The 71,276-nt window shown below is 36.0% G+C and overlaps 9 protein-coding genes, 1 non-coding gene and 1 pseudogene across 10 annotated transcripts in view; 2 read left to right on the forward strand and 9 right to left on the reverse strand.

The window, feature by feature from the left end:
• The window catches only part of LOC125223431, a 25,373-nt pseudogene extending 19,257 nt beyond the window's left edge, over nt 1–6,116 (reverse strand).
• Nucleotides 4,531–4,631, forward strand: LOC125202947. Its single transcript, XR_007173273.1, has one exon. It is a non-coding gene; the product is annotated as a U6 spliceosomal RNA (small nuclear RNA).
• Nucleotides 6,117–21,175: 15,059 nt separating the features above from the next.
• LOC125224464 lies at nt 21,176–22,487 on the reverse strand. The gene is made up of 3 exons (XM_048127870.1): nt 21,963–22,487; nt 21,264–21,416; nt 21,176–21,211 (listed from the first exon to the last, which is right to left on the reverse strand). Exons 1-3 carry the CDS (start codon nt 22,428–22,430, stop codon nt 21,176–21,178), a joined length of 657 nt encoding a protein of 218 aa, XP_047983827.1. The 5' UTR covers nt 22,431–22,487.
• Nucleotides 22,488–23,129: 642 nt separating this feature from the next.
• Nucleotides 23,130–23,549, reverse strand: LOC125224473. Its single transcript, XM_048127880.1, has one exon. The coding sequence runs from the start codon at nt 23,547–23,549 to the stop codon at nt 23,130–23,132; it is 420 nt and encodes a 139-aa protein (XP_047983837.1).
• Nucleotides 23,550–30,782: 7,233 nt separating this feature from the next.
• Nucleotides 30,783–34,304, reverse strand: LOC125218385. Its single transcript, XM_048120043.1, has 4 exons — nt 33,665–34,304; nt 31,544–32,038; nt 31,224–31,268; nt 30,783–31,067 (listed from the first exon to the last, which is right to left on the reverse strand). Exons 1-4 carry the CDS (start codon nt 34,127–34,129, stop codon nt 30,981–30,983), a joined length of 1,092 nt encoding a protein of 363 aa, XP_047976000.1. The 5' UTR covers nt 34,130–34,304; the 3' UTR covers nt 30,783–30,980.
• Nucleotides 34,305–36,171: 1,867 nt separating this feature from the next.
• LOC125201479 lies at nt 36,172–39,446 on the reverse strand. Its single transcript, XM_048099615.1, has 4 exons — nt 38,928–39,446; nt 37,619–38,113; nt 36,822–36,875; nt 36,172–36,441 (listed from the first exon to the last, which is right to left on the reverse strand). Exons 1-4 carry the CDS (start codon nt 39,399–39,401, stop codon nt 36,349–36,351), a joined length of 1,116 nt encoding a protein of 371 aa, XP_047955572.1. The 5' UTR covers nt 39,402–39,446; the 3' UTR covers nt 36,172–36,348.
• A 3,470-nt stretch (nt 39,447–42,916) lies between these two features.
• Nucleotides 42,917–46,317, forward strand: LOC125201478 (heat shock cognate 70 kDa protein-like). Its single transcript, XM_048099613.1, has 3 exons — nt 42,917–43,133; nt 43,317–44,940; nt 46,200–46,317. Exons 1-3 carry the CDS (start codon nt 42,920–42,922, stop codon nt 46,267–46,269), a joined length of 1,908 nt encoding a protein of 635 aa, XP_047955570.1. The 5' UTR covers nt 42,917–42,919; the 3' UTR covers nt 46,270–46,317.
• Nucleotides 46,318–46,369: 52 nt separating this feature from the next.
• On the reverse strand, nt 46,370–46,782 carry LOC125224492 (heat shock cognate 70 kDa protein 1-like). Its single transcript, XM_048127902.1, has 2 exons — nt 46,431–46,782; nt 46,370–46,377 (listed from the first exon to the last, which is right to left on the reverse strand). Exons 1-2 carry the CDS (start codon nt 46,780–46,782, stop codon nt 46,370–46,372), a joined length of 360 nt encoding a protein of 119 aa, XP_047983859.1.
• Nucleotides 46,783–55,404: 8,622 nt separating this feature from the next.
• LOC125201580 (heat shock cognate 70 kDa protein-like) lies at nt 55,405–58,565 on the reverse strand. The gene is made up of 3 exons (XM_048099753.1): nt 58,482–58,565; nt 58,148–58,380; nt 55,405–57,121 (listed from the first exon to the last, which is right to left on the reverse strand). Exons 1-3 carry the CDS (start codon nt 58,502–58,504, stop codon nt 55,491–55,493), a joined length of 1,887 nt encoding a protein of 628 aa, XP_047955710.1. The 5' UTR covers nt 58,505–58,565; the 3' UTR covers nt 55,405–55,490.
• Nucleotides 58,566–62,590: 4,025 nt separating this feature from the next.
• On the reverse strand, nt 62,591–64,774 carry LOC125224502. The gene is made up of 4 exons (XM_048127913.1): nt 64,310–64,774; nt 63,202–63,696; nt 62,980–63,078; nt 62,591–62,823 (listed from the first exon to the last, which is right to left on the reverse strand). The coding sequence occupies exons 1-4, from the start codon at nt 64,772–64,774 to the stop codon at nt 62,740–62,742; spliced, it is 1,143 nt and encodes a 380-aa protein (XP_047983870.1). The 3' UTR covers nt 62,591–62,739.
• A 6,417-nt stretch (nt 64,775–71,191) lies between these two features.
• Nucleotides 71,192–71,276, reverse strand: part of LOC125201579 (heat shock 70 kDa protein 18-like) — an 11,725-nt gene continuing 11,640 nt past the window's right edge. Inside the window, exon 5 of the mRNA XM_048099752.1 lies at nt 71,192–71,276. This exon is cut by the window's right edge and continues 563 nt beyond it. Coding sequence (XP_047955709.1) covers nt 71,192–71,276 — 85 coding nt within the window.

The raw sequence follows: 71,276 nt of genomic DNA on the forward strand, positions 1-71,276 counted from the left end.
CCTCAACAAAATTATAACACTGTTTCAATATAATATCAACACAGTGTAAAATTTTAAGATTTTAATGTCAGCACAGTATCAATACAATATCAACACAACATCAATCTTTGACTACCGTTGAAATTCTGTTGACATTTTCCTATTCATGTTTATTTGTGATCTGTTGACATTTTTCAATGGTTCAGATCATAGTTTTGAGTGAATTTGTACAATATTTAGAATTTTCATTTGATCACATTCTTATTTAGAAGGTACACATTTTTTTAGATGAATCACTCCAATTATGCATTTTTAAAAATGAAAATACTAGTCTTTCTTTTTTTGTTTGGGGAAACACTACTCTTTTGTTTTATTTGGCTCTATTTTTCTCTTTTTACTATATATAATATACTTAATACTATATTTTCTTTTTTTGTTAGGAAAAAAGTTTCATTTTAAACAGGATACGGGAATATAACATCACTATGTAATGTGGAGTAATTAAATAAAACCAACATTACCTCATGAAATGGAACCCCGGACGCATGTGCAAGCGTCGGATCTCTTTTAGCTTGCAACAACGTATAATTGTCCAAAAATTGAGTCCGCCCGCCGTGGTTATGGTCGCACCGGCCCGTCCGGTAGCAAGCCCGGCACAGATAGTACGAGTTTCTGGGATTCTTAAAGCACTCGACGCAGGAGAAGAAAACCCCGGGGATGAATTTGGTACAGCAGTTGCAGAAGGGGCGGCCGCTCTTAATGATGTAGTACAACGTCATGACCTCAAAGAAGTCGAGGGAGCCGTTGCGATCAACGTCGAGCATGTTGAAGAAACAAGAGTTATCCATGTAGGGATAGCCTTCGTGGCTCATGAAGGCTAGGAACTCGGACAGGTTGACTCGGCCGTCTCTGTCTGAGTCCATGGATCGGAAGAACTCGGAAGCTAATGCTTGGACTTGTGGAGAGCCGGCGCGGTAATGGGCTCTTGCGATGTCACGCAGTACCTCCATTTCTCCATCAACTTCAATACCATGGGACAATGGAGTAACTTTGGAATGAATGAGCTTTTCCACGTTGTCATTGCCTTCACCACTCAACTTGGCTGCCAGCACTGCCGCACCATGAGCCACAACTTCATCTGGATTAATGGTGTTGCGCACCTCTTTACCATCAAAAAACTCCTTCAACATCTCCTGCAGCTTCGGAATTCTACTCGACCCCCCCCACCAGCAACACCTCATCAACACTGCTCTTCTCCATCTTTGCATCACTCACGCATTTCTCAACCTGCTTCATACACTTGTTGTATAAATCCATGTTGAGGCCATCAAATGTAACACGATTAATAGTCGAAAACATATCAATCCCATCTATCAATGATTCAATCTCAATTGGAGTTTCAAAAGCAGAGGAAAGACCCCGCTTGGCCCTTTCACAAGCATTCCTCAATCTCCTCATAGCTTTTGCATTCCCACTAATATCCTTACCGGTCCTTCTTTCAAACTCTTTGCTGAAGTAATTCACCATCCTGTTTTCCATGTCCTGGCCTCCGAGATGAATATCGCCGGCGATAGCCTTAACTACAATGGCATTTGCCTCAATCGTGGCCACAGACACATCAAACGTGTCACCACCAAGGTCGAAAATCAGCACATTCTTTGGCACAGATCTGGTGACCCCATTATCAAGACAGTACGCAATGGCTGCAGCAGTAGGCTCATTGATGATCCTCAAATTATTAAGGCCGGCAATGGCTCCAGCGGCCATTGTGGCCTGTCGTTGAGAATCGTTAAAATAAGCTGGCACCGTTACAACAGCGTTCTTCACAGTTGATCCAAGATATGCCTCAGCGATATCCTTCATTTTAATGAGCACCATTGAGGAGATCTCCTCAGGAGAAAACTGTTTCTCTTCTCCTTTGTAGGTTACCGCGATCATAGGCTTGTCATCAGTGCCAGGAACGACCTTAAATGGCCAATAATTCATGTAACTCTGAACCGTAGGGTCACTGAATTTGCAACCGATCAACCTCTTTGCATCTGTGTGAGAAATAATTGAATTACATAGAGATGAGAAAACAACAATGTTTACACTGCAGAAAACGAAACATGAAACCAAGGAAGTAAAATTGTGGTTGGATAGGATTAGTAGCATCTGCTTCAAACACATCACAGTTATTCAACCGTCGCTTGCTAATTTAACATTGATAAAAAGTTATGGTTCCTGTTACATATATACCACTATATAATAAACTCAATATTGAACTTGAAATGAGTTATTCATTCCCTTAAAAGTGAGATTTTAACACGCTCTTACACATAAGGGCCAGAATGAACATGGAACTTCCACACATGGGGTAGAAAAAATTAGAGATCCTTTATCGATATGGGTCGGAATGAACATCAAACGATAGAGGTGAGTAATTAAATTTAATTAGAGATGAAATTGATACCTTAATCAATAATACTTGAGCTTAATAGGAGTTGTTAACTTAATTCTAGAATGAGACTTCAGTGAGTTGCAATTTATAAATTGGGGAAATTGATTGAACATAGAATAGAGGTTATGGAACCCGTAATGTTTTTCTTCTACCGTTCTTGGTTTTCATATTTTGTTTGCTTAAGCTATGATTTAGTAGAGTTTAGAAAATGGATTCTAAAGGGTGCACTATTTTCTTTTTAATTCGTCCCCGAAAAGTATGATCATTCTAATTTTGAAAATTATCTTCTCTCTATTGAGGTGAGACTCATTTTCCACAAGTAATACTTAAAATTTTATTTATCTATCTCTCTTACTTTACATATTATGCAATAAAATCCGTACCGAAGACAAAGTTCATATTCTTTAGGAATGGAGGAAGTATTAATAATTATCTAGATAGTGAATATAATTGAGTTGTGGTAATTAGGTTTAATTCATTGGGCAGTATATTTGCGGTTAAATCTAATCTAAATATCATATTAGAAATGAGTAACTTATCCTTTTAAAAGGTCTAAAAGGTTTTATAAGGGAAGGGTACACTATCATTACCAGAGTCGAACCTACCAAGAGGCATGGGGAACCCTTAGAACCCCACCCATTTTAGATTAGTCTATGTATATACTCCCTCCGTCCTACATATGGAGTCACTTATTGTTATGGCTCGGATTTTAAGAAAGAGTTGAAGTGTGTAATAAATGAAGTGAGATGGTGGAGTGTGTAATAAATGAAATGAGATGGTAGAGTGTGTAATAAATGAAGTGAGATGATAGAGTTGGTTGAAGGTGGGTCCCTTTTGACTTTAGATTTTTGTTTTGGTTTATTTTAATGTAGATAATGGTATTTTGATGAAGAATGGGGTAAAATTGTATGACCAAATATGGAAAATTCTAAAAGTGAATCTTAAACTGGAACAGACTTTTATGACAAAAAGTGACTCTTAATCTGGGACGGAGGGAGTATATTTCATTCAACATTTACTACTCCCTTCGTCGCTGAAAATTTGTCACCTATTTCATTTTTCGTCCGTCTCTAAAAATTTGTCACCTTTCACTTTTACCAATTTTGGTAGTGGACCACATATTCCACTGACTCATTCTCACTCATATTTTATTATAAAACTAATATATAAAAGTAGGACCCACATACCATTAACTTTTTCAACCCACTTTCTATTACATTTCTTAAAACCCGTGCCGGATTAAATGATGATAAATTATGGGGGACGGATGGAGTATATCCTACTGTAGCCCAGTTGGTCCAGCTGTTGGCCTAGTATCACTGATGTCACAGGTTTGACTCCAGCTGGTAGCAAATACTTCTTGATTTTTTGTTCTTATAATTAACTTATTAATCTTTTTTCACATTAATAATTTCATATAACTTTGTTTATTTTTCATTTAGTAAATTATTGTTATTGTTAATAGAGATGTCAAATGGGTTGGACCAACCAGTCTAGCATGGGCCCGCCTATATTGAGGTACAGCCCGGCCTATGTCTGAGACGGGCTGGGCTGGGCCGGTCCTTTTCTAATTTTGCTAAGTCCGGCCCGGCCCAGGCCCACTTGCCACATGGGCCTGGCCTATGCTTTGTTTGAATATTTTTTAAAAGTATTTTAAAGATATCCTAAATGTATTATTTGCAAAAATAAAATATATAACTTCTATTTTTATATCACATTAACTAAATCTTAATCTAATGATGTGTTTAAGTTCATTAATTGACTTTGTGTCAATAATATTTTTCTCATGTTCTTTATTCTATTTAAAAGTAAGTGTATAACTAAAGTATAACCAATATAGTTAGTTTTGTTTTGTTAGTGATGATGATATATGGGTTGATGTATTTTTAAAACCACAAGTATATGAACTAACTAACACATTTAAAGAATTCTATAATTATCATCGTATATTAAGGTTTGAATACTTAATATTTTTAAAATTAAACTTCAAAATCATCATTTTTACATATTTGATAAACAAATTATAAAAAAATCAGATAGTAATCAAGATTGAATGTTTCATTCATGATTTATTTGGAAACTTATGTTGATATTCAACTATTATTGTTCAAGTTCATTCGGAGACATCCAAAATATTGGAATGATATAGACAAAATTAACATGTCTCGTGCACAAGATGACATGCATAAATAGAGAAATATATTATTATTAGTGATAAATCACCTAATTATATTAAAAAAACACTAATTTTAGAAGGTGGGCCTCTGATGGGCCTGGGCCCAGGCCTAGCCTGGCCTGGGCTTCGGGTGGTCCTGGGCCTGGGTTTACAAAATGCCCCAATTGGAACCCATCTCAACTGATGAGCCCAGCCCAGGCCCGTTTCGTTTCACTGGTGGGCCGGGCCGGGCCGAGCTGGGCCGGCCCAGCTCGGCCCAGTTGACAACTCTAATTGTAACGTCACAAAATAATACTCCATCTGTTCCATAGTAATAGAGTCATTTTGCCATTTTGGTACATTTCATTGTAATAGAGTCACTTCCATTTTTAGTAAAAGTCAACACATTTTTCCACACCTACTTTACTCTCTTACTTTTTTCTCTCTTCATCTCTCTATCTTTTTCATTTCTCTTTTCATTCTACCCTTTACTTTAACTCACCTAACACAATTTTTCTTAATCCCCGTGTCGAAAAGAAACGACTTCATTTCTATGGAACGGAGGTAGTAGTAATTTTTACTGTAATCTAAAAATAAAAATAATTATTTAGTTTCATTATATGCATATATATCATATTAGTAAATTTTATTATATTAGTAAATTTTATTTAGTGACATTGTAATCATATGTACTTTAATTTACATTACTCACTTTAAATTATTTATCTTACATTATGTATATTGTTCATGTCGTGATTATTTCTGGGGTTATTGATATTAAAATTACACAATAATTGTTAGCATAAGTTTTCACCCCAGTATCAAAATTGGAAAAAATTTGGAGAGATTTTAAGAAAAGTTTGTAATTACTAGTACTTCTCTTTACTACATTTAAAGAAAGGTTTACCTAGCCTAATAAGTACTCCCTCCGTCCTAGATAATTCGTCTCAGTTTTTCATTTCGGTCCGTCCCACATAATTTGTCCCACTTCACTTTTACCATTTTTGGTAGTGGACCCCATATTCCACTAACTCATTCCTACTCACATTTTATTATAAAACTAATATATAAAAGTAGGACCCACGTTCCACTAACTTTTTCAACCCACTTTTCATTACAATTCTTAAAACTCGTGCCCGGTCAAAGTGACCCGAATTATCCGGGACGGAGGGAGTATATCAATATGAGGCAAAGACCAAAAACAAAATGGTGGAAAATAGGAGAGAAAACTGACCGAAAACAGTGTTTAAAGGATTATAGGCGAATTGAGTCTTGGCGGCGTCACCAATGAGACGATAGGAGTCAGTGAAAGCGACGTAAGACGGTGTGGTGCGGTTGCCCTGTTCATTTGGTATAATCTCAACGCGGTCGTCCTTCAACGCTGCTACACACGAATATGACGTTCCCAAATCGATCCCAATAGACCGCCCTTCCCTCTTTCCCGCCATTAATGATTCTGAATTAGCGACGCGGTAAAAAAGAAAACGGATATGTCAAAACGACTTCTTCAAATGGCTGTCGTGAAAATTTCAATACCGAGAGCTGCCCGGTGAGAAAGGCATCCTAGGAAGCGTTGTGGATGTTCCAACAAGTGTGTTTTGGAAAATTGGATAAATGAATTGAGAATAGCTCTATAAATTAGAGCAGAAATAGAAGGAACCTGTCGCTTCCACCCACCTGCTGCATACCATTATCCGGTTTAAAAAGTACAACTAGTAATTTTTTTTAATGAAAAATAATGTTGGTCAATAAATTTTTTAGTAATTCTCTATCTCATATATTTTCATATAGAATGTAAATGCAAATATACGGAAATGACCGATCAAAGAGAAAGGGAGTCGATTTTAACCGTCGACTAATTAAACAAGTTATGTTGTGTTTCAGCATTCAACTATTTTCAGTTATCTTTCACTTATTAAGGTAGTAATTTTATTTCTCTATCTAAATAATATTAGAGCTGGACTTAAATCTAGAGGCGAATTAACAAAAATAAGATATTTCCATAAAATAAATATTAGTATTAGAGCATATAGGACAATAATCAATAATTAACCAAAAACACGGACGATCATTATTAATCAGTTTTTGGTCATTTATAAAATTTTAATTAAGGTTATTTTTAGATCATTTTAGGTTATATTTACTAAAAATGACCTACAAATAAACTTATAATGACCTAAACATGCTTTCCGTACATTTTAGTTCTGCATTTTGTATTTAAGGTCTAGTTTTGCATAGATCCAAATCCATGTATAACATTTTTATAAAAAAACTACTACCTCCTCCCATAATAAGAATCACATTATGCTATTTTAGTCCGTCCCACAATAACAGTCACATTTTACTTTTACCATAAATAGTAAGTAGGTTTCACATTCCACTAACTCACTTCACTTACATTTTATTATAAAACTAATATAAATAAATAAACTTAATATTACATTAACTTTTCTAATTTACTATTTTTTATATTTCTTAAAACTCGTACCTACGCCATACCCAACTCCTATTGTGGTATAGTAACGTAACACTAAATTGCATTTTGCGATTTCAAGCTTCAACTATTTAATTAGTCACTTGCAAAGTCTTTAATTAGTCACTTGAAAAGTCTTCTGGAAAGAATAATTAATTGGTGATAGCTTCGGAATTGACATGTAAATTAATAAAATCAGTTAGTGATGTCAAATAGACTTCAAAAAAGAAAAAACAAGTAAGTCACCGGGCACTTATATATAATTATATAAGGACGCAAACTGAAAGCCTAGTTGAATTATTTTTCTTGGCGCCTGTTATATACGTCTAATAAATTGTTTTTTTGACGCTTTTAAAAGGCGGCCCTGATAGCTAGAATTGGGTGAAAAATTACACTTCATCCCCTAATAAGCTTTTGTTTGCATGAATTTACACGACTTTAGTAGAAATAATAATTGAAACACCACCTCAAAAAAGTATAATTATGTCAACTATATCTTGCTAAAATTGGATAAACTAGCTGTTTCTCTTCTGTAAGAGTGATATATAACCAAATTTCATCCAACTCCATGTATAATCAACAATTGGGCTGTTTATGATATATCATTACATGAAAAAAAATTAATGATTTTATAACTGTAAACTAGTATTGTTTTAATTCATTATCAAGGCCAGTAAAATAAATAATAAGTGAGAGAAATTTTTTAGTTTAAACAATTCAAAATTGTTGTAAATATTTTTAAAATATTACTAGTGTAAATAATTTGACTTTTTAAAAATAGAAATTAGTTTCTAAGACATTCTGAATAGATCTAAGTCACTATAGACCGTAGATATAAACAGGGAACGGTTATCGATTTTGTGAGGAAAAAATTATTAGCAAAAAGGGTCACCTTATTTTTTATAAGCTCGATCGAGCAAACACATATTTAGACGATTTCAACGAATAGTTATAATTGGTTGACATAAATTATTAACTTTGTTAACTCCGAAGTTGTCGTCAGTTAATTATTATATACACCGAAGACTTTGTATGTAATTGACTTTGTATGTAATTATTTATAATTTTAGAAAATATTATATCAGAATTTTGATATATTTTTTTAATTATTTAATAATTGTACTCACTCCATCCAAAAAAATAGAATATATTTGCCATATTTGGTTGTCCATGAAAAATAGAGAACAAAAAAATGAAAGTTTTCAACATTTTTTCTCTTACTTTTTTTCATTCTCTCTTACTAATAATATGAATTCCACCTTCCACTAACACTACTTATCTCTTTCTTTTTTCCTTCTCTCTTACTTTACCAATTCCACATTAAAACACATGTCATTCACAATGTATCATATTTTTCATAGACAAAGGGAGTACTAGAAATATGTATGATCGCGCAAATGAAAAATATTATGAGAGACAAATTGTTTAATTACTAAAACAATGTCATTTAATACACTTAGTCAATTATGTAGTACTTAATTATTATACATGTACCATTTTTAACCATTTTTAAAAATTTGCAAAATGGATAAGAAATTGACTAAAATTTCATGACACGAATTACAGTGTTAAGTTGTTGGTTTTCCGAGTATTGAGCACGTGAGTTCCTTTCGAGTTTCGACGAATAATCATGAAAATGCTGTCGACTTATTCTTAGGTCATGACGGAAAAAGTAAAATTACAGACAAATGAGATTCGGGAATCAGAAACATATATTTTTTAAGAAATTATAGTATATCCTACTTTTGAATTGATCAACTGTAATGGTCAATAATAAATAATAGAAGTGACAATATATTCTATACGTTAATTCATTCAAAAACCCACTATAATAAATTTAGAATACAAATTGAAATTTTAGAAGTTAAAATAATAGTATATGAAAAATATTAATGACACTAAATTGAAAAAATCAACTTTAGGGGTGTAATAACTACCAATAGGCAGACTTTAGACACAACCCCACCTTACATGTAATTTTCAAATTTAACACTTGTCCTTTAAAATAAACGTTTTAAATTGATTATTGTTGCCAGTTCCACAGCCGATAATATGGTGCTCGTCTCATTTCTGTCTGATTTTTTGTGCAATTAAATACTCTCTGTCCCATAATATCCATAATATATGTAACACTTAACTTTTTTAGTTTATCTAAAAAAAACGTTACAATTTTATTTTTAAAAAGATTTCTATTAAATTAATATTTTATAAAAATATATTTTATCTCACCAATTACACAGTATAAAATAATATCTTCTAAAAACTTGTGTCAATAACCACTTAAAAGGAAAAAAGAATATTCAAAAGCTAAAAATCAAATATTGACTTAGTAGGATTAAATGCATATTAGTGATTGTTAGGGGCTAGGGTGATTATAGTTAGAAATATGACCAAGTGTTGCATAAATTCAATTGTATCAATTTGTTTATTAAAAGTTTCAAACTATGAATTTTTCAAGAGTAATGATTGTGGTACCCATAGGTTAATGAATAAGATTTATTTAAAATACCCCAATCAACTATCATTTTTTCTAATGATAGTTGAACAAAAATCATTATGGTTGTCAGATTTAAATTGAGAGTAAGCAACATAGATTATAATATGTTTTTTTAAAGCTATATATTTAAATATTACTCTATCCGTCTCTTAAATTTTGTTATCCTTTGATCGGGAACAGATTTAGTGGTATGTGAATCATACTTTTACATATTATTTTATAATAAAATATGAATGTGAATCAGTTATAGTGGAATATGAGGTCCACTATAAAAAATGAAAAAAAGTAAAATGTGATAAATTTCGTGAGACAGATAAAAATAGAAAAATGTGACAAACTTTCATGGACAGAGGAAGTATATTTATCATTCATCCGACCCAGAAAATCAATTTCTAGATCTGTTGTTACAAAGAATTATTGTTTTTCAGTTATTGGTCTTTGTTAATATACTCCGTATAAAAGTCTAATACAAATATCACAAAATTTGTTGATTACACACTTGATTTTCAATACCTAACAAAATAACATCAACATAAAATATTTATAACAACCCAAAAATAGGCTTGGACGGAATTCACTATCATCTAATTATGATTGAGTAATGGAAATCTCAAAACTAAGTTATATAAGAATAGTCAAATCAATAAATTAGTAATTTGACACAAAATATGAAACTTTTCCTTAATTTTAATAATTAGTAGTAGTATATGATAGAGGGGAATTAGTGAAATAGGGTACTATCTAAATCAGGAAAATTACTATTGATTAATATACGAATGAGATGCATTCTTATATTGTGTGTCATCTAATTGATAGTGCTAGATATTGATTTGGCTTATGAGGAGCAGATTAGAAAATTCTTTGGACTCTTTTGAAAAGTGGGCGGGATAGTCATGCCTTTAGAGAGAACTCTTTTGCATTAAGAGGCGTAATTGAGACTTTATTGGCTAATTGAAAGTGTGAACTTTTGATTGCAGATTATTTGAAGAAAAAAAAAGGAAACGCTGATCTTTGGAGGCTGGGGATTTCGGCTCATACAAGAAATAAATTGTATTGGCCCGTTTCTATATCTTGTTTGAATTGCTAAGAGCGTCCACAGTGGGGGAGCCGCGGCTCTCGGCCCGGGCTTTGGCAGCCCGCGGCCCCCCACTATTGAGGCGAGGGATGCCCGCGGCTCGGGGGGTGGACGAGGAAGAGCCGAGCGCTCGGCCAGGCCGATTTTTTTTTTTTTTTAATTCAAAAATTAAATTTATAAATACTATATTCACTCCATTTTTTTATCTTCCTCAATTCTAAACCCTAAAAATTTCAATATCTACCATTTTCAAAGTCTACAAAATGCAAGGTGGAAATGATTCTCCCGGCTATGGAGAATCGGGATTTGGCGCATTTTCATCTTCCCAACCGTGGAGATCGAGCCCGACCCCCCCTCCAACGAACATGTGGAGTCCACAATCGCCGCCGCCGTGGCAACAGACACCCCAACTCCGGAGTCAGTCCTCCTCTCAGCCGCAGAGGAACGTGGGTCGTCCCCAATCGGGGTTCGGCGACTACCGGCCCAATATGGACGCGATCAACAACCCTTCTCAGCAATATCAATCCTCCCAATTTCAATACACCCAATCCCCTCTATCTGAATATGATAGATTCACGTGGGAACAGTTGATGGGAACACTACCAGAGACCCCGGTGTCTGGTACTCAAGGTGGCCGCGGGCGAAATCAAGGCGTTGAGGGGCGAAACGGCGGCGGAGGTGGGCGAAATGGCGGAAATGGTGGGGGGCGAAGCGGCGGCGGTGGTCGAAGCGCCGGCCGCTGAGGAGAGCAGGGCACCGGAGGAGGTGGCGGCGAAAGTGGTTGGCGAGGCGGCGGACGCGGCGGCGGCGGTGACGGTGGCGACGGCGGCGATGGCGGTGGCGGTGGAAGCCGACGGTCGACCTACTATTGCTATGAAGAATCCATTGTTGTAGCCAGAGCCTGGTATGCGGTCACGACCGATTCTATAGTCGGTACGGATCAGACCGGCGTTTGCTTTTGGAATCGCGTTCTCGATGTGTACAACGAATTAAAACCAGATGGGAGCGTCGAGCGTACAGCTAGCCAGGTCCGGAAGAAGTTCGGAAGGATTACTAAAGCGTTGAAGAGGTTCAATGGCATATACGAGACCCAACTCCGCCTTGCTGAGAGCGGCCGCACCGAAGCCGACGTACGAGCGTTGTCGTATCAGTTGTACAATACTGAATCGTGGCCGAAGTTTACCTACTGGGACGAATACCTCGTTCTGGGTGACTGCCCGAAATTCAGGGTCCTCGTCGACAAAGATCCTGTCTCTGGGCCGAAGCGGACTAGACTGGGCGTCACCGGCAACTACAGCAGTAGTAGTGACTCACGCGCCTTCGACCTGAACGATGATGCTTCGGAGGAGGAGCCCCCCTCCAGACTCTCTCGGCGCCCACGTCCGCAGGGCCAGCGTGCCGCAATCCGGGAATCTAGAACCGGCTCTCGGTTCTCCGCTGCGACCTCTATTGCAATGCCCTCAACACCGCGGGCGGCTTTGGCTCATACCCTAGAGGTGCAGATGATGAAGCAACTTCAGGAGAATTTGGCCTTGTACGAGAAGTCAACTGAACCGGAGACCAGGAGATTCTACTACGACCTCATTATTCGACTGAGGTCGAAGTTGGGATGGTCCGAAGGGTCGCAGTCGGGCGGTGCCAGCGGCAGTGGGGTCGGTGCAAGTGGCGGTGGCGGTGCCGATGATGTGATGGATGACGATGATGACACCGAGTAGTCGGGCGGTGTGCGTCATTTTTTTTATTGTATTTAAACATTGCCGTTGTATAATTTTACCCTATCTATAATACTACGACAATTTGGTTTTAATTTTTTTTAGTAATTTTTAAAGTATGCATTTTTTTTAAGTATGCATTTTTTACTTATTATATGCATATAATTTTTATTCTAGGAATATTAAAATATTCCAAAAATGTATAAAAATAATTTTAATTGTTGAAATAGAAAAAAAAAAAAAAATGGTGGCCCGGAGGGCCACCATTGTAGTGGCCAAGTTTTAAGGACAAGGACCAAGTTTGTTGGGCATGTCCAAGAAATAGTGGCTTGGGCATGCCAAGAGAGCCACCATTGTGGACACTCTAAGGCCCAACATTGAACATTTGGACTTTGACTTTATTAACTTGGGTAGGCCCTAGTTTGTTTAGTTATATCCTCAATTCTTTTTCCGAAGTCCAACGATAGACTTGAGATTTGAGAAGATGCTTTCGTAATTTCTTTCACAACTTGCTGTCGTTCCCACATTATCTTTATACTTTCGTGTTAACCAAAGCATTAAATGAAAATCAAAACTCCTCTTCATTGTCATCAACACCCATAGCTCCTTTAATTGTACTAATGATAAAAAAATTCTGCACCTGAAAATCAATATCATTTCGAGCTCAATTAAAAAGTAGAAAAAGTCAAAATATTATGATCCATTATTATAACTTTTCGTTTCACTTTTTATTTATAAAATCAAATAATTTTTTAAAATAGTACCGAATTAAAATAACTCTTTAAATGATAGAGGAACGATAGTTTTTTTTTAATCAATGTTAAAATAGTATGTGATGTGATGTGACAGATGCTACTAATCCAATCCAACCACAATTGTATTTTCTTGGTTTCATGTTTCACATTTTATCAAAATATACTCTCTCCGTCTCCTAAAAGATGTCATACTTTTCTTTTTAGTTTGTCCTAAAAAAAAATGTCACATTTCCTCTTTTGGAAAAAGTTCCTTCTCACATCAATTATAAAGTTATATTTTTTCTCAATCACTTAATACACAAAATAACATCTCCCAAGTATGACATCTTCTCAGGGACGGAGGAAGTATCTTTTTTTTTTATTTTTAAAAAAGTTTTGAATACCAAAAATGAAGAGGAAGAAATATTTTAAAAGTAAAGCCAACAGTTTATCAATAAGTCAAAAACATAAAATAGAATCCAGAAAAATGAAAATAACAATAATTCAATACCTTAACACCCAAAAAATCTCAACGTAGAATTTATTTAGATCACAAAATATCTAAATGGAAACCAAAATTAGTCTAAAGGTAATATATTTCCTAACTGAAGTTGGATTCTTTTATATCAAGGTTTCCTAATTGAAGTTGGATACTTTTTACATCAATGATCCCAACATGTACAAATAAAGCCTTGATTAAACCATTGATTAAACCAATGATCCCCAGAAAAAAACATTGGTTTGTTGAATCAATGAGCATGGATTCTCAATACTGTTCTCAATGAGCATGAATCAACGAGCAAGGATTCACTCATTCTACATATGTTTGTACATCACACACTTTTCTTTTTAGCTTATCTCACGAAAGACGTCACATTTCATTTTTTTAGAAAATGTTCCCTCACACTATTAATATAAATAAAATATTTTCTCTCTCCATCAAACGCACAAAACAACATTTCATAAAATTTCATTTCAGTATACTAAGTGTGCCATCCAACATCCATTTTTGGGAAGGAGTGAATACGTAATAAAAAAGTATATATCCGTTGAAAGTGAAATACCAGTCAAAATTCTCCCGAAAATGCAAATTACAAAATCGCACTTATAAAGAAATGCAGATTTTTCGATTAAGTCAAATGCTTGTAGCTTTATATTCATTATCCCTCTTTCACATTTTCACAAAATAGTGCAGAGGGTGCTGGCAATGCCCCCAATGCTGAGTCCTGCTTCAAGAGCTGTAAGTGCATACTTCCAATTGCTCTGAGATGTATCAATTGAAAGAGAAATGTATTAATAATACTATAAAAATTCATTTTATTGATATACATGCAAGTGTAACACCTTACATAAAATAATTTTCTATACCTATAATTTCTCGATCCAAAAAATCATATTAAAACGAAATATTGTACTTACCCAGTTTGAATTTGGTGGTTCTGGATCAATTGCATTTTGGTGATATATGTATGAATTGTATTGGGTCATGTGCGAATTATACACGTGGACATGTTGCAATGGAGGTATGCCATGTGTTGGTCTAATCCATGCCTGCAGCCACAAACAAGATACTTACCAACTACTCTACTAGTAATATATGTTCACTATCTATGAGAAAGGAACAAAATAAAATATAAGGAGAGGAGAGGATAATCTATCACTCCCTCATTCCAATATTCCATAGTGTTTCATAGTAGTGGAAACATTTCTTTCCGGTACGGTAATTAAGACAAAAATGTGTAATGTATTAAAAAAATAATAATAAAGTAGGAGAGAGAGTAAAATAAGAGAGAAAGAAAAGTAAGAGTGAAAAAGGAGAAATTACTCTATTATTATAGAATGCCCAAAATAAATAAAAAAAATGACTCTACTACTATGAAACGAAGAGAGTAGTATAAAATTCAAATTGAATATTAGTAGTACATGTTGTGTAAGTTACATGTGTAATTTTCCCAATCAAATGTGTGTGCCGGACTGTTATTACTACATCAACACGAAAATAACATGACACAATAAGGTCGAACCCAGATATGATGTGGTAAAAATCCATTGGTACGGACACAGACGTGATAACAACAAGATTTAATTCGTGCTGACACGAGAAGATGTAATAAAATTTTCATATGACACATACTCCTACGGAGCCCAAATTCTAAAAGTTCTAAACTAATACTCGAATAAAGCACAGTTGATGAGTAAACTAAGAATTGAAATAATTAAGTAATTGACATAATAATATTAATGATGATAGTCACACGAATTTGACACGACCACAACATGAATCGACACGTAAAATTGTGTCTTCATCGTGTCGACAAGCTAGATAAGGGAAAGGATCTTAAAAGGTTTACACTAAACTACATGTTCATGTCGTATTTTTGTGTCATGTTCAAGATGATTAAACAATTCTTTTGTGAGTAATTTTTACAACCCCAGTTCTATCAAATAGTCCGATTTCTCTCCTGAGACCGTTACAAATTTTTAGAGTGGCATCTAAATTATTGGTATATTTAAAGTTACATGTTTTTTTAGATGAATCATTCCAATTATGCATTTTCAAAAATGAAAATACTAGTCTTTCTTTTTTGTTTGAGGAAATATACTTTTTATATATTTTTTTTTTGTTTGCTCTATTTTCTTTTTTAATATATTTTCTCTACACTTAATACATAAAATAAATCTGGATGAAATTTTGTACTAATAATAAAATGCTTCATTTAAAATGGGACGCGGGAATATAACATCACTATGTAATGTAATCAATTAAAACCAACATTACCTCATGAATTGGAACCCCCGGCGCATGTGCAAGCGCCGGATCTCTCACGGCCTGCAATAGCGTATGATTGTCCAAAAACTGAGTCCGGCCGCCATGGTTATGCTGGCACCGGCCCGTCTGGTAGCAAGCCCGGCACAGATAGTACGAGTATCTGGGATTCTTAAAGCACTCGACGCAGGAGAAGAATGTTCCGGGGATGAATTTGTTGCAGCAGTTGCAGAAGGGGCGGCCGCTCTTAATGATGTAGTACAACGTCATGACCTCAAAGAAGTCGAGAGTGCCGTTGCAATCAACGTCGAGCATGTTGAAGAAACAATCGTTTTGCATGTAGGGATAGCCTAAGTGCCTCATGAAGTTGAGGAACTCGGACAGGTTGACTCGTTCGTCTCCGTCTGAGTCCATGGATCGGAAGAAGTCGGAGGCTAATGCTTGGACTTGTGGAGAGCCGGCATCGTAATGGGCTCTTGCGATGTCACGCAGTTCCTTCATTTCTCTCTGTTTGGATCACGAATATAAAATTTATGTTTATTTGCCAATATCTAGAAAGAAGATTGACTTACAAAATCAACAACTAAAGTGTATTTTATTTTTAACTGACTAGTTATATTCTTAAGTCATGGTAAATAAGCTACATTAAAACCTAGAATGCATATAGTCATATTCACACAACTATTGAGACTAAAATATGCATTTGGGATAAGAGTTCATTAGTACAATTTATAAGTTTGGTTAAGAGTGTTTTATAGATATATTGAATTTTGAGAAAAGTTTCAATAAATTAGTTTAATTTAGAGCTGGGCTTTTATCAAAAGTTTTACTTAATTATATTATGAACTTTGAGAAATTGTTTTAATTAATTGTATAAAAGGCTAAATTTCAATTACTTTATGAGAAGATTGACGTACACAATCCATAGAGCTTTCATTTGCAGGCATTGGGTTTGACTAATGTATTTCATAGGTCATGTAAGAAAGAAGATTTTGGTGTAACTATAGTAGATGTGTAATAATGACAAATTTTACCAAAGAGAAAGTATAACTATTGTCATTTGTTATCGGTCAATAAAGTTATTGAATAATATCTCAAAATCTTCATATTGACGTGATCGCTAAAATTCATGTATCAGTGAAATGAATCTTGTTATAAAACGATCGAAAATTAACTATAAACTTGATATTAATACTGTTGATGACTATAATTAAACAAAATTTCAAAGTTTAAGGAATAAAATTAAAGAATTTCTCAAAATCCGGATTATAATATTAACTAAACAAATTCCGGGCTATAATTGAAAGCATTCTCAAAATTCAGCCCATAAAACAAATTAAATGAAAGTTGATGCTTTAAATTACCCCCCAATACTTGTCACTAGTTTTCTTTTAGATCTGTACACCAATACTTGTTGCACTTATTTGCACTTATTTTTATTAATCGACCTCACATTCTTTTAACTTTATTCAATTCATAATTAATTGATTATAAAACTAGTAGTACGTGAATGTATGACCATATTTCATTAACTTTTTCTATCTTCTTTCTTTTACAATTTTTTTAAATTTGCTGAGTCAACTTTGTTTTTTAAAATTTATGCTGAGTCAACTTGTGACGTACATTTTATGGAAGACGGAATGAGTAATAAAAATCCAGGCTAAAAATAAAATGGAACACATCAATAGTGCTGTCAATGCATATTAACAGCACTATAAGGGCCCACAATTTTAAAACTTTTAGATGTATATTAACTAAATTTAAGAATTTGAATTAACGCATGCTGAAATTTAACCAATTTACCTTATCCATAATTCATTCTCTTCATTTCTACATTTGAAAATTACATATATTAATAAAAATTACTCCCTATGTCTATGAATAAATGTCTCATATTTGACTGGCTCGGGGTTTAAAAATTGTTCGATTTTGTAAAGAAAAATGGATAGAAAAAATTTATAAAATATGAATCTCACTTTTATATATAAATTTTACAATAAAATATTAGTGAAATGAGTTACTGGAACGAGGGTTGCACATACCAAAAGTAAAATAAGACATTTATTAGAGGACGGATGAAAAAGGAAAAATAGGTCAATTAATGGTGGAGGAAGGGAGTAAAATATTTAAAATTTGTTAGGTTTTATTCATATTTCGTCACTAACAAAAATATCGAATGAACATAACAAGATTGATTACCTTATCTTCAGCCGAGCCATCCCTGAAGTGCATGAGCAGCGTGTGATGATCCATCATGTGCTGCACCTCGTGCTCATGCCACGGGCCGGCGCCACTGCGATGGCAAGCGCAGCAGAGATCATACGTGTCTTCGCCTCTTCCCAGGCAAAGGAAGCAAGAGAAGTAGGGCCCCACCAGCAGCTCCTTGCAGCCGCTGCATTCGGAGATGTTCACCTTCTTCTCCATGTAGTGAAGGCACAGAAACTCCTCGAAATCGAGGTATCCGTCGCCGTTCTTGTCGAGCTTCTCGAACACGCCCTTCCTGCGCAGCCACGGGTCCACCGCCTTCTCGAACTCCCTAAGGCTTATCTTCCCGTCGCCGTCGACGTCGAGTTTTGCGAAGGATTGTTTGATCGAGTTCTGCTCGGCCGGGCTTGCTCTGTCGTAGAAGGATCTCGCTATCTCTGTCATTCCTTCCATCTCTCTCTCTCTCTATAATTGGTTGGGTGGTGGAGAATATCTAGTCCTCATTTACTACTACAAATTAGTCTACTTGATTGAAAATTTGCAATGATATTTTGTCTGAACTAGTACAAAACATTAATGCAATTTGCCTTCTTGTCTAAGGTCTTCGTCGTCACTCGTCAAGTGTATAAATCAAGTACTATAATGAAGAAAAGTATGAAACACAATTTGTGATATTTGAATTGGTAATTGAATTTGCTATGTCTGGTAGCTCTTATGAGGTCTTCGTCAACGTCAAATGTAATATGCATGAACAAAATAAATACCTAGTATTTCCTCTGTTCCATAGTTATGGAGGCATTTCTTTTCAGTACGGAGATTAAAAAAATTATTTTAGGTGAATTAAGTAAAGGGAGAATAAAGTAGAAAATGAAAAAGGTAGAGAGATGAAAAGAGAAAAAAGTAAGAAAGAGTAAAGTAGGTGCGGAAAAATATGTTGACTTTTACTAAAAAGGTAAGTAACTTTATTATTATGGGACGTACCAAATTGGCAAAATGAGTATAAAACACAATTTGTGATATTTGTATTGGTAGCTCTCAGGAGTCAAGTCGATTCACGTTGACACGTTGACCAGTCCGCCAAGCCCACATGCTCCGCCTCCAACCAGCCCAACTCCAGATGATGGGCCACATCATGCCCTAGAGCCCATCGACCACCCACAACACGCACACCCGTTGCCAAAAAACCATCTGAACTGCCTTTGAGATTATGTCTAAAGGCAACTGCTATGGTGTGAATGACGGATACACACAAAAATAACGAGTACAAGGCAAAACATAAACAAGATCCGCAATTAAACTCAATGTAGTAGAACAATTCTCCGAAGATGTCTAATAATCCTCTCAACGAGCTCTATGGTTTGCACTGATTACAAATTATCTCTAAATACATATTAGTACTATCTTTTTGGATGCTATTAAGTTGCTAACTAGCTTAATTTGCAAATTTTGGCATGCAAACTGTATTACATAAATTTAGTTCACTCATATTTTATTATAAAATTAATATATAAAAGTAAGAGTCATTTCACTAGAGTTTTCTAGCTAATTTCTCTTTTACAAAGTCAAAGCATTTTTTAAAATATAAGCTGATAAAAATAGAACATTTATTGCCGAACTAGATGAATATAATGGTGTAAGGTTTGATCACACAAGGAAATTGGATATGATTTTTATGAATGTAAAAGAAGTTGTAAGAATTTAGAAGGAAGTATTATTCACTCCGTTCATCCACGGTTAAGTGTCTAAGTTTCTTGTTTCGTCCGTCCACGATTAAGGGTCGCAAGTTTTCTTTTTCGACTTTAATGACGGTCAGGGAGATATTAAATATTTAAAGCGGAAAGAGGATAAAGTAAAAAAAAAATAATACTATAATAAAGAGTCGTCTCTTACTTTAATTAAAATGATGTCTTTCACACTAAACATACGCATCAGAAATAAAAGATAAAGATTACATGAACAAGAAACGAAGTAGTCCAATCAACATTCACGTACAATATCATTAATATAAAGAAATGCACTTTTTTTTAGCCCTTTTCTATTTGAATTTATCTGGCTCTCACATATTGTTACATAATAGTGCAGAGGCCTACGGCGTTGGAAAAGGTCCCGACTTTGCATGCTATGTCAAATGCAGTATATGCAGCCTTCCTTTTGCTCTGAGATGCATCAAGAAAGAGCAATGTGTTAATCAAGTTGAGTTTCATTTTTTATATTATGCTTGCATATTTTGATGTATCATTTTCATAAATCTAATTTTCAATATGTATAATTTCTCGTACCAAAATTCACATAAAACAAATTTTGCACACTTACCCACTTTGGGTTTGATATGGCATCTGTGGATCTATTCCCTGCCTGCAGCCACAAACAAAAGATATATAATTACCGCCTATAAAGTGGGAAAATGACAGCATTATTCACTAATTAATTCGAATTGAATATTACTCCCTCCGTCCCAGATAATTCGGGACATTTTGACTCGACACGGGTGTTAAGAAATGTAATGGAAAGTGAGTTGAAAAAGTTGGTGGGATGTGGGTCCTACTTTTAAAGTATTAGTTTTAATATAAAATGTGAGTAGGAATGAGTTAGTGGAATATGGGGTCCACTACCAAAAATGGTAAAAGTGAAGTGGGACAAATTATGTGGGACAGTCCGAAATGGAATACTTGATCGAATTATCCGGGACGGAGGGAGTATATCTTGTGTGTTTTATTATTTTTTCTCTAATGAATTCAAGACTAATATCATATTCGAAATGAATACACCAAATATATTGTTGATTACGTATTTCATTTTATTGCAAGTCATTATCTATATTCATTGGTAACAAAATTATTATTTGGAATGGAATTTTTGCAAAAATAAAATAAAATAAAAAAATCACCTCATCAATTGTTACGCGTGACATATCTGCAATCGGACATCTCATAGCCTGCAACAACGTATGACTGTCCAAAAACTGAGCCCGGCCGCCGTGTTTATGGTGGTACCTCCCCGTCCCGTAGCAATCCTTGCAGAGATCGAACGAGGTTTTGGGATTCATAAAACACTCAACGCAGGAGAAGAATACACCGGGGATGATTTTTCCACAACAGTCGCATTGAGGGCAGCCGCTCTTGATGATGTAGAGGAGCGTCATGACCTCGGTGAAGTCGAGGGTGCCATTGCCGTCTATGTCGAGCACGTCGAATAAACTAGATGTTTTCTTGTAGGAAAGGCCTACTTCCGTCATGAAGGCTAGGAACTCTGACAGATCGACTCGGCCGTCTCCGTCCGAGTCCATGGCTTGGAAAAACACGGTTGCTAATTCTTGGACTTCAGGAGAGCTGCCTCGGTGAAGGGCTATTGCGATTTCGCGAATTTCCTCTATTTCTTTCTGTTTGGATTCATGTTACAACAACTTCATTAATATCCTCACACAATTAATGGAGTATGTGTTAATTTAATGGTACGTGAGTTTTATTTTTATATGTTACTCTCTCTGTCTACTAATACAAGGGCCTAGTTTGATTCGGCATGAATTTTAAGAAAAAATGCGAGTGATATAAATATAGTAGCATAATAGGTCCATTGCAAAAATAGAATTTCTTCTATCTAAAAAAAAATCTCATTTTATCATTCTGGGATGTCCATAAAAAAATAGCCTCAGAGCTAAAAATAGAAAGTTTATCTCTTATACTTTATCCATCTTTTAATCCTTTTTTCTTATATTACCGATTTTTCATTGAAACTCGTGTCATAAAAAATGAGACTATTTTTTATAGACAGATGGAGTATAAAAGCAAATGAGACATTAGAATGATTATTCATGGAATGAGGAAGTACTTACTAGTTTTAAAATAAAATCTGTAATCCTAAGTAGAAAAGCGTAAAAAAAGCTTCTCGAAATGGTAATATGAAACATTAATTTGTGCATGAGTACCTTGTTTTTAGCTTTTTCATCCTTGAAGAGCTTGATGATACAGTGATGATCCACCATGTCCTCAAGCGAGTGCTCATGCGACAACTCAGCGCCACTGCGATAGCACGAACAACATAAGTCGTACGAATTGGCGCCTCTTCCAACGCAACGCAAGCAAGAGAAGTAAGGGCCCGCCGGAAACTCACGGCAACCGTCGCATAAGGGTATCGGCACCTTTTTATTTACGATGTAGTAAAGGCACAGAAACTCGTCAAAATCGAGGCACCCGTCGTCGTTCAAGTCGAGCTTATTAAAAAAGAACAAGGCCACCACACCGTCAGTCGAGCTCATCGCCTTCTTGAACTCTGCCAGGCTTATATTTCCGTCGCCGTTGACGTCTATTTCGGTGAAGGATTGTTTGATTGATTTCTTATCGGCCTCGCTTTCCCTCGCGTAGTAGGATCTCACGATCTCTCTCATTTCTTCCATCTCTCTCTCAATCTTACTCTTTTCACTTACTCACTCACTTTTGAATGAATGTGTGGTGAAGAACATTTTTTAATAGACTTACAAAATTTGTCCACTTGCTGGAAAAATATGCGGGTATACTCGTTCCAGTTCACATTGAATGTCTTATACTCCATCCGTTCATTAAATTTCATTTTTTATTTTTATTTTCAACAAATCCAATTAATAAAAAACAAACTTCATTAAATAAAATAAAATTACAATCTAAAATCCTAAAAATATAAAAGACACATAATTAAAATTCTAAAAAAAATAAAAACACATAATTAAAATCATAAAAAAATAAAAAAGCACACCATTAAAAAAAATGGAGGCAAAGAAGCAGAAGAAAGAGTTGTCTAATGAAGATCATATGCGTCTACTGGTTGCCAAGTTTTGTCCAAATATGCTCCATTAGATCCTCCTGGTGTTGGGCGTGGGCGGTAGAATCATGTGTACTAGCCCGCACACACAGCCGCTCTTCCAAAGACGGATGCACTCCACTGCGAGGCGGACTACTTGCGGTAGAGCTTCCCGGGGTCTCAGGGTCGAACCAATTTTCCGCCTCAGGTCCTTCATCGGCGACAATCATGTTGTGCAAGATTATGCACGTATACATGATGTCGACCATATTCTCCATAAACCACTGTCGGTCGGGGCTTTGATAATGTTGAATCGAGCTTAGAGAACCCCGAACGCTCTCTCCACATCCTTGCGAGCAGCCTCTTGCTTCTGTGCAAAAAGAACCTGTTTTTCGTTTGCATGCCTGTTGAACGTCTTCACGAAGGTTGACCACTTCGGATAGATGTCGTCGGCAAGATAGTAACCCATTTTATACTGGTGATTGTTAGCGATGAAGTTAATGGCCGGCGCTTTATCATTCAGAACTCCGCTAAAGAAGTCGGAATGGTTGAGCACGTTGACGTCGTTGTTTGAGCTGGAGACCCCGAAATACGCATGGCAAATCCATAGCCGATTGTCGGCGACGGCCTCGAGTATAACGGTGGGGTGGGTGCCTTTGTGGCCGCTCGTGTATGACCTCATCCACGCCACAGGGCAATTCTTCCATTGCCAATGCATGCAATCGACGCTGCCAAGCATCCCGGGGAATCCGTGCGCTTGTTCTGAAGTTGGAGCAGAAACTTACAATCTGCGGTGTTTGGCTTCTTCAGAAATTCGTCGGTGAAGGCTGCCCGGACGCCTTTGCAGAAGTTCACCAAACAAAGTCACCTAGTGGTTTATCCGATGTGTAGGTATTCGTCGAACAAATCTGCCGTTTGTCCAGTAGCAAGCTGACGGATTGCTGCAGTACATTTCTGGAGCGTCGTGTGACTGGGACGGCCAATAGCGTCGAACCCTTCTTGGAAGTACTCTTCCCAGGCCGCCAATGTATTTGCGATGTGCAGAAATAGCTCCAGCCGCATGCGGAAACGGCGATGGAAGTAGGTATCTCCCCATATTGGGTCCCTCGAGAAGTAATCGCATACCAACCATGCAGCGGCTTGCTCCCGCACGATGGATGTATTACCGGGTTCGCTTTTGACGCGCCGCGGCTTCCTCCTCCTCCCTACGTCGATCTTCTTCTAGCGATTGTTCCATTATTAGACGCATTTGCTCAAATAGATCCATGAATTGATTCAGTTTGGGAGAAGAAAAATGTTTTGAGATGATGAATGTAGAGTGTTTGAGTGAGAATAGAGAGTGTTTCATGGTGGATAATTTGTGGGAATGATTTGGTATTTATAGAAGTGATTGGAGGCTTTAAAAAAATTGAAAAAAAATTACCAATTTTAAAAAAACGGCTATAAACGGCTAGTATAATTTTTGGAATTTTTTTTATATACCTTTTTTTAATTTTTGAATTTTTTCTGGATTTTTAAAAAAATAAAAAAAATCAATTTTAACCTATATAAATGACGACCACTCGCCGGCCCACGAGTGAGCGTCACACACGAACCACAACTCGCCACGTCGCCTTGGCGACGTGGCGAGATGTCTTGCCAGCTGCCTCTTCGGAAGGAGACGTGGGACGCGACGGAGACGAGACGGAGCTTGCATCGCTGTCTCGCTGATGGAGACACCCACGCGATGCATTGTGGGTGCCCTTATGGATAGTCTAAATAAAAAAAATAATGAATATTTAATGGGGACTAGTGGGAGTATTGACTAGAGTTAATTTGATCTTTCAACGCGCTTTATACACAATTCGTGATGTTTGTATTTTGACCAAATCAATGCACCCGTCGCCATTCTTGTCGAGCTTCTCGAACACGGCTTCCCAGCACAGACTCTAGCCCACCGTGTTCTCGAACTCCCTAAAACTTATCTTCCTGTCGCCGTCGACGTCGAGTTCTGCGAAGAATTGTTGGATCGATTTATTCTCGGCCTCGCTTGCTCTCTCGTAGTAGGATCTAGCTATCTCTCTCATTCCTTCCATCTCTCTCTCTCTTTCTCTCTCTCTCTAATTGGAAATTTGCGAAGATATTTTGTTTGAACTAGCACAAAACATTAATGCAATTAGCTGTCTGGTTTCAGGTCTTCGTCGTCAAGCTAAGTGTATAAATCAAGTAGTACTATAATGAAGAAAAATATGAAACACAATTTGTGATATTTGAATTGGTAATTGAATTAGCTATGTCTGGTAGCTCTCATGAGTCTTCGTCAACGTCAACTGTAATATGCATGAACAAAAGAAATACTAGTATAAAACACAATTATTTGTGATATTTGTATCGGTAGCTCTCAGGAGTCAAGTCGATTCACGTTGACACGTTTACCAGTCCGCCAAGCCCACATGCTCCGCCTCCAACCAGCCCAACTCCAGATGATGGGCCACATCAAGCCCTAGAGCCCATTGACCAGCCACAACACGCACACCCGTTGCCAAAAAAACATCTGAACTGCCTTTGAGATTATGTCTAAAGGCAACTGCTATGGTGTGAATGACGGATACACACAAAAATAACGAGTACAAGGCAAAATAAAAATCAAGATCAATTCTCCGAAGATGTCTAATAATCCTCTCACCAAACTCTATGGTTTGCACTGATTACAAATTATGTAGGGATCAGATCACTTAGGTTTCGCTAACAAACCGGGACCTCTTTTATTACTTAGAGACTGAGATGGCTAATCTCAGAGATAGAAGCCAATTACACCGTAATCAATCACAAGATTACAAGAGAACTAACTAAGTAACAATTACAAGGATATAACCCAAGAAATCAGAAACCCTAGCACTCAACCGATCCTTGACCAGATCTTGAGTCCAGGCGACCACTGGTTCGGGAAACCCTGTACACTTGAAAACACAAGTTAGTAATACAAGCAAATGATCCTCACGGATCTATACTAAAAGAAACAGAGGACAAAAGATCAGAAGATTCAGGATATGGCTCAGGTCGCACACACACGACTTCACAGGGCCAAGGACCTCCTCTATCTTCACCAACAAATCTCAAGGGAGCACCGCGAAGTAACTAAACCCTAACCCTAGGGATACTCCGACTGCTACAACACAGGAGACAACCTCAGTAGCCTTAATCTCACAACCGATCTCAACAACACTGCTTCGCAACACAAGAACTCTCAAAGAACCCTCAATCTCACCCAAATCCAACAAGGAAGTTGGATTAACCCTAGATCTGAGAAGGAACGCTCAAGCACTCTCTTCACACAGAATCAAACCGAGGAATCTCTCTAAAACCGAGATACCACGGTGGAAACAAGAGATTGAAGCAGATGACCGGCGAACGAAGCCGGAAACGAGAGAGAGAGTAGAGAGAAGCGAGAGCAGACGGCCAGAGAGAGAGAGAGAGATTAAAACTGAAACTGATGGAGTGATATGAGTCATAAGACTCATAACAAACACAACGCAAGATCCAACGGCCACCAGCCGTGATCCGCGTGAGTCTCCACGTGGCAGCCATCGGAGTATCCTATCAAGTTATCGGGCCAAAGCCAAACATGGGTCACCGAAGTCACTTGGGCCTCTGAATTAATTCGGCCCAGCCGTATTAATCAAGCCCAAATACAATTAGAGTCCATTACACTTCACATACTCCACCTTGGACTAAATTGGGTAAACGGAGGAGAGCCACGGTCATGTGTTGCTTTCATCATAGCCTACAAGGCCCTCTCAAGACACCTAAGAGTTTTAAGGCTCATTAGTCAAGAGATAAGACCAGGTTGCCTAACAAGACACCAAATGGCAAGCCAATTAGTCTTGTAGGACTTTGGTTGCCTTGTGATCTCAAATAAGTCAAGACTTAATAGAATCATCAAGGTCTTCCCCCGGGACATGCATATGCACATGCTAACCACAATCAAAATGCAATTTTTTAATGCAAGAAAGCAGTTTCTCCACAGGTAAGCACTTAGTGCCCATGTCTGCAGGGTTTTTATCAGTATGCACTTTATGCAACAAAACCTCACATTTTTCAACAACATCTCTAATGAAATGGAACCTAACATCTATATGCTTAGTTCTATCATGAAAAACAGGATTTTTGCACAATTGTATAGCAGACTGACTATCAGAATAAACAGCAGGAGTATTATGCAAGAATTTAAGTTCAGAGAGAACTCCCTTTAACCAAATAGCCTCCTTCATAGCCTCTGTGATGGCTATATATTCTGACTCAGTAGTGGAGAGGGCAACTATGTGCTGCAATTGTGATTTCCAACTAATACAAGACCTACACACAGTAAACACATACGAAGTAGTGGACTTTCTCTTGTCCTTGTCATTAGCATAGTTAGAATCAACATAACCACATAGCTCAACACCATCATCACACTTAGTAAAACACAGACCATACTTGGAAGTATGTTTAAGATATCTGAGCAACCATTTAAGAGCCTCCCAATGCACAGGTCCAGGATTAGACATGTATCTACTTAAGCAAGAAACAGCATAGGCAATATCAGGCCTAGTACTTACCATGAGATACATCACAGAACCTATAGCATTAGAATAAGGGACCTTTTTCATAGCTTTCATATCAGACTCAGTCTTAGGACACAAATCCTTACTTAGCAAGAAATGAGCAGCTAGAGGAACAGACGCGGTTTTAGCACCAAGCATATTAAACTTTTCAAGAATTTTTTGCACATAAGGTTCTTGATGAAGAATCAGAGATGAGGACTTCCTATCCCTTAGGATATTGATCCCCAAAATCTTTTTTGCATCACCAAGGTCTTTCATGTCAAAATTATCACATAGAGCAGATTGCACATGTTTAATAGACTTCATGCAAGGACCCATAATAAGCATATCATCCACATACAGCAGCAAGAACACAGGCACCTTATCAAGATCTTTCACATACAAACAAGCATCAAAGGAGCTCCTAACAAAGCCTAACTTCTGCATGCATGTATTAAACTTGATGTTCCACTGCCTAGGGGACTGTTTAAGACCATACAGAGCTTTCTTAAGTAAACACACATGATTGGGAAAGTTTGGATCCACAAAACCCTCAGGTTGTTTCATGTAAATGGGTTTATCCAAGTCACCATGAAGAAAAGCAGTTTTGACATCCATTTGCTTTAATTCCCAATTAAAATGAGCACATAAGGCAAGCATAACTCTCACAGTAGTAAACTTAACCACAGGAGCAAAAATTTCTGTATAATCTACCCCCTCTTGCTGTGTAAAACCCTTCGCAACCAACCTAGCCTTGTACCTCAACCCCTCAATCTCATCTTTCAACTTAAACAGCCACCTGCAGTCAACCACAGAGGCACCAGGGGGCAGAGGCACAAGAATCCAGGTTTTATTGACAAATAGAGAGTGGATTTCCTCTTGCATCGCTTTAAACCACAAATCCCAGAACTTGGACTTCTGAGCCTGCTTAAAAGATTGAGGCTCATTTCCATCAGACTCAAACACATTAAAAGCAAGATTAACCAAGTTAACAAGGCCTAAATACCTAACAGGAGGATTAGGATTTCTTCTGACTCTATCTCTAGCCAGGAGGTAATCCCTTTCATATGACCAAGTGTTTATTATGCCACAACACTAGCCTTATCAGCCACAGCCACATTAGCAAGATTCTTTACCGCCCCAGACCCGCAGTGAAGCCCAGAACCTGTATAGAGATTACATTCTTCCGGCACAACAAACCACAGCAGCACCTTCTGATTTCCTGCTTGCCCCTGCCCCATTTCCCTCGAAAACCTTAGCATTTCTAAGCAAGTACGGGAGGAAGCGAGGTTGTAACACAATCAGACACATATCTCTAAATCCTTCAAGTTAAGCACGTAGCCATTGCGAACTTCAAACACGATCCCAGTCGAGAATTTGACACTTTTTGTCATTTTTGCAAAGCAAAGGTATTTTCACGGAGTTTGAAATCGAAACTTACGTTTTGAAAGGGGAGATATGATGAGTGCACATCAGGTAATCGGTCTTGATCATTAATGGAAAAAGAGCGGCCCAGTAGAATTCAACGAGAAGAATATCTGTAGTCGTAAACGAAACACCTTGAGAATCACTATCCTTAGCGAGGTTAGCCATGGAATCCGAGTTGATTATTATTTTTAAGCTTTTTAGGATTAGGAGCCCATCATTAGCATAGTGACTGACCTCGCCTGAGTTAAAACATTTTCTATTAGCCTTAGGATTCTGGCACCCAGACTGGATCTACTTTCTTCCTTAACGCACCATTCCGATGCGTCTTGCCCTCATTACCCCACATTGTTTATGGATACGCACTTACATTTAAAGAAGCCTTGGGCGAAGCTGATTTAAAAGCATGGTTTTCCTTAAGCTCGATCTCTTTTGATTTTAAGAAGCTGATTATCAAATCAAGGGGGGCGAATCTGCCATACTTAATCGCCGAAGCTTTAACATCATTGTAAGAATCGGGGATAGCATTCATTAGGCGATCTTAGTATACTCATCAATGGTTTTATCACCAGACCTTTTGATGTCTTGAACCAACTTTTGAAAAATGTCAATGTTATCCTCAATGTCTTTTGAAAGATCAAGTTTAAATTTAAAGAGCTTTTCAAGCAAATACATCCTTGAGGACATTGAGGTTTCAGTATAGAGAGTATCTAGTTTTTCCCATCGCCTCAGGCAGACTCAATCGTTCAATATTTTATCACAGTCAGAAAGATTGAAATTAGAATAGACCAGCTAAATTAAATTCATTCTGCAGTGCAGGAGACTAAGTGCCGGGGGCCTAACAGATTTAAAACCTTACTGTGGAAGTATTAACACCGTTTCATTTGTTTCAGGATCGCCAAAATCATTTTTCCCGGTAAAGGGACAATGCCAGGCCAGGCAGGACATTTTGAGAAAGATTTTAACACACACAAAAGTACCCGGCTGACCCGAGCACGGCAAAAGCGACCTTTGCTTTCCGGAGAGTGGTCTTAAACACACAACGGTCGATTAGACCACTTGCATGAGATATGCGAGGGGGTTTACTCATGCAGAAACCCACGGAAACACGAGATACGGCAAAGCGGCATGCACTTGAAGGTCACCTCAAGTGATCTCGAGACTCGAGAATCAAGTCGAGGAGGGATTCTGTCACATCATGCGTGTACCGGCAGAGATTTCCCCGGTTCACAATCACTGATGAATGGGGGCGCAGTCACTTCAGCGGTTATGGCACATGGTGGATGGCGATTCACTCGAGAACACGGTCGGCTTCACGAGATACACACTTTGAAGTTTAAGGAAGACAATCAAAGCAGACAGAGAGGTACATGGAAACAACTAGAACATGCGAATCAAGCTAGAGGGAACAAGCCTAAGCCACGGCCGGTGTGACTACAGCAAACAAGTGCCCACAAAGCTAGAAAGGCAGCAAAGTTTTAGGGGTTTTAGCCAATTTGCAGAGCGGAAACCGCTTCGTTAAGGAGAATCCGTCTTACCTCAGAGCACTGTAGGAGGCTGAGCCTTACTCTGACGAGCCACCTCATAATTTCTGCGACCCAGTATGCAGTGATCCATTAGACACGTCTGCTGTAGGCACGTGGCAGCCATCGGAGTATCCTATCAAGTTATCGGGCCAAAGCCAAACATGGGTCACCGAAGTCACTTGGGCCTCTGAATTAATTCGGCCCAGCCGTATTAATCAAGCCCAAATACAATTAGAGTCCATTACACTTCACAAAAAGAAGTTGTAAGAATTTAGAAGGTAGTAGTATTATTTACTCCGTCCGTCCATGATTAAGTGTTTCAAGTTTCCTTTTTTGTCTGTCCACAATTAAGTATCCCAAGTTTCCTTTTACGTCTGTCCACGATTAAGTGTCTCAAGTTTTCTTTTTTGACATTTAATTACGCTCAGAGAGTATTAGATATTTAAAATAAAAAAAGGATAAAGTAAATAATACTATAACAAAGAGTCCTATCTTACTTTAATTAAAAAACATACACATCAAAAATACTAGATAAAGATGACATGAACAAGAAAAAAAGTAGTCCAATTAACATTCGCGTTTAATACCATTAATATAAAGAAATGCACTTTTTTAGCCCTTTTCATTTTTATTTTATTTGGCTTTCTCATATTGTCACATAATTGTGCAGCCTACCGCGCTGGAAATGGCCCCGACTTTGCATGCTATGTCAAGTGCAGTATATGCAACCTTCGTTATGCTCTGAGATCATCAAGAAAGAGCAATGTGTTAATCAAATTGAATTTCATTTTATCTATTATGCTTGCATATTTTGATGTATCATTTTCATAAATCTAATTTTCCATATGTATAATTTCTCGTACCAAAATTCACATAAAACAAATTTTGCATTCTTACCCACTTTGGGTTTGATACGGCAATATCTGTGGATCTATTCCCTGTCTGCAGCCACAAACAAGAGATTTTATTACCGCATATAAAGGGGGAAAACGACATCATTATTCCATTTATTCGACTTGAATATTATATCTTGTGCGTTTTACATTATTTTCTCCCTGATGATTTCAAGACTAATATCATATTCGAAATGAATTCACCAAATATATTATTGATTATGTACTCATTTTATTGCAAATAATTTTTACAGTGGTTACACAATTATTCCAAGGTTGGAATATTTAATTGCAAAGAATAAAATAAAATAAAATAAAAATTACCTCATGAATTGTTACGCCTGATACATCTGCAACCTCCGGATATCTCATAGCCTGCAACAACGTATGACTGTCCAAAAACTGAGCCCGGCCGCCGTGACTATGGTCGCACCTTCCCTTCACGTAGCAATCCTTGCACAGATCGTACGAGGTTTCGGGATTCTTAAAGCAGTCAGCGCAGGAGAAGAATACACCGGGGATGATTCTTTCGCAACAGTCGCATTGAGGGCGGCCGCTCTTGATGATGTAGAGGAGCGTCATGGCCTCGATGAAGTCGAGGGTGCCGTTGCTGTCTACGTCGAGCTCGTTGAATAAAGTAGGGTTTTTCTTGTAGGAATAGCCTAGTTCCCTCATGAAGGCTAGGAACTCAGACAGATCGACTCGGCCGTCTCCGTCCGAGTCCAGGGATTGGTAGAACTCGATTGCTAATTCTTGGACTTCAGGGGAGCTGTCTCGGTGAAGGGCTCTTGCGATTTCGCGAATTTCCTCTATTTCTTTCTGTTTGGATTCATGTTCCAACATCATCATTATCATAATTAGTTAAGTAAGAGTTTTATTTTAATATATTGTCCCATAGAAATAGGTTAATTGAAATAAAGAAGTTTTAATGCGTAATTAACAAAGAGAAAAAAAAAAGGAGAAAAATACTTCCTTCGTCCCCATTATGTGTCTCAGTTTTTTATTTTGATCTGTCTCCTATTAATTGTCTCATTTTACTTGTACTATTTTTTATAATGGACACTACATAATCAATTTAACGGTCACATTATACTCTCTTCGTTCCACACTAAGAGTCATGTTTTGTCATTTTGGTCCGTCTCACAATAAAATTCCTATTTCACTTTTACCATAAATGGTAAGTATGTTCCACATTCCACAACTTATTCCACTCACATTTAATTATAAAACGAATATATATAAGTAAAACTCACATTCCACTAACTTATTCAATACACTTTGGGGGTGTTCGGTTGGCAAGAGTACTAAATCTCATGATTAAATATGTATCATGTTTGATTCACAAGATTGACTTCCTTAACTTAATCCTAGATGGATAGTCTCATGATAATTAGTCATAGCCTCCCCTCCAACTAAAATAATCCCACAACTTAATTCTAGTTGGATAGTCTCATGATTATTAGTCATGACAACCGAATGCCACCTTTCTTTACATTTCTTAGGACTCCTGTCGCGGGAGGAGTATTAGAAAAATAATGTTCCTTCCGTCTCAACTAAGTTCAGTCGTATTCACTTTTGGAATGTCCCAAGTTGAGTCATTTTATATTTTTTAATAAAAAAATAAAACATTCAATCACTTTAATTTATTCCTTTTACCACCTTAGAGCACTCCCAATGGTCTCCCTTATTTCTCCCTTATTTCTCCCTAACTCCTGCCACATCAGCGCCACATCAGCACCAAAATTTATCCCCAGTTTTTAGCCAACTTTTAGCCAACTTGTCCAATGGTTTCTCCCTTATTTCTCCCTTATTTCTCCCTAACTCAACATTTCATTTTTACATCATCATTTTTAATATTGTTTAATTTTCCCTACAAATGTGTTTAATAAATAGATTTATAATGAACAATTCATCGTTGTATTAATCATTGGAAAATATAATACAACGAGAAAAAAAAACTACAAATAAAAAACATAAAAAACAAAGATTTAAAAAAACAAAGATTTAAAAAAAACTACAAATAAAAACTATAGAAAACAAAGATTTAAAAAAAACTACAAATAAAAACCATAAAAACAAAGATTTAAAAAAAAAAAAAAAAAAAAAATCGCCGATTTATCGCCGCCGCACAGTGGTCGGCGATGATTCGGCGATAAATCGGCGATAATAAGGGAGTTGGCGATAATAAGGGAGTTTTATCGCCGAATTATCGCCGAATTCACTCCAACGCTCGGCGATAATCGGCGATTTTTCGCCGGATTTAACGCCGACCCATTGGGAGTGCTCTTACCCTCTCTTTATCTTTAATACGTTATTCCTCTATTTTATTTTTAACATAATTTAATGAAGTACTTATGAGGTTTCTAATCCGAAATGGAGTAGAAAAGAAGTATATGAGACTTCAAAACGAATCTAACAAAATGAGACATTATTTGTGATTGGTACCTTGTTTTGAGCTTTTTCATCACAAGCAGTGCGAGTCCTGAAGAGCATGAGCTGAGAGTGATGATCCACCATGTGCTCGACCGAGTGCTCATGCGAGAACTCGGCGCCACGGCAGTAGCAAGAACAGCACAGGTCGTACGAGTTGTCGCCTCTCCCAATGCAAAGCAAGCAAGAGAAGTAAGGGCCAACCAGAAACTGAGCGCAGCCGTCGCAGTTGAGCACCGGCATCTTCCCACTCATGTAGTAAAGGCACAGGAACTCGTCGAAATCGAGGCGCCCGTCGCCGTTCGCGTCGAGCTTATAAAACACGGCTTCCGCGCCGCTGATCGGCCTCTTGAACTCCGCCAGGCTTATTAATCCGTCGCCGTCGATGTCAAGCTCCGTGAAGAATTGTATGATCGTTCTTTTCTCGGCCTCGCTTGCTCTCGCGTAGTAGGATCTCGCGATGTCTCTCATCCCTTCCATCTATCTCTCTCGATCGGCCTCTCTCTCCCCTCTCTGGCTCGCTCTTAAATGGATGTGTGATGAAGAGCATCATTTTCTAATCGAGGAACAAAATTTGTAGTCTTGCTGGAAAAAATATACATGCGAAGATATTAATTTGAGTTATTTAGTTTGATCTTTCAAACACAATTGGTGATGTTTGTAAATTGTAATGGCAAGTGTGTAAATTGAACTTAAACGAATGGATGGTGGAGAATATATATTATCCTATTTTCTGACTCAGACTTACAAATTACTCCCTCCGTCCCTCAATAATTGTTTCACTTTATTTTTATCATAAATGCTAAGTAGGTCCTACGTTTCACTAACTCACTTCACTCACATTTTATTATAAAACCAATATAAAAAATTTGGTCTCATGTTCCACTAATAACTTCTTTAATCAACTTTTCTTTACATTTCTTAAAACTCGTGCCCGGTCAAAGAGTGATGATTAATCGGGGACGGAGGGAGTAGTTCACTTGTTTGAAAATTTGCCAAGATATTTTGTGTGAACTACAAAACATTAATATTGCAATTGTTGGATATGTTTGGTAGCTCTCACAAGGTCTTCGTCTTCGTCTTCATCTTCGTCGTGTAAAACGAAGAAAAGTATAAAGTACAATTACTGATATTTGAATTGGTAGCTCTCATGAGGTCTTCGTCTTCGATCATCATAAATCACTAATTTCTTATCAACTTGGAACTATTGAAAGCTCATTTTCTGTTGCTATTTGTTTTGAATATTAATGTTTTGTGGAGTATCTGTTTTTATCTTTATTAGATCGGAGATTAATATTCAGCATGGACTTCTCCATCAGCCCGACGCCATAGCGGCCCCATCCCACGCGGCCGCCAAGGCCGAGCTTCGCGGCAGCCCCATTTGATCCAGCCCATCAAGTGGACCCAGACGTCGACACCCAACTTGCAACACAAACGTCAAAGAATAAAACCTATTAGGTACAAAAATTATGTATCTCCAAGATATCTTGCTTCATATCAAGCAATTATAAGATTATATTTATTGATTTCCTCAAATTTTCTTTGTCGATTCTTTTCGTATTAACTGACTCTAACTGCATAGGATTAAGATTCTCGTTTATATTTAAATTATGTAGTCTTTAATTGATATTGAGAAGTAAAATGATTTTATTATGATCACATAGTATTCGTTTCTTTTATGATCAATGTTTCCTTATTCCCAATTAGAATTTGTCGCTGCAAAATTCTTGTTCATCACATACATTGCTTAGGCAATAGCAAAATCTGGTAACAACACTCAATTATGGTCTCAAGACAATTTATGTTTTTAATGATAAATGGTCGATTTTATCTTATTGCACGTCTATTCAAATCAACCTACAATGTTTCATTTTTGGTAATAAAATATCTTGAAGCGAACAAAATATCAACGTGAAATCTGATATTACAAGTAGATGAGGTTATGTGTAATATTGGTAATCGGTGTGTAATTCTGTTGTCACATCGATATTTTGAACAATATCATACTAATTAATATGGAGTTCGGATATGTACCATCGGACCCTTACAATATTGTTGGCATATATGTTAATCTGTAGTTTCAAAAGCAGCTATTTTAGAGCAAGAAACTGTAACCGTGCCTTTTTTAAGTTAGAAAATTTCAGCTATATACTTCTAAATATAGGGAATTATTGATTCAACTCACGAGTTTTGAGCTGGCCTAACGTCTCTAATCGAGAATTTATAATATTCTAAATATAAGGATAGTCCAATTAAAATTATCCGGCTGTAGGATATCGTAACGGATATATAAATATTTTAAATTCAAATTATGTAATTCACAAACATACACCGAAAAATAAAAGATACAGATTATACTACTCCCTTTATTTGCAAATAAGAGTCTAAGTTCACTTTATCATAAATGGTAATAGGATCCCACATTCCCCTTATATTTCATTTAAAACTAAATAATATATACGAGTGAAACCTATAATCCAATAACTTTTCACTTTACTTAACATTTCTTAAAACCCGTGCAGTTAAAGAATGATATTCTTAATGACGGACAAAAGAAGTAGTAATAATTTAATCTCGGATACAATCTTGCAAACCGAACACCCACTAAGTAAAAAAAGTAGTCAAATCAATATTCTTAGGACTACTGTGCGTAAATATCATTCTTTTTTCGCCCTTCTCTTTTTGAATTTATTTGGCTCTCACATAATAGTGCAGAAGCCTAGGGTGGTGGTGACGGCCATCCCAATATTGATTATTGTGTCCAATGCTTCATATGCATCCTTAACATTGCTCTGAAATGCATCAAGAAAGAGCTATGTGTTAATCAAATTAGGTTTTATAATCTTATCTATGCATGTATGATGTATGATGTACTTCCATCATTACTTTATCTATGTATATAGGATGTACTTTCTCTCTTTATAAAAAAATGTTTTACTATTTTATAGACCGCAATTTAAATCTCATTTGTTTATTCTATAAAGATGAGGCTGACATTTCTTTGATTATTTTTTTTTTATTTTTCTTCGTAAAATTAAATAATTTTACTGTGTCAAATCAAAATAGAACTATAAATTACTGACAAAGGATATATCATTTCATAAAAGTAATTTTTCATATCTATAATTTATCGTTATAAAATTAAAATAAAAACAAATTATGCATAACTTACCCAGATTGAGTTTGATTGATACATGTCATACTCATAAGTGGGTGTATTCCCTGCCTGTAGCAACAAACAAGAGATTTAATTACTGCATGTAAAAGGAGGAAAAGCACAGCATCATTCATTAATTAATTCGAGGCAAATATTATACAGCCTCTGTCCAAAAAAAAAAATAGACAAAGTTATATGTGATACGAATTTAATATACAGTTGGTAAAATCAGAAGGAGAGAGGGAGAGAGGGAGAGAGGGAGAGAGAGATTTAACTTTTACTAGACACCCCAAAAAATATAACTTTTACCAACTCGCAGTAAATTTTCCAAAATTCGCCCAAGAAATTTAATCATGAGAAATTTACTATTCACAAGTTAAAAGTTTGATGTATATTTTCACAAAATTTCAACTTCATGGTTAAAATATAAATCGATCGACTATTATTGTATTTTTTTTACTATTAGCCTGAAAAAAGTTGAAACATTAGGTACTTTCTTACAGTTATTCTGATGTTAGAATATGTTACTTAAAAACTAAATAATGAAAAATGTCCGATTTTTTTTTATCATATATAGTTCGAGGTGTGTTATATTGCTAACCTTTTAAGATGCTAACTTTTTTAACCTATCAACGGAGTGTAGTAAATGTCAATATGATAACATTAAAATGTCAACACATAATGTCAACATACTATATTGACATGTCAACAAAATTATGTGTTTATATTTTTAATACCCTGCGTTGATGAATTGGCATAGTTAGTAACTTAAGAAAGTTAGCAATTGATATCGCTATATAAATTAGCATTACCTCATAATAAGTTACCCTTGGCGCAGGTGCAAGCGTCGAATCTTTCATAGCTTGCAACAACGTATGATTATCCAAAAAATGAACCCGGCCGCCGTGATTATGGTCGCACCTCCCCTTCCCGTAGCAATCCCGACAGAGATCGAACGAGCTTCTACCATTCTTATAGCACTCGACGCAGGAGAAGAATAACCCGGGGATGAATTTGTCGCAGCAGTCGCAGAAAGGGCGGCCGCTCTTGATGATGTAGTACAACGTCATGACCTCGAAGAAGTCGAGGGTGCCGTTGCGGTCGACGTCAAGGTCGTCGAAGAAACAAGGGTTTTCCATGCAGGAATAGCCTTCGTGCCTCATGAAGTCTAGGAACTCGGACACATCGACTCGGCCGTCCCCGTCCGAGTCCATGGATCGGTAGAACTTGTGGGCTAATGCTTGGACATGAGGAGGGCTGGAATGGTAATGAGCTTTTGCGACTTCGCGCAGTTCCTCCATTTCTTTCTGTTTGGATTCATGTTCATTTATTAGAAATAGGAATTACAAAATTCAGCCTATAACAACATTAATCTTGTATTTTTACTTTTAACTGAGTATGTGTATATTCTTAAGAGTAAAGGTCAATTTTGGTCATAAACATATGACCAGAATACGAATTTGGTGCAAAACATTAATTGTTTGAAAAATAGGACCATAACAAATGAAAATGTCGTCGAAGTAGTCCTATTTTTGACAGTTCAATAAAAAACTAACAGTCAACGCTAATTGCACAATGACATGACCATTAGTTTCTTAAGGAATCGTAAAAAAATGACAACTCAGATAATAAGGATTTCATTTGTTATGGACCTGTTTTTCAGAAAGTGAACATTTTGGACCAAATTCATATTTTAGTCATATGTTTTATTACCAAATTGACCTTTACTCTTGAGAATATTATTGAAAGCGTTCTAAAAATTCAGCAAATAACAGCAAATTAAATGAAAGTTGAGGCTTTAAATAATTAAAAATCTAGGCTAAAAATAAGATGAAATTAACACATCAAATAGGCTAAATAATTACTTGCAAGAGAAAGCTACCTGAAACTATAGGGGCCCACAATTTTAAAATTTGCTAGATATTTTAAATTATTATCTGATTAATTAAACTTAAGAATTTGATTTATCCCATGCTTAATAAAAAAAACTTCCAATTTCTAAAATTTGTTAAATTTAATTTATTTTTCCATTGAAAAAGACTTGGTACACAAAGTGAAATGTCTGGCTTCGTCACTAATCAATAACAATAACAAAAATATCGACCGAGCAACCAAGATTACCTTATGCTGAGCCTTTTCAGCACCGGCGGTGCGATCCTTGAGGAGCATGAGCAGGGAGTGATGATCCATCATATGCTGCACGGGGTGCTCATGCGACCAACCGCGGCGGCGGCGGTAGCAAGCGCAGCAGAGATCGTACGTATCTTTGCCTCTTCCCAAGCAAAGCAAGCAAGAGAAGTAGGGCCCCACCAGCAGCTCCGAGCAGGCGCTGCATTTGGCGATGTCCACCTTCTTCTCCATGTAGTGAAGGCACAGAAACTCATCGAAATCGAGGCTCCCGTCGCCGTTCTTGTCGAACTGCTTGAACACCGCCGCCTCGCGCAGCCACGAGCTCACCGACTTCTTGAACTCCCTAAAATTTATCCTCCCGTCGCCGTTGATGTCGAGTTTCGCGAAGGATTGTTTGATCGATTTCTTCTCGGCCTCGCTTGCTCTGTCGTAGTAGGATCTCGCTATATCTCTCATTCCTTCCATCTCTCTCTATTTTTCTCTCTCTCTCTCTACCGTGAATGGATGGGTGGTGGAGAGTGTCTTGTTAATTTGCGAAGATATTTTGTCACATCTACTAAACTTATTGCAATTTATTAGAAATGGGTCACTCACCCGTTAAAAGGAGTCATAAGAGGGAGGGTTGTCCATCCTTATATAGAAGAGATAGGATCATCACCAAACCGATGTGGGACAAGATATTAGAATTTTAACACGCCCCCTCACGTGTGGGCCGAAATGACACATCGGACTTCCATCATGTGGGTAGGCAAGAGAAGAGATAAAGAGATAAACCATCATCGACTTGAGCCTTGCTCTGATACCATATTATAAATGGGTCACTAACTCCTTAAAAGGCCTCTTAAGTCACTAAGCCGATGTGAGACAAGATATTAGAATTTTAACACAATTTACTATGTCTGGTAGCTCTCATGAGGTCTTCGCCTTCGTCAACTTATAATGAAAGAGTACAAAACTCAATTATCACTCAATTTACGATATTTGAATTGGCACATTGGCATTTACTATGAGTTAACTGGGTCTTTCTCAAGTTGACCAAGCCCACATCAAGCAGCCCAACTCCAGATGATGGGCCACATCAAGCCCATCGATCAGCCCGTTGCCAAACAAAAATAATGAGAACAAGGCAAAATGGAAAACAAGAATTGCAATTAAACTCAGTGTAGAACAATTCTCCCAAGACGCTTAGGGGCTACTTGGTACTCCCGCAATCCCAATAATTTGGGACACTTGGACCCGGCACGGGTTTTAAGAAATCTAATTGAGAGTGAGTTGAAAAAGTTGGTGGGAGGTGGGTCCTACTTTTTAAGTATTAGTTTTATAGTAAAATGTGAGTAGGAATGAGTTAGTGGAATATGTGGTCCACTATCAAAAATGGTAAAAGTGAAGTGGGACAAATTTTGTGGGACGGACTGAAATGGAATACTGGGACGAATTTTCTGGGACGGAGGGATTATGTTGGAATGGAATGGTGGAATGAAATGTGATTGCTACCTCCATTCTATTCATTTTCTTGGTGGGATGGAATGAATAAGTGAATGGTTGAAAATGCAAAGGAAATCCAAAAAAATTGACATTTCATTCCTATCTTCATTCCATTCCACCCCCATTCCATTTCATCATACCAAGCACGCCTTTAAGAGTTAAGACAATCCCCCATAGTATTATTCAAGTCCTTCCATATACTCCCAGCTAACATTGCATGTGAGACGTTTTTTTTTGGGCACAGATTTTAGAAGTTGAAAAAAAGCACAGAGAAAAAGTGAGAGAGCGAAATAGAGTGTTGTTTTTTTGCCATAAAATAAAATGTCTCATTTATCATGGGACGATCTAAAAGGAATACGCCTCACTTATGAAGGGACGGATGATATCAATTATACAAGTTTACTAGATAAGAATCTCATAAAACTTGTTGGTTGAAATAAATTTCTAATTTATTCCTAATTAATTCAAAGCATGAAAGCCAAGAATTTATTCCTAATTTAAAATTGTGTCCAAATTTAGAAGAAGGCGATGAAGATTAGTGATAGAGAAATTTCCAACGAGCAAATTATTTTGGTGGAAATGTGAAAGTTTTGCTACATATGTGATGGGGCCGATGTATTTGGATAAGTCCATTCTGATGAATTAATACTCCATATACTATCGTTTGCGCACTACTAGGGGGTGGGTCGATACGATATATCGTATCGAAAACGTTGTATCGTGTATCGTATCAAAAATATCGATATGAAAGAATTTCATATCGTTATCGTATCGAAAGTTTCGATATATCGAACTTTCGATATAAAAAAAATTCATATCGTTATCGTATCGATATTTCGATATATCGTTAAATATCGATATATATCAAAAATTTTGATATATATCGATATATATCGAAAATAAAATATCGATATATATCGAAAATATCGATATATCGAAAATTTTCGATATATATCGTATTTTCGATATAAAACGATATATCGCGATATAAGAAAATTCATATCGTTATCGTATCGAAAACTTACGATATGATATCGTATCGTATCGAAAATTACGATATATCGAAAATTCGATAATTTTTCGATATTTTTCAATACGATACGAGCGATATATCATTTTTTCGATATTTTTCCCCAGCCCTACGCACGACCCATTGACCCGTGACCCATTTTCCACGGTGTGTTTCTTTTAGATACAAAATTATCATGATAATAAAGTGTGTTCTATTATTCTTTTTTTGTTCCGTCTACAATATAGGTCTCATTTAACTTTTCTTATTGGTTTTTGGTTTCCTTACCCATCAATTCATTTTATTTATATTTTATTATAAAATTATAGTATAAAGGTAAGATTCACATTTTACTAACTTTTTTACTCATTTTATTTTTTAAAATAAAAAAATTTCTTAAAACCCGACCTGATCAAAATGAGATATTTATTTCCGCACAGACTGAGTATAATGGTGTGTATAAGATTCGTTCACACAAGGAGGGAGAATGATTTATGAATATATACAAAGTCGCATAATTTATATGGTAATACTCTTATCTAATACTCCCTGGTCCACAAAAAAATAGACAAGTTTTATCATTTTGGGACGTCCACCAAAATTAGACTAATTCAATAAATGAAAAGTCTTAAATCAATACTAACCATATACAGTTGTGGATCGCACTAACACTACTTTCAACCATATTTTCCATTTCTCCCTCTTACTTTACCAATTATGCATTAAAACTCGTATTATTTTACAACTTTCTCTATTAAATAAAAGAATAAAATAAAGTATTATTAAGAGAATAAAATATACTCCCTCCGTCCACAAAAAATAGAGCAATTTGTGTATGGCCCGGGTTTTAATGTAGAATTGGTAAAGTAAGAAAGAAGGGAAAAAAGTAAGAGATGAGGAGAAAAAGTTAAGCGAGAAGTAGTGTTAGTGGAATGATGTATATGGGTTATTATTTGTTGAAAACTTTCCATAAATGATTGTGCTCTATTTTTTGTTATTTTTTGTGGACGGCCAAAAATGGTAATTGTGTTCTATTTTTTATGGACGAGGGAGTAATAAAGAATAAATTAAAAATTATTAAATATGTTAGATTTTAAAAAAAGGTAATAATTTAATTTAATGAGGCGATAAAAAATACGATCCATTAATAACAGAATACCAATAAAATTATAGGAAAAAAACAATACGAGTACTTGGAGCTACATAAATTTTCGTTTAAAAGTGTAACTAATCTTAATTTGAACTAGAAAGACAAATTTTAAAGATTCAAGTATATCCAAGTAGATATCAAACTATATCTGCCCCATAATTAATTAATAAATGGAGTACTATATAAATCATATAACACCTAACTTTCGATATTCACTCCAATATCTATGGGCGTATCCTTCAAAGGCTAACTAGGTTTTTACCTTTTTATAAGTATCGTGAACTCCATTTCCTTATTCAAAACTTCACAGTTTCAAAGAGCATCTAAACTGTTGCATCAATGGCCGGAAATGGGGAAGGACGGGCGATCGGGATCGATTTGGGCACGACGTATTCGTGCGTGGCAGCATGGCAGCACAACCGCGTTGAGGTCATAGCCAACGACCAGGGCAACCGCACCACGCCCTCTTATGTCGCTTTCACCGATAACGAGCGTCTCATCGGAGAAGCTGCCAAGAATCAAGTCGCCAATTTTCCAACTAACACCGTTTTCGGTCAGTTTTTTGTTTTCTATTCTATGCACTTATTATCTCTTCATTCAATCTATTTTTTATGGTGTTTTTGTGAAGAAATATAGGAAAAAGTACTATAACTATTACACTCCAGTCCATTCCATCATACCAAGCATGACCTAAAACGTCGATGTTTCTATCATATTTTTTTAATGTATTATGCAGATGCAAAGAGGATGATAGGCAGGAAATTCAATGACCCAATGGTTCAAAGTGACATGAAACTATGGCCATTTAAGGTCATTCCTCACCCCACCGACAACAACAAGCCTATGATAGTGGTGACCTACAAAGGAGAGGAGAAACAGTTTTCAGCTGAGGAGATCTCTTCAATGGTGCTCTCCAAGATGAAGGATATCGCCGAGGCCTATCTTGGAGCGTCTGTGAAGAATGCCGTCGTCACCGTGCCTGCCTATTTCAACGACTCTCAGCGTCAGGCCACCATGGCTGCTGGAACCATTGCTGGCCTCAATGTTGTAAGGATCATCAATGAGCCTACTGCTGCAGCCATCGCATACGGCCTGGATAAAGGGGGTGATGTGCCTAAGAATGTGCTGATTTTCGACCTTGGTGGTGGCACATTCGATGTGTCTGTGGCCACTATTGAGACCGATATCATTGAAGTGAAGGCTATTGCTGGCAACACGCATCTCGGAGGGCAAGACTTTGACAGTAGGATGGTGGATTATTTCGTAAAAGAGTTTGAAAGGAAGAATGGTAAGGATATTAGTATGAATCCAAAAGCCTTGAGGAGATTGAGGAGCTCTTGTGAAAGAGCCAAGAGGATGCTTTCTTCCTCTTCCCAAACTAATATTGATATTGAATCTTTATTTGAGGGGATTGATATGTTTTCAACCATCACTCGTGCTAAATTTAATGAGCTCAACATGGATCTGTTCAGCAAGTGCATAAAACTGGTTGAGAAATGCCTGAGTGATGCAAAGATGAAACGGAGGAGTGTGGATGAGGTGGTGCTGGTGGGCGGGTCGAGCAGGATTCCGAAGGTGCAGGAGCTGTTGAGGGAGTTTTTCAATGGGAAGGAGGCATGCAAGAGCATTAATCCAGACGAAGCCGTGGCGTATGGTGCTGCAGTGTTGGCAGCCAAGTTGAGTGGTGAAGGCAACGGCAAGGTGCAAAAGCTCGTTCTTTTGGATGTTACTCCGTTGTCTCTTGGTATTGAAATTAATGATGATACTATGTCAGTATTTGTTCCAAGAAATACACCAATCCCAACAAGGAAGGAGAAAATTCACCACACGATGCATGACAATCAGACCAGTGTGAAGTTTCCAGTCTACGAGGGTGAAAGGAGCAAGTCAAAAAAAAACAATCTGCTAGGTGAATTCATACTCCGAGGCATACCACCAGCGCCCAGAGGTGTTGCTAAATTCAAAGTGTGCTTCGACATAGATGAGGACGGTATCTTGAATGTGTCAGCGGAGCACATAACGACTGGAATAAAGAACAGCATCACCATCACCAATGACAAGGGTAGGCTGTCTAAGGAAGATATTGAGAGAATGATTCGGGATGCGAAGAAGTACAAGTTGGAGGATGAGGAGTTTAGGAAGAAGGTTGAGGCTAGGTGTGCTTTGGAGGACTACGCCTACGACACGAGGGACACCATTAGAAGTGCAGTTAGGCTCAAAGCAAAACACAAGAAGAAGATGGAGGATGCTTTTGAGTCTTTCACAAAGTGGTTGGAGTGTAACAAACATGCAGAGGCTGATGATTTTAAAGACAAAATGAAAGAGCTCCAGACTATTTTCAATCCCATCATCGCCAAGATGATGTAAGAATGAAAAATGGTGATTGGTAAGATATCGTGGGCCTTTACTTATATCTATAACTAAGATTTATTTTATCATATTTTGTGTGATGATTCCCAAGATACTATTACTAGTTTATATTCCTCTTTTTTATATATTTTAGTTTCTTCTTCTTTGCTCTTTTTATTGTTTATGCTTTAGCATTTAGCATATTAGTTAGTTTAATGTGTTTTTTAGATTTCTAATAGTGATTCACTTAAATTTATCTGAGTACTGTTAATTACTATATCTTATTTCAACCACAACATATCATTGAAAAGAGGCTTGCTCATAGCATTTCATAAAAAGGTTCAAAAGAAAGTATTCTAGGACAATGTTGGCTTGTAGTATGAAGATAAAGAAATTTTCCGCCTCCGGCTAATACACAAAAGAAGCAATGACAGCGAAGACGTTCTCACTCTAGTCGGAGCTGAGTAATAGTGGTCAAAATGGTCAAAAATCCGCAAAGCAGGAGGTGAAAATGGTGTTGAGCAATGGATTGAGCAATGCATACTTCAAATAATCGTTCAAAGACGCCAAGGGTAAATTTATATGTTTAAGCAGAAAGGAAATAAATAACAAATATAGAAGAATATGAACACTTCCTTAAAAAAATAAAAAGAGGCTTATAAAAAATAACAAAAATCAATATAGTAACTTAAAGCTAGCAATCATCCTCCACAGTCTTCTTGTCTGCTGCTGTGAGATAGCTGCACTTCTAACTTTGTTCCTCGTGTTGTATGCGTAGTTCTCCGAAGCATACCTCCTTATTCTTCTTCCTAAACTTGTCATCCTCCAACTTGTACTTCTCCGCATCCTCAATCATCCTCTTGATTTCTTCTTTAAACAGCCTGCCCTTGTAGTTAATGAAGGTGATGTTGTTTTTCACTCCATTCTCTGTGTGCTCCGCTGACACATTCATGATACCATTCTCATCCATGTCGAACCAGACTTTGATTTTAGGAACACCTTTGGGCGCTGCTGGAAAGCCTTGCAGTGTGAATTCACCTAGCAGATTGTTGTCTGTTGCCTTGCTTCTTTCACCCTCGTACACCCGAACTTTCACACTGGTCAGATTGTCATACGCCGTGATGAAACCTTTCCCCTTCCTGATTGAGATAAACGAATTTCTCGGAATAACTACATCCATCACATCTCCATGTTAAGGTCCACAAATTAGGCATGAGTAAAGCAGTGAACAGATCTATCCCCTCAAACAACGACTCAATCTGAATTTGGGTTTCCAAAGTGGAGGAAAGGATCCTCTTGGCTCTTTCACAAGCACTCTTCAATCTCCTGACAGCTCTTGAGTTCCCACTAATATCTTTACCTGTCTTGCTTTTAAACTCTTTCACGAAGTGATTCACCATCCTGTTGTCCATGTCCCGGCCTCCAAGATGAGTATCTCCGTCAGTAGCCTTCACTTCAACGAGACCATCCTCAATCTTGGCCACAGACACATCGAACGTACCACCACCAAGGTCGAAAATCAGCACATTCTTCGCCACATCACCCCCTTTATCCAGTCCGTATGCAATGGCTGCAGGCGTTGGCTCATTGATGATCCTCATACCATTCAGTCCGGCAATGGTTCCAGCATCCTTAGTGGCCTGACGCTGAGAGTCATTGAAGTATGCAGGGACAGTTACCACAGAATCCGTGACAGTAGATCCAAGATATGCCTCGGCAATATCCTTCATCTTAGTGAGCACCATTGAGGAGATCTCCTCAGCCGAAAACTCTTTCTCCTCCCCTTTGCAGGCTACTACAATTATAGGCTTATCATCAGCACCATGAATAACCTTGAATGGCCAAAATATCATGTCTTTCTGCATTAATGATGCTAACACTGAACAGCTCTACAACTAAAACAAAACAAAATATCAAAAGCAATGCTTCATAAATTTCAACAAGGAACTGGAAATACACTATACCGTTGAAAGAAGCCCTCTAAAATGCTCGGCGGCGGCTCACCAAATCGAAATATATAAAGAAATAAAGTAAGGTGGAGAAACCTGGTAGTCTCTCTAACTTCCATCTGTCTCTCCGCCTTCCCAACAAGTAGTAGCATCGTCTCTCATTCTTTCGAAATCTCCATCCTCCCAACTAACATTGCCTAATAAAAAATATTTTATCATTACAGTGAATTAGTTGTACTGAATAGAAAATTTTTACTAAAAAATTAAGGTTTTTTTTTTAATTTGATAGTAAGTAGGAGTACTTTTAATAGTTATAACTTTATTTAGCATATAGATTAATATATTTACAACTAAATTTACTATTCAAATTTGAAGTTATCTACTTAATTACCTATGTTTCGAATTTATTTAACAGAAAGTAATACTCCCTCCGTCCCTTATAATTTTACTCACTTTGACCCGGCACGAGTTTTAAGAAATTTAATAGAAAGTGAGTTGAAAAAGTTGGTGAGATGTGGGTCCTACTTTAAAAGTATTAGTTTTATAATAAAATGTGAGTAGGAATGAGTTAGTGGAATATGTGGCCCACTACCAAAAATGGTAAAAGTGAAGTGAGTAAAATTATGTGGGACGACCCAAAATGGAATACTAGGTAAAATTATGGGGGACAGAGGGAGTAGTAACAAACTTGTTCTCCTAATATTTTTTAAAATGTACTATCATCATGTGTATTTTTTATTAGACTGTTTTAGGTGTATAGAATATTTACAAACGTGGGAGAATTAGGGTGACACCATGTTTAGAGTGACATATAACACTTTTCCTAGCTCTTAGATACATAAAATGGACGCCTAGGATTAAATTTCATGAATAGAGTGCATATTGCAGTTTACCTTATAAGAAATCTTTATCTATAAAATATCTATTCCAACATCATTTTTTTTATTCCATTCTATTTTATTTATTTTTGTCCAATTCATTTTGTTCCAATCCAATTAAAATATTTCAACAATTGATAAAATAATGTGATTTGTGGTTGTGGCGTGACCATTATTGGACTGGACAAGTTTTTTGTGGCTGTGGAAGAATTTTTGTAACTGTGCATTGGTACTCCCTCCGTCCCATAATAGATGTCACACTTTCCTTCTTAGTTTGTCCCACAAAAGAGGTCACATTTCCTTTTATGAAAAAAGCTTTCTTTCACATTAATATAAATATAATATTTTCTCTCTCCACCTAATCTATAAAACAACTCCTAAAATTCCGTTTCATTCACTAAGTATGTTATTTATTATGGGACGAAGGGAGTATTTACAATGACCGGGTATCTCTCAATTTGATACGTTATCACGCCGCCAAGCCCACATCAACCAGCCCAACTCCAGATGATGGGCCACATCAAGCCCATCGACTAGCCAAGGCAAAACGGAAAACAAGAATTGCAATTAAACTCAGTGTAGAACAATTATCCCAAAGACGCTTAAGACAATCCCCCATAGTATTTATTCAAATCCTTCCATATATACCCTCAGTGGCGGACGCAGAAATTTTGTTTAGTAGGGGCTGCATTGTACTCTATCCATCCGTATTTATAATCTCATTTTGACTCGCGCAGCACGAGTTTTAAAAAATTGTTTGTCACTTGTGAAGAAAAATGATGGAAAAAAGTTAGTGGAAAGTAAATCTTATTTTTATACTCCATATATTGGGTTTATAATAGAATATGACTATGATTTAGTTGAATGTGAGGTCCGATTATCTAAAATGGAAAAAGGGGATAAGAGTTTAAATCGTGGATATTCTAAAATGGCAAATAAGACAATTTTTCATGGACGAGGGAATAACCATAATTTTCAGTTTTACGGTGAGATAAATAATTATAAGCATCTTAGAACTTTAAAACAAATATATATCAGAAGAACTCTTCTAAATAAAATTCTTATTAGATGAGAGAATTTAAAAAGATGACAAAATAACAAGTATATTAGTAATGGAAAATTGAATTGAATTGAAAAGAATTAGAAAGAAAATCAAAAAGTTTTTTTACAATTGAATTGATAAGAAAAAAAATGTAAGAGAAATTAAAATTATCAATGAAAGCTATTTAATGTTTTTTTTAAAAAATTAAATAAATAAAGAATCTGCATTGTTTTAATTAATCATAAGTTTTCAAATTGAAATAGAATAGGTTGTACTTGTAGTACTATGTTTTTCATACACTTAAACCAACTGGAAGAAATTAGAGTATAAATGTATAATAACACTTGCAAATAAATTGGTGGTTTTTTTAAACTATTTGTGGTTTTTAAAAGAGGCGGTTTTCAATTTACAGTCAAATCCCAGTGTGTCATTAAGGAGTACAAATAATATTATTATATTGTATTATTTATTTTATAATACCCTCTCAGGTCGTCTTCTTCCTAAATGCTGCGGTATCCATCATTTTAGTCTGTAGTTCAGAATCTTAGATTCAGCCCCTCCTTTCATTCTACTTTCAATAATTTACTCTCCAGCAGCAATTTTTGGGAAGGGCTGAAGCTCAATTTCAAACTTTTTGAAAATTTTGCAAGAAGAAAAAATGAAAAATAAAAATTTGGGGAAGGGTTTAAGCCCTCGCCCATTGCTTACTATGTCCGCCAATGTATACCCTACTACTATTGCACGTGAAACATTTAACTTGGGCACATATTTTTTTAAGCAGAATTGTTGCTTTTTACCATAAAAGGAAATATCTCGTTTATAATGGGACGGTTAAAAAAAGGAATACGCATCACTTGTAAAGGAAAGGAGGGAGTATCAATCATAGACGTTTATTAGATAAGAATCTCATAAAACTTGCAGGTTCAAATACATTTCTAATTTATTCCTAATTAATTCAAAGCATTATAGCCAAGAATTTATTCCTAATTGAATATTGTGTCTAAATTTAGACGAAGGCGATTAAGATTAGTGAGAGAAATTTCCAACGAGCAAATTATTTTGGTGGAAATGTGAAAGTTTTGTTAAATATCTGATGGGGCCGATGTAAGGATTGGTCCATTCTGATGAATTAATACTCCATATTAGACCTGCCCAAGGTTTATCGAACCGGCGGTTAAAACCGAAACCGTAACCGTCGGTTACGGTTCCGAACCGAAACCGTGAGAATTTACCCGAACCGAAACCGTCGATTTTTGAACCGTGGTTCGGTTCAGGTTCAAAAATTTTCGAACCGAAACCGTGCCGGAACCGCCGGTTCCGCGCGGTTTCAAACCGGAACCGCGAAAAACCGCCGGAAAACCGTGAAATCAAGCCGGAACCGCAAAAAACCGACGGTTTGGAACCGTGAAAAACCGTAAAAAAACCGCCGGAAAACCGTCGGTTCGGAACCGAAACCGAAACCGGCGGTTTTGGAACCGAAACCGTAACCGCGAAACACCCTCGCGGTTCGGTTCCGGTTCAACAATTTCCAAAACCGAAACCGGCGGTTCCGAACCGTAACCGTCGGTTCCTGAACCGTGGGCACCTCTACTCCATATACAATCGTTTACGCACGACCCATTGACCCGTGACCCATTTTCCACAGTCCAGCCCTTATATTATTTGATGTGTTTCTTTTAGATACAAAATTATCATAATAATAAAGTGTGTTCTATTTTTCTTTTTTTTTCGTCTACGATAAATGTCTCATTTAATTTTATATTGGTTTGTGGATTCCATATTTCATCAACTCATTTTATTCGTATTTTTTTATAAAGTTATATTAGTAGGATTCACATTTCACTAATTTTTCACTCACTTTCTTTTTGAAATCAAAAAATTTCTTAAAATCCGACCCAATCAAAATGAGATATTTATTTCCGGACAGAGTGAGTATAATGGTGTATATAAGGTTCGTTCACACAAGGAGGGATAATGATATTATGATATTAAACAAAGTTGCTTAATTTATAAGATAGTACTCTTATCTACTCCAGCGCCTTTGTCTTAGCGGCAAAGAATTTAGACATTATTGTATGAGGTGCCGAGTTCGAGCATTTAAAAAAAAAGAGGTAGTACTCTTATCTATTACTCCCTCCGTGAAAAAATAGAAGTTTTACCATTTTGGGACGTCAACCAAAATTAGACTAATTCAAAAAGTAGAAGTTTTAAACCAATATTAACTTTAAACATCATTCTAATTATGGACCCATAATCCACTAACACTACTTTCCACCACATTTTTCCTATCTCTTCTACTTTACCAATTGTGCATTAAACCCGTAATGTTTACAATTTTATCTATTTTTTTGGATGGAGGGAATACTTACTTTGTTATTCGATCCTAAAAATATGGACTTTTGGTACTGCATTAGCTTTAATGTGAAAATAATGAACTAGGAGAGAGTAACTCTCATAAGCTTATGTATATAGCTGTGCTAGAATTCATTCTTTTATAGCACCGGCGGATCCAAGTGGGAACTAGGGGGTACAAGTGTACCCCTAAAATGGTCTGATTTATTCTAAAACTCCGTGTCGAAAAGTTTCACCTCAACTATGGCGAAACGGAGGGAGTAGTAAATTAACTGAATTTGAATAAAATAAATAAAAGAATAAAATAAAGTAATATTAAGAGAATAAAATATAATAAAGAATATATTAAAAATGATTAAATATGTTAGATTTAAAAAAAGGTAATAATTTAACTTAATGTGACTGATAAAAAAAATTCTATCCAATATTAACAGAATACGAATAAAATTATAGGGATAAAGAATACGTGTACTTTGGACCTACTTAAATTTTCATTTTAAAGTGTAAATAATCTTAATTTAAACTAGAAAGACAAATTTAAAAGATTCAAGTGTATGTAAGTTGAGAACTGATAGATATCAAACTAGAGGAGTGTTATATTGCTAACTCGTGACTTAATTGATAAATACAATTAAATAATAGTAATTAGATATTCAAATTAAGGGCTTAGATGATCAATCCCTAAATGTCAATACGAACAACGAAAAACGTCAATAAGGCCATAGGATTAATTCCAAAAAATATCAATAAGTGTATTAATGTCAATTAACTACATGTTTAGTTATAACTAATTTTTAAAAGAAATCCCAAAACTTTAAATTCATATAACATATATCAAATTAAAGATAATTTCATAAGGATTCCAACGATATCCTACATGCATATGTTCCGACGTCAAAATTTGAAAAAAATTTCAAAAAATTTTAATTTTTTTTACGTACAGCAGAAATGTCAACATACTATATAAAATATGTGAATATAATACATGTAGAATGTCAATATAAGCAATGGGTTAACATTCTTAAAGCATTGTGTTGACATTCTCAAAGCATTGTGTTGATATTTTCGAAACACTATATTGACATTTTCATCCAAAACCGTTAATTTGGATTTTTTTTAATCTTTTTTTTATTTTATTAATAAAAATGAAAATTACACGTGGCAAATTGTAAACCAAACGTTTTCTAAAATCCTATGACCTTAAATTAGTTGTAGTTAACAATTAAATGATGAGTTAGCAATTGATCACCCCACTATCAAACTATATCTGCCCCATATTAAATTAATAAATGGAGTAGTACTATATAAATCATAGAACCCATAACTTTCGCCCCGAAATTTCTTTCCTTTTTTACGAGATTAATCGAGTTAATTGGTATTATTAATTTCTTTTAAAGATGTGTAATCGTAGAAATTCTCGTTGTGATTCCTACTTTGGAATAATCGAAGTGTGTTGTTTTGGAAATAAGATCAAATGGTAATGGCATGATCCTGTTCAAGTGTGCACTGTCTTTTTTTCGAATATGTTTCTTTGGTTGGTTTCTTTTTTTGTCTACTACGATTACGTAGCTAGTCCTAAGTTGTGGGGGAATTTACTAAAGCTTGTTTTGAAATTATAATATTTATTTATTAGTAACATAAGCCTACATTCTTACCAGATCGTTGCATTTACATCCTAATCTACGACTCAGTCGATATCTTGCGCTATAAGTGAATCACTATTAGCAATATATATAAACTTAAAATTAGTTTCGATTGAAATTATATGCTCAAGCAGATGAAACTAAAGAGCAAAGAGATAATCTAACAAAATCTATAAATAAATATATAAAAAGGGAGTTTTAGGAATATTTACAATAATGCCATTTTAGTTAATAATTTGGATTTAATTAAAAAATGTTTTTATTAATGAATTTCTAGATTTACGGCAGTTATAACTTATATGTATAAGGAGAAAATGGAGGAAATAAACGGACTGACAGTTACATATATGAATGATATTAAAGGATTGTGTGTCAATACATTTTGTTTTTATTGATGAAAATTAGCAGAATTACGCTGGAGAAGATGGACGGGGAATTGCAGAAGATTAAGAAGAAAATGCAGTCGCCGCCGTGAAGAAAATAGCGGCCTTCATTCTCTAACCTAATTATCCCTATTAAATAGAAGAGTGAACTACAAAAATGGTCCCTGGACTATGGGTTTATCTCGCCCATAGTCCCTGGACTTTAAAAATATCGCCAGTAGTCCCTGGACTAAGGGTTTATCTCGAAATTGGTCCTTTTGGCTTTTTTTGGTACGAAAATACCCTTTGATATTATTTTGGGGGATTTGGGCAATTTGGTCTTTTTACGCTTTTAACATTTTAAATCTGATATTATTTTAGTTATGTACTAACTTTGATATTATTTCAAAATTATCATTCTCCTTCCATTTTGTTATCCTTCACTGAATTTGTTTTTTTATTTATTTCAATATTAGATTTAATTTTATAAAATAAATTTAATATTTAGATTTTTAAATATCAATAAATTTTTTTAATGAAAACTATTAATTCATGGACACTATAAATATTGATTAAAACTATTAATTTTTGTTATTTAATATAATATTCAATTGAATTGAAGAAGTACAGAAAAATAATATTAATCATGATGGAAAAATAAGAGTTATTCTATTTAGCCTCCGTTCGGTTGTTATAATTGCTTGTGATTAAATATTGTGAAGTTGACTAAAAATTTGATCCTACTTAAAATTTTATATATGAGTATTTTTGTTGAAATTTTCTAGTAAATTTTGATTGTTTTCAAATTAATAAACAAATATTAGTCTTACATTAGATGCATATTTATTTCAAAATAAATTGTGTTATATAATCTATTTATGATTAAAGCTATTTAAAAAATGATTAAAACTAAGGCGTTGTCATGCCTTATTGATTACATAGTACTATACACTATCAAATATTGATTATAACTATTAATTTTTGCTATTTAATAATTTTTATAATTAAAAAAATTTATTGATATTTAAAAATTAAAATTTAAAATTTTATAAAATTAAATCTAATATTGCAATAAAAAAAAACAAATTCAGTGAAGGATAACAAAATGGAAGAAGAATGATAATTTTGAAATAATATCAAAGTTAGTACATAACTAAAATAATATCAGATTTATAATGTTAAAAAGTGTAAAAAGACCAAATTGCCCAAATCCCCCAAAATAATATCAAAGGGTATTTTCGTACCAAAAAAAGCCAAAAGGACCAATTTCGAGATAAACCCTTAGTCCAGGGACTATTGACAATATTTTTAAAGTCCAGGGACTATGGGCGAGATAAACTTATAGTCCAGAGACCATTTTTGTAGTTCACTCTAAATAGAAATAGGTCCTTATGATATAAAGTAGCCCAATTTATATATTTTATTTAGATTAGTGTAACTTATTTGGCTTTTGACAAAACATGGAGTTAGAAATAATAAAAATTTCATGTTTACTGCATCGAATAAATATTGTTAACAACTCTATATACTACATTTTATTGATCATATGGAAGACTTTAAAGTCTGTGTAAGAAATAATTTGGAGACGTTAGAAATTATTTTATATAATTATATCATTATTTTTATTTTTAATGTCATGATTAGAACCATTTTAAATAATATGGTATGGAAGAGTCTTATAAAGTTTGTGACAGTAAAGAATAATAGACATTTTGCTTACTCAATATGAATAGAAGTAAAACATTGAAAGAGAAGTTATAGGTATTTATTGTGTAAAATTATAAAAATAAAATAAAAGATGGCTAGAATTTAGAATTGGTAAACAAAACAACAATTTTTTATAAAATATATTTCATACACTAATAAAATTTACTACTTCCTCCTTCCAATTTAAAATGAAATACTATTTGGTTTTCTGCATGGGAATGTAGTGTTATTTAGTGAGTTAGTGAATAGAAAGTAAAGTAAGAAAAAGAAAAAGTATTGAGAGTGTTATTTCCATTTTTACAAACATTTAATTCTTAACGAGACAACCAACAAAAGAAACGTTTAATTTTTAATGGCTCAGACGAGGAGTACTTTAATCAAATGTATTATTGTAGATGTATATCATACTTATAATTTTAGATCTATATAATGATATGGTTTCTTATTTCAAATAAATATTTTATATTTTGAGAAAAGTCAAATGGGCCGTGCATAGTACGGTGGTGATACTAGTATAATTAAAAGTAGAGTAGTATAGCATAAAAGAGAACAAGCAACTCCATTACACAAATATGAACAAAAATCTTGATAGATAAAAGTAAAGAATGACAATCATCAATTTTCATTCTTAATTCATCTTGGTGATGATGGGATTGAAAATAGTCTCAAGCTCCTTCATCTTTTGTTTAAAATCATCAGCCTCTGCATGCTTGTTACACTCCAACCACTTTGTGAAAGACTCAAAAGCATCCTCCATCTTCTTCTTGTCTTTTGCTGTGATCTTTGCTGCACTTCTAATGGTATTCCTCGAATTGTAGGCGTAGTCCTCCAAGTAAGACCTGGCCTCAATTTTCTCCTTAAACTTCTCATCCTCCAACTTGTACTTCTTTGCATCCCTGATCATCCTCTCAATTTCTTTATTAGACAATCTGCCCTTGTTGTTGGTGATAGTGATCTCGTTTTTCAACCCAGTACCCACATGCTCTGCTGACACATTTAAGATACCATTCTCATCAATGTCGAAGCACATTTTGAATGTAGCAACACCTCTGGGCGCTAGTGGAATGCCATGGAGTTTGAATTCACCTAGCAGATTATTCTCTGTTATCTTGCTTCTTTCGCCCTCGTACACAGCAAAGAGTGCTCTGGTCTGATTGTCGCCGGCCGTCTTAAGAATTTTCTCCTTCCTTGTTGGTATAGGTGTATTCCTTGGAATAAACACTGACATCCGATCTCCATCAACTTCAATACCAAGGGACAATGGAGTAACTTCGAAAAGAACGAGCTTTTCCAAATTGTCATTGCCTTCACCACTCAACTTGGCTGCCAGCACTGCAGCACCACGAGCCACAGCTTCGTCTGGATTAATGGTCTTGAGCACCTCTTTCCCATTAAAAAACTCCTTCAACATCTCCTGCAGCTTAGGAATTCTACTGCACCCGCCCACCAGCACCACCTCATCGACACTGCTTTTCTCCATCTTTGCATCACTCACGCATTTCTCAACAAGCTCCATACATTTGTTGAATAAACCCATGTTAATGTCATCAAATTTAGCACGACGAATAGTAGAAAACAAATCAATCCCATCTATCAATGATTCAATCTCAATCGGGGTTTCGAAATCAGAGGAAAGAACCCTCTTGGCTCTTTCACAAGCATTCCTCAATCTCCTCATAGCTCTTGCATTCCCACTAATATCCTTACCCGTCTTCCTTTCAAACTCTTTCACAAAGTGATTCACCATTATGTTGTCCATGTCCTGTCCTCCAAGATGAGTATCACCGGCGATAGCCTTGACTTCAATGACATTTGCCTCAATCGTGGCCACAGACACATCAAACGTGCCACCACCAAGGTCGAAAATCAGCACATTCTTTGCCACATGGCTAGCAGCTCCTTTATCCAGATAGTACGCAATGGCTGCAGCTGTAGGCTCATTGATGATCCTGACAATGTTAAGGCCGGCAATGGCTCCAGCGGCCACGGTGGCCTGACGTTGAGAGTCGTTGAAATAAGCAGGCACTGTCACAACAGCATTCTTCACAGTTGATCCAAGATATGCCTCGGCGATATCCTTCATCATAGTGAGCACCATTGAGGAGATTTCCTCAGCAGAAAACTCTTTCTCCTCCCCTCTATAGGATACCGCGATCATAGGCTTGTCATCAGAGCCAGGAACGACCTTGAATGGCCAATATGCCATGTCACTTTGAACCGTTGGGTCGCTGAATTTGCAACCGATCAACCTCTTTGAATCTGTGTAAGAAATAATTGAATTAGATAGAGATGAGAAAACAACAATGTTTGGAGAGCATAACAAACGAAACATGAAACCAAGAAAATAAAATTGTGGTTGGACTGGTTTAGTAGCATCTGCTTCCACACATCACACTTCCTCAACCGTCAATTGCTAATTAACATTGATAAGAAAATAATTGCATTCCTTTTGCATACTCCATCCATTCATGATTTAAAGAGTGAGTCATTTTGATTTGATTTTAAAAAATTATTTAATCAAAATTATTTGACTTTGTAAATGAAAAGTGAACCAAAATTTATAATGATGGATATAATGGATAGATGGAATATGTACTGGAAACACATTATGTGGGGTCCACATATTAAATTTTGGAAAAATAAATAGATTTTCAAACATAAACGGATGGACTACATACCAATAAAAAGGCAATATTGAAGTTTGCATTTACTTCAATCTTTTAAAATATACTACCCACGCCGTGCGGGACGGCGGTCAGGAAGGTCCAGGGACGGAGCCAGAAATTCCATACAGATGGGGCAAAAATATATATAAAGATATTTTAAGAAGTAGAGAAGGGGCATATATAGAGGATGTTCAAAAAATTTTAAAACTTAATGATCAAAATAGTATAAATAATTTTTTTCAGCTGGGGCAATTGCCCCTTGTGATCCTCATATGGATCGGTCCCTGGGAAGGTCGCTATTACAAGCGATGAGCCGTCCCGAGGAAAGAGAGAGCACCAAGAGCACGGGCTAGGCCGAGAGAGTGGGACGGCGGTGGGACGGGACCTATTGCGTCCCGACCGCCGAGCCGTGCCGTGCCAAATTTTTAATATATTTTTTTAAAGAATTTTTTATTTCTACTCTATGTATAGAGTTCATTGCACTTTATTGGGAGGGCTGTGGAAGAGCGGTGAGAATGAGAGGGCTCTTCCTACTGTGAATGCTCTTAGATAAGAAAGTACAATATGCATCTGAAACAATAAAGAACGGAAACCATGCAAAATGGAATAGGAAACATACCGAAAACAGTGTTGAAGGGATTATTGGCAACTTGATTCTTGGCGGCATCACCAATGAGACGATGGGTGTCAGTGAAAGCAACCTGAGACGGCGTGGTACGGTTGCCCTGATAGTTTGGTATAATCTCAATCCTTTCGTGCTTCCACGCCGCCACACACGAATATGTCGTCCCCAAATCGATTCCAATGGACCGCCCTTCCTCCATTCCCGCCACTAGTGATTCTAAAACAGCGCTGCAATTGAAAGAAAACAGAAGTATGAAAACGAATACATTAAACGGTTGTCGGTGAAAATTTCAACAAGAAAATGAAGTGCAGGGTAAAGAGGGCCGCACGGCTTAGCTGATGAGAAGGGCATCCTAGGATATGCTGTGGATGCTCTAAGAAGTGTGTTTTGGAAATAGGGAAAATGAATTGAGAGAAGCTCTGATCATATACACTAGCAGCGGTGGCTCACCCGAAATATATAGGTCATAAGTAGAAGTAGCATGTCTTTTCCCCTCACCTCCCGCCATCACCATCACCATTTCCAAAACGACGAAACATTCTTCGAGTACTATAAAATGAATATTAATGTTGAGCGGCCGCAACTTGGGTATCCAATTAATTGGCACGGATTTAAGATATGTGTAAGTGGGTTGAAAAAATTTTACTCCATCCGTCCCGCTTTAAGAGTCTCGGTTGAGTCGGGCACATGTTTTAAGAGAAAAATGTTTGAGTGTATAATAAATAAATGTTGTAGTGGATGTTGGGACCTACTTTTAATTGAGTGTCCAATAAATAAATATTATAGTGGATGTTGGGACTCACTTTTAACACTTTTTTATTAGTTATAGTGGATGTTGGGACCCACTATTAACATTTTTAACACTTTTTAGGCATTTTTTTATTAATTTATTCCAATCGGGACTCCTAAAGCGGAACGCCTAAAATTAATCAACCGGGACTCCTAAAGCGGGACGGAGGAGTATAATAAAATGTGAATGCAATGAGTTAGTGGATTGCGGAGTCTATTATAAAAGTAGTAAAAAGTAAGGGTGACGTTAATAAGGAATGGACGAAAAAGGAAATTGGTGTCGATTAATGGAAGACTGAAAGAGGGGCGAAGCCAGGAATTGATGTGAGAAGGGGCAAAAATATATAATCAACAAATTTTGAAATACTGAGAAGGGGCATCTCAGAGAGAATCATAAGTAAATTTGTGAATTAAAAAAAATTAGCATTGATATATATTGAGGAGGGGCAAATGCCCCACTAACACCACTACATAGATCCGCCCTTGGGAAATAGTATATTCTAGTAAAATAATACACACATTTTCTTTTTAGACCGTTCACTATTAAATACTCCTCCTGTCCATCATTTAAAGAGCTCTTTTGACTCATCACGAGTTTAAAAAAATTGTTTAACTTTGCGAAAAAAAATAAAGGGAAAAAGTGAGTGATATGCGAGATCCATTTTTAATATTAGTTTTATAATGATTTGTGAGTGTAAAAAATTAGTGCAACGTGGGGTCTGCACACTAAAAATGAAATAAAATAAATAATTCTATAAATTATGGACAACCAAAAATGACAAAATGCTTTTTTAAATGGTTTGTCAAAGTGAGTATTTTTATTCACTTTTTAAATTTTTTTGTAAGTGAACCTTACATTCCATGCACTACTTCATCTATTTCCTACAATATTCTCCGCACAAAACACACAAAACAACACTACATTAAATCAAATAATTCCTTAAAATTTTGCACCAATCCAATATAAAAAAAACACTGGTCATCATTTTGGTTCAATTCCATATTTTAAAATCTGAATTTTCAGAATGAACTAAGACAGTCTTAAAAATTACATTCCTTTTGATTTTGCAGACATTGAGTTTGAGTTTGCATATATCACCATTTGCATTTTCATGATTATTCATGAAAGTACTAATGTTTATGGACATTTTTTACGCTATTTTATATTTTTCAATACACCAACTAACACTTTAAAAATCATTTTTCTGTTGTCCTAATTAAAATTATCGGATGCAAAAATGAATCTCAGTACACAAACCAAAGTGTCCCAAAAAATAATAGATTAGGGCCCTTGTAATAATAATTTGATGTAGTGAGAGTTCATAATTTGCAAAGCATGGATAATCTCTTTTTCATTTAGTACCTGGGAGGACTTCAATTCGCAGCACTATGTATCACAGAAAAAAAAAGGTTCAATCATTGAGGTCCAGCTTTAAAAAAATGTATACGAAGTCTTCGGGGATAATTAATGTTTAATGACAGCTTCAGCGCTACATTAACTAAGAAAAAAATAATAAGTATTCTCTACTAGACTAGTAAAAAATTTTAAGTCAATTCAATTATCAGTAAGGCTCTCTCTTACCAGGCCTCACTTAAGTAATTTAAATTCATCGTTGAAAGCGACTCAGTAAATGCTCTAGTAGTTGTCTATTGTACTTAGAAAAATCAAAGTGTCCCTTTTTTATTTTTTTGCAATAGAAGAGGGCAATGCCCCGCCGTAAGGTTCAAACTCATCCCTAAATTAAGTCACGTAGATTATGGAGTAATTAATAAATCTCTTTTACCAGGCCCCGCTTATGTAATTATAATTGATAGTTGAAAGCGTCTCGCTAGTTGCTCTGGTGTTTGGTCAATTGTGCTTAGAAAAATTAAGTGTCATTTTTTTTTGCATACATAGAAAATGGGAGCATTAGGGTGCCACCATAGTTAGAGTGACAACGTACCACCAACCTCGTGCTGCCACGTGGCACGCTATCTAGCAATATTAGGGACTTATCCAGCAATATCATAGTAAGCGTTTTGGATGGATTTCTACAGATTGCATGATAGTACTACGTGGATTGCAGTGTAGAATGCCGAGTATTGCTGTATAGGCTATAATGCAAAATAACGGTATAAAAAAGTAATATGTCTACATATAAACAACAACTGAAACATTCTATGCATATACATCAATACTCAACAATTTACACAGCAATCCACCTATTACTATCATGCAATCTGTAAATGCATACTAAATGAATATTGCTGGATAACGTGCCATGTGGCAGCACGAGATTGGTGGTACGTTATCACTTTAAGAAGGGTTGTCATCTTAACATAATCACATAGAAAGTACCTTAAAGATCAATTGAGTTTATTTAGTTAAGGTTATTAATTTTAAACATGTATTTCACTTAAGATAATACAATAATTATATCATCTTATTCTGATGCATCTCATTTTCTTGGGCTCTGGCCATGGACTTAGAATACTTTGGCTCTTTCCCCTCCCCTCCTCCCTCCAATTCTTATAAAATATACTATTAAGAATTCATTTAATAAGGAAATAAGATGTACTCCCTCCACCTTCAAATTTTGTCACATTTTTTTATTTTTGCCCGTCTCATAAAATTTGTCACATTTCACTTTTTTATCATTTTTTGTAGTAGACCACATGTTCCACTAACTCTTTCCAACTCATAATTTATTATAAAATTAATTGTATATAAAAGTACGATCCACTCTCCACTAAAATTTTCAACTCACTTTTCATCACAGTTCTTTAAACCCGTGTCTAATCAAAGTATGACAAAATTTAAGGGACAGAGTATTACAAATTAACAGTAAAACAAACTCTAGAGAGAATTGAAAGTAAAAGCTCATGCATTAAAATTTTACAACTTTCCACTACACTACATTTTAATGACATGTGGAGTATTGAATAACAATATACTCCTACATCCGTCAATGAAATGTTGTCTAATTTGTCATTTTGGTCTATCCGTGAAAAATTGTCCACTTTATTTTTTTTATTTTTGTAAATGAACCTTACTTTCCTATAGCTCTTTACACTCACATTCTATTATAAAACTAATATATCAATGTTGGACCATCATTCCACTAACTTTTTCAACTCATTTTTCTTCACACCCACAACGAGACAAAAGCAATATTTCATATACGAAGGGAGTATTTAGACAATTGGAGGAGCATACATAGTATTTTACGCCTCAATAATAAGAGACGGTTAAACTCCCATCCTAAATCTGCCACAGAATACAATCAAAATAATCCGACTCTAAATTATACAACCTCCGTCCATGAAAATTCGTCCCGGTTTGACCGGGCACGAGTTTTAAAAAATATAATTTAAAGTGAGTTGAAAAAATTAGTGGATTGTGGGTCCTACTTTTATATACTCCCTCTGTCCCATTAGAAATGCAACGTTTTCCTTTTTGAGTTGTCCCACTAAAAATGAAACGTTTCCTAAAATGGAAACATCACTCTCTCTACTTTTCCATCTCTCCTACTTTACTCTCTCTTCATCAACTCACAAAACAACACTGCATAAAATCCCGTGCCGAAAACCAAATGTTTCATATTTATTGGGACGGAGGGAGTATTAGTTTTATAATAAAATGTGAGTATGAATGAGTTAGTGGAATATGGGGTCCACTACAAAAAATGATAAAAGTGAAATGGGACAAATTTTTAGGGACAGATGAAGAATGAGATAAATTTTCGTGGACGGAGGTAGTAATTAGTACATATTTTATGGCACTTCATTTGTAGAATTTGTTTGCCTTTCCCATATTGTCACATGATAGTGCACAAGGTGCTGGAAAGGTTCCCAATGCTGACTGCTACTTCCAAGGCGTCAAGTGTCGTCTTGAATTTACTCTGAGATGCATCAACAAAGAGCTACGTATTAATCATATGAAATTTCATTTTATCTTTACATGTATGACGCATCATTCACATAAAAATATTTTCCCATATCTATAATTTCTCGTTTTAAAAAAAATCGAATTAATACGAACTACGCGTACTTATTACCCATTTTGAATCTGATGGTGCTGGATCATTTGCATTTTGAGTATGTGCAGTGCTATTATGATGTACTGGAACTATGGCATCTGTGGTTTCATCACATGCCTGCAGCCATAAACAAGAAAAGTAAAATGAGACATTTATTAGTGGACGTAAAAAAAAGGAAAAATGAGACATTTAATGGCTTACGGAAGCAGTAGTTCCGTCACTACATAAAACCCACATTACCTCATTTGAATTTGCACCCGACGCACGTTCAAGCCCCGGATCTCTCATAGCTTGCAGAAACGCATAATTGTCCAAGAACTGAGACCGACCGTCGTGATTATGATTGCATTTCGCCATCTGGTAGCAATCACAACACAGATGGAACGAGGTATTAGGATTGTTAAAGCACTCAACGCAGGAGAAGAATATCCCGGGGATGAATTTGGCGCAGCAGTCGCAGAAGGGCCGGCCGCTCTTAATAATATAGTAAAGCGTCATGACCTCGAAGAAGTTGAGGGTGCCATCACTGTCTAGGTCGAGCTGTTCGAAGAATGAACGGTTTTGCATGAAGGGATAGCCTTCGTGCCTCATGAAGGCTATGAACTCGGATAGATCGACTCGCTGGTCTCCATCTGTGTCCATTGATTGGAAGAACTCATACGCTAATTCTTTCACCTGTGGAGATCCAGCTCTGTAATAGGCTTTTGTGATTTTGCGCAGTTCCTCCATTTCTTTCTGCATTGATTAATATCATGGTTGAAAAACTCATTGTGCGAAAATTACACAAAACTCAGAAGTTTGTAATTTAAGTAGCGGCAAGCCACCAATAATTGTCTCATTTTGCAATTTTCGTCTGCCCACCACTGAGTGTCACATTTGTTTTTTTTTTCTATTTTTGATGATGAACTCCACATTGCACAAACTTTATATCATTTATATTTTATTACTGTAAAACTAATACTTCTTCCATTCTAGCATAAGCGAGCCACTTTTTCTTATAGGATTTTACTTAATAAGTGAGTCATTTTTCTTTTTTAACAAAAATATCATTTCTCATGTACTTTATCCTCTTTTCACTTATTTACCTTTTCATGTCTCATACTTTATTTTCTTTCCACTTAACTCTTTAAATATTCATTTATTAAATCTTGTGCTTGAAAGAAGAATCTCGCTTGTGATAGGATGGAGGAATTATATAAAAATAGGACTCACCTTTCACCATTTTTTACAATTACTTTTCATTACATTCTTAAAATTTGTGATAAGTAGATTACATAATTATTACTAATAAGGTTAGAGGAAAAATGAAAAGTGGGCTTAGTTGGTGATATTACTCTAATAAGATTACCTTGTTCCGAGCTTTTTCATCGTCGGCGACGTGATGCCTGAACAGCATGAGCAGAGAGTGATGATCCACCATGTACTGTGAGGAGTGCTCATGCGACGAACTGCGGCGGTGGCGGTAGCAAGTGCAGCAGAGATCATACGTATCTTCGCCTCTTCCCAAGCAAAGCAAGCAAGAGAAGTAGGGCCCCACCAGCAGCTCCGAGCAACCGCTGCATTTTCCTATCTCTACCTTCTCCTCCATGTAGTGAAGGCACAGAAACTCCTCGAAATCGAGGCATCCGTCACCATTCTCGTCGAGCTTCTCGAACACAGCATCAGTGCTCAGCCACGAGCTCACCGATTTCTTGAACTCCACCAGGCTTATCTTCCCGTTGCTGTCCACATCCAATTTATTAAAGGATTGTTTGATCGATATCTTGTCGGCCTCGCTTGCTCTGTCGTAGTAGGATCTCGAGATCTCTCTCATTCCTTCCATCTCTCTCTCTCTCTTAATTAAATTGATGTGTGACGAAGAACATTAATATATATACTAGCATTTTCTGATTCGACTAAAAATATTTGCCCACTTGATAGAAAAACAATGCAAAGATAACTAGTGTTAGTTAATTTGATTCAACGCCTACTAGATATTAATGCAACATTTATATATGCGGTAGCTCTCACCACTTGGCCTAGTGTGTAATCAACAAATTTTGTGATATTTTTCTTGGACCATTATACTCCCTCCGTCCCACAAGATTGTCTCATTTTTCCATTTCCGTCTATCCCACAATGTTTATCTCATTTCACTTTTATCATTTTTGGTAGTGAACCTCATATTCCACTAACCTATTCCTACTCACATTTTATTATAAAACTAATACTTTAAAAGTAGGACCCACATCCCACCAACTTTTTCAACTCACTTTTCATTACATTTTTTAAAATCCGTGTCAAGTCAAAGTGGGACTATCTTTGTGGGACGATGGAAATATAAATTAATGAACATGCTATAGTTTAAATAAAGACCAAATAATGAAAAAACGATGATTCCTTTCAATGATGGATCCAGAAATAGTAAATACATAGTAGGAGTATAACTTTATAATTGTTATCAATAAGACAATTACCACATAATTTATTTAGTATACTATCATTTTAAACCTTTGTTTAAATTTTTATCAATTAGACAATTGCCACATATCACTAGAGAAAATGATAGTAAATTGGGTTATTTTTACAAAAAAAGAAGCTATCCATTAACCTATGAGTAAGCACAATCATGACTCTGGAAAAATTCATAGTTTGAATGAACAAATTGATACAATTGAATATTATGCAACACTTGGTCAATTTCTAACTATAATCACCCTAATAATAACTAATATGCATCGACTCCTACTAAGTCAATATTAGTTCTAGCGATGCAGTTCTAAATTCTAATATTGCCAAAGTTCCTTTATTTTATTTAATTTTTAGCTTCTGTATATTCTTTTTCCTTTTCACGAATATATTTACTTTCTTTGTCTCATAATAAATGTCATACTTGGATGATGACACAAAATTTTAGGAGATGTTATTTTTTCTGTAAATGGTGAGAGAAAATATATTTCTATATATTGATTTGAGAGAAAATTTTTTTAAAATGAAAATGTGATATTTTTTGTGAGATAAATTAAAATATAAAAATGTGACATTATCTGACGAGAGAGTATTAATATTGTACCAAAAAATATGAGACGAGCACCATATTCTGTTGTGGAACTGGCAACAATAAACAATCTAAAAGGTTTTAAGAAGATGGATTATTTTAAAGGACAGGTGCTAAATTTTAAAATTGCATGTAAAGTGGGGTTGGGTCTAAAGTCTGCCTATTGGAAGGTACTACCTCCGTCCCTGAAAATTTGATACAGTTTACTATTTCGATCCGTCCCTGAAAATTTGATACACTTCACTTTTACCATTTTGGTAGTGGACCCCATATTCCACTAACTCATTCTTACTCACATTTTATTATAAAACTAATACTTTAAAAGTAGGACCCACATTCCACCAACTTTTTCAACTCACTTTCCATTACATTTCTTAAAATCCGTATCGGGTCAAAGTGTAGCAAATTTTGAGGGACGGAGGTAGTATTATATAGGGGTGGGGAAACGGTTCTCGGTTCTCGATTAACCGAGAACCGAACCTTATTTTTCGTTTCTTGGTTAATATTGAACTCAAAAATAAGGTCAAGGTTCGGTTTCGGTTAGTGGGTTTAGGATTTAGGCGGTTCTCGGTTCCGAAGGGTTAGAACCGAAGAACCGATAGATTAGGATATAATTTTAAAACTAAAATTATAGTTTATTTAAATTGCATTATTTTCGTTCAAGTAGATAAAGTAATAGATATATTGTCATAGATATGTTTGGATAATCTGTCATAGTTTAGTGATTGTGCATATATGCATTGTTTTACTCTACGTTTTTTTCATTTAATCCATTTTCATTGTAGGATGTTTTTTTTATTGTTTTTTTTTTTTCAATTACACGAAATATATATATTTATTTATATTCTATCTAATTTTTGTCAAAATCAGTTTCTAGCGCAATTGGTAACCTATCATTCCTTCTTCTCCTCCATCTAGGATGGAGACCTAGCAAACGCAAAATTTCTTTTTTAAATTAAAAATCGCAATTGATTTCGGTTTCTAAGGGTTCAGGTCCGGTTCTAGATTTCGGAAAAAATGGGAGTCGGTTAACCGACTAATCGGTTCGGTTCTGACCGAACCGACTGAATCCCCAGGCCTAGTTATACCCCTAAAGTTGATTGTGTCAATTTAGTCGGCATTAATGGTGTCTCATTTTATTTTACATACTATATAGTTTTTTAACTTTATTCTAAATTTATTATAAGGGTTTTTTTTTAAGGAATGAAAATATAGAATATATTGTCACTTCTATTATTTAAAATTGACCATTAGCGTTGATAAATTCAAAAGTAGGATACACTATAATTTTTTTTAAGAAATTATGTTTATGATTCCCGAATATATAGATGATAGACTAAGTGTATTAAATGTCATCATTTATATAATCGAACAATTTGTTTGCATTATATTTTTCATCTGCGCGATCATATATAATTTCTCCAAAATTATAAACTATTAAATAATTGAGAAAAATGTCAAATCTAATATAATTGACCTTTTTTTAAAACTACAAATATACCAATATTTGACTATATTTATATTTCTTTTTTGACAATTTGCTTTAAAAATGTCGTTTTCAATTTCTTTGGTGAGTTTATATAAGGAGTTATATATGCAACCTTTCGATTTCTAGCTGAACTACAATGTCTTTGGTGTATATAATAATTAACTGACGACAGCTTCGGAGTTAACAAAATTAATAATTCATGTCAACTACATCTACTTTTAATAAAGCGGTTTCTTACTAGTCTCACTTAAGCAATTATAACTATTCGTTGAAATCGTCTCAATTCGTGTTTGGTCGATCGAGCTTATAAAAAATAACGTGACCCTTTATTCGTTAATTTTTTTCTCAAAAAATCGATAACCGTTCCCTATTTATATCTACGGTCTTTAGTGACTTAGACCTATTCAGAATCGTATTAGTAACTAAATTCTAATTTTTAAAAAGTCTAATTATTTACACTAGTCATATTTTTACAGTATTTACAATTTTGGGTTCTTTAAATTGAAAAAAAAAATCTCACTTATTAGTATTTCTTTTACAACCCTTGATAATGAATTAAAACAATACATGTTTACAATTATAAAATCATTAACTTTTTTGTAATGTAATGATATATCATCCATACAGAAGAGAAACAGCTAGTTTATCAATTGTTGATTATAAAATGGAGTTGGATAAATTGTTGATTATGTGTCAGTCTTATAGAAGAGAAATAGCTAGTTTATCCAAATTTTATATATCAGTGTTACCGAAGAAAAACAGCTAGTTAAAGTTTATCAAATTTTAGCAAGAAATAGTTGACATATATTGTTATTCTGTTTTGGTGGTCGTGTTTCAATTATTATTTCTACTAAAATCGTGTAAATTCATGCAAACAAAAACTCATGAGTAGGGGATGAAAAGTGATTTTTTACCCAATTCAAGATTAAAGAGCCGCCTTTTAAAAAGCGTCGAAAAAAATAATTTAGAGACGTTTTTCAAAAGGCGTAGAAAAATTCACAAAGCTTTCATTTTGTGTTGCATATAGAAAATAATTCACCTACACTTGCATTTTGCTGTCCTTATTTTGGGTTGGCACACCATCAAAAGGGACACTTTTTAAACCGTCAATAAATTTTTAGCAAAAATTATAAGCGTCCCAAATAGACTTAAAAAAATCACAAAAATACTATAGGCGAATCTAGGAGGACGACAGTGGCCAAACCCCAGCTAGAGTGGCGGCTTGCCCTATGCTATGTCCATCTCTACAAATGTGTGGTATCACAAAATTCAACTAGGTGTTGGAGTCGATATAATTATCGAAAAAAAAACAGTTAAGGATATTTATTAATATAACTAAGGATGTTAATTTATATTTCTAAATATACCATCAACACCAACGCTTCAAAAAACGTCTTTATTGTTGGTGTCCCAATTAAATTTAAAGGACACAAATGGAAACTTCCTAAAAAACAAAAGATCAACAACCAGATTTGGTTCAAAAATTTCGAAGTAACAAGAGAGAGATTTGCTGATGAGATTAATAATAATTTCTACTAAAAGACTACTAATTAAAATCGTATGAGTATAGAAAATCCAAGAAATAAAATCAAATTTAATCTTTGAGTCAAAAGGATATAGAGTATATTGCAAATAAAATAAGATCTCGAAAGATATGACCAAATCTAATTGAAAATCAAGTTAAATAATTAAATTTACTGTTTTAGAAGTGAGAAAGCTAAGGTACTTAGTGAACATTGAACAGTTTCTTTTTGCTAACATTGGATTAATACATTTTTATTAGAGCATCTCCAATAGCGGCTAGCCGATTCGCGGCGCTAGCCGGTCGGCTAGCCGAACTACTGCAATCGGCCAGCGCCGAATCGACGAGAAATTAGGCGAGCGCACGCCGATTCGGAGGCGCTGGCCGCCATTGTAGGCTGGCGATCGGCGAGCGATCGGCCAGCGCAATATTTTTTTTTTTTTTTTTGAAACACTATATATTCAAGATTTTCACGCCATTTTCATTTGCAACACTTGTTTTAATGAGTTTTCTCTCTATCTAAATTTCTGTACAAGAGCAACAACGCGAAATGAGTAACGCGGACGGTAGTAGAGGTGGTAGTGGTGGTAGTGATGGGGATGTTGAGGAATACGAACGACGAATGAAAGCCTACATGAACCGCGAGATGGAGCGGTACATGCAAAGGGCATTGCAGCCGGCGGTACCTCGCCCCGTACCCGTTGTCCACCGCCGAACAGTGATTGATCGGGATCACGTAGCTGCACATTAGCGGCTATATGACGACTACTTCTTAGAGAACCCGCGGTTTGGGGACATCCTGTTCAGGCAGCGTTTTAGAATGCGCAGGGAGCTGTTTATGCGTATCGTTGACGCTTTGAAGCAGCGATATCTGTGTTTCCGCTTCAGACACGATGCGGCTGGCAGACCCGGCCACACCCCTATTCAAAAGTGCACGGCGGCAGTCATACAGTTGGCCTACGGATGCGCGGCAGACATGTGGAATGAGTACCTCCACATCGGTGAGTCGACAGCCCTGGAATGTCTGATATTTTTCTGTCAGGGCGTGATTGCAGTATTCCGTGATCAGTACCTTCGAAGCCCTACCCTCCAAGATTGTCAGGATCTGATGCAGATGCATGGGGAGTAGCATGGGTTCCCCAGGATGTTAGGCACCATAGATTGTATGCATCAGGAGTGGAAGAACTGTCCGACTACCTGGAAGGGGGCCTACACGACCGACAACAAGGGAAAGAATCCCACGATGATCCTCGAGGCCGTAGCTGATTAATGGCTGTGGATCTGGCATGCGTATTTTGGGGTAGCCGAGTCGAACAACGACCTCAACGTCCTCAACTCGTCGCCCCTCTTCAACGAGCAGTGTCAGGGCTCGGTTCGGCCGTCTCATTTGTGGCCAACGACAACCGGTATGATATGGGCTACTACTTGGAGGATGGAATATACCGTAGGTGGCCCGTCTTTATGAAGACGATCAGGCATGCAAATGATGACAGGAAGGCCTACTTTGCGGAACGGCAGGAGTCGGCGCGCAAAGACGTGTAGCGCGCATTTGGTATGCTCTAGTCTAGATGGGCGGCAATTAAGGGTCCAACGCGTTTGTGGGATGTCGGCTGCATTGCTGATATAATGTACGCCTGCATTATCTGCACAACAAGATCGTCAAAGACGAAGGCGTACAACTGACTAATTGGGCCAATGACGATGAAGCCGGTCCAAGCCACGGTGTGGCCACCCCCAATGTAAGAAGGGGGTATACCTCACGTTGAAGCCGACCGCCTCCAGGCAGATGCCGACATGCGCCAAGTGAATGCTCATATTCAACTTCAAAAGGATACAATTGAAGAGTTGTGGGCACGGAAGACTGCACGGCGATAGTGTTTTTTCTTTATTATGTAAATATTTTTTTTAATGAATGTAATTTTTTTTAAAATGAAATTAATATGTCTCGTAAATTTAATTCCATAATTAATCGTAAATTTAATTCCGTAAATTTAGTTGTTTTTGAATTATTTTTATTGCGGCTAGCCTGTGACTAGCCTATTTGCTTAAAATGATGATGTATCAGGTGGAATTTTAGTACTGATGACGTGGTGGGGAGAGATAGTGGCTAACCTATGACTAACCTAAATCCATTGAAAATACAAGATATCTTACTAATCATCATTTTTCATTCTTACATCATCTAGGCGATGATGGGATTGAAAATAGTCTGGAGCTCTTTCATCTTGTCTTTAAAAACATAAATCTCTGCATGTTTATTGGACTTT

Source organism: Salvia hispanica, chromosome 1, assembly GCF_023119035.1.
Source record: "Salvia hispanica cultivar TCC Black 2014 chromosome 1, UniMelb_Shisp_WGS_1.0, whole genome shotgun sequence".
NCBI lineage: Eukaryota > Viridiplantae > Streptophyta > Magnoliopsida > Lamiales > Lamiaceae > Salvia > Salvia hispanica.

Bases quoted from the DNA above. Each gene is read 5' to 3' on its own strand.
- LOC125201478 (XM_048099613.1), top strand. From the start codon at position 42,920: ATGGCCGGAAATGGGGAAGGACGGGCGATCGGGATCGATTTGGGCACG. The intron at 43,134-43,316 runs GTCAGTTTTTTG...TGTATTATGCAG, and splicing joins TCCAACTAACACCGTTTTCG to ATGCAAAGAGGATGATAGGC. The intron at 44,941-46,199 runs GATGTAAGAATG...TCTGAATTTGGG, and splicing joins AATCCCATCATCGCCAAGAT to TTTCCAAAGTGGAGGAAAGG.
- LOC125224502 (XM_048127913.1), bottom strand. From the start codon at position 64,774: ATGAGAGAGATCTCGAGATCCTACTACGACAGAGCAAGCGAGGCCGAC. The intron at 63,079-63,201 runs GTAATGTGGGTT...TTATGGCTGCAG, and splicing joins CGGGTGCAAATTCAAATGAG to GCATGTGATGAAACCACAGA. The intron at 62,824-62,979 runs GTAATAAGTACG...GATGCATCTCAG, and splicing joins CACCATCAGATTCAAAATGG to AGTAAATTCAAGACGACACT.
- LOC125201580 (XM_048099753.1), bottom strand. From the start codon at position 58,504: ATGCCCTTCTCATCAGCTAAGCC. The intron at 58,381-58,481 runs GTGCGGCCCTCT...TTTCAATTGCAG, and splicing joins CCCTTCTCATCAGCTAAGCC to CGCTGTTTTAGAATCACTAG. The intron at 57,122-58,147 runs GTATGTTTCCTA...TTTCTTACACAG, and splicing joins TCCCTTCAACACTGTTTTCG to ATTCAAAGAGGTTGATCGGT.
- LOC125224492 (XM_048127902.1), bottom strand. From the start codon at position 46,782: ATGATATTTTGGCCATTCAAGGTTATTCATGGTGCTGATGATAAGCCT.
- LOC125201479 (XM_048099615.1), bottom strand. From the start codon at position 39,401: ATGGAAGGAATGAGAGATATAGCGAGATCCTACTACGACAGAGCAAGC. The intron at 38,114-38,927 runs GTAATCTTGGTT...GAATCCAAACAG, and splicing joins CTGAAAAGGCTCAGCATAAG to AAAGAAATGGAGGAACTGCG. The intron at 36,442-36,821 runs GTAAGTTATGCA...GATGCATTTCAG, and splicing joins ATCAATCAAACTCAATCTGG to AGCAATGTTAAGGATGCATA.
- LOC125224464 (XM_048127870.1), bottom strand. From the start codon at position 22,430: ATGGAAGAAATGAGAGAGATCGTGAGATCCTACTACGCGAGGGAAAGC. The intron at 21,417-21,962 runs GTACTCATGCAC...GAATCCAAACAG, and splicing joins ATGAAAAAGCTAAAAACAAG to AAAGAAATAGAGGAAATTCG. The intron at 21,212-21,263 runs GTAGGCCTTTCC...TGCTCGACATAG, and splicing joins TCCTAGCCTTCATGACGGAA to ACGGCAATGGCACCCTCGAC.
- LOC125224473 (XM_048127880.1), bottom strand. From the start codon at position 23,549: ATGCTTGGCAGCGTCGATTGCATGCATTGGCAATGGAAGAATTGCCCT.
- LOC125218385 (XM_048120043.1), bottom strand. From the start codon at position 34,129: ATGGAAGGGATGAGAGACATCGCGAGATCCTACTACGCGAGAGCAAGC. The intron at 32,039-33,664 runs GTACCAATCACA...GAATCCAAACAG, and splicing joins ATGAAAAAGCTCAAAACAAG to AAAGAAATAGAGGAAATTCG. The intron at 31,068-31,223 runs GTAAGAATGCAA...TGATGATCTCAG, and splicing joins CCGTATCAAACCCAAAGTGG to AGCATAACGAAGGTTGCATA.